At 41.3% G+C, this 60948-nt stretch overlaps 5 protein-coding genes and 1 long non-coding RNA gene across 9 annotated transcripts; 3 read left to right on the top strand and 3 right to left on the bottom strand.

Moving 5' to 3' along the window:
- Window positions 1–4334: 4334 nt before the first annotated feature.
- Window positions 4335–7525, top strand: LOC121678103. Its single transcript, XR_006021155.1, has 3 exons — window positions 4335–4551; window positions 5878–6016; window positions 6838–7525. It is a non-coding gene; the product is annotated as an uncharacterized LOC121678103 (long non-coding RNA).
- Window positions 7526–14689: 7164 nt separating this feature from the next.
- LOC121677923 lies at window positions 14690–16086 on the bottom strand. Its single transcript, XM_042057081.1, has 5 exons — window positions 16070–16086; window positions 15620–15834; window positions 15326–15450; window positions 14764–15208; window positions 14690–14705 (listed from the first exon to the last, which is right to left on the bottom strand). The coding sequence occupies exons 2-5, from the start codon at window positions 15649–15651 to the stop codon at window positions 14690–14692; spliced, it is 618 nt and encodes a 205-aa protein (XP_041913015.1). The 5' UTR covers window positions 15652–15834; window positions 16070–16086.
- Window positions 16016–17383, bottom strand: LOC121677922. The gene is made up of 4 exons (XM_042057080.1): window positions 17166–17383; window positions 16579–17063; window positions 16356–16432; window positions 16016–16247 (listed from the first exon to the last, which is right to left on the bottom strand). The coding sequence occupies exons 2-4, from the start codon at window positions 17059–17061 to the stop codon at window positions 16016–16018; spliced, it is 792 nt and encodes a 263-aa protein (XP_041913014.1). The 5' UTR covers window positions 17062–17063; window positions 17166–17383.
- A 5438-nt stretch (window positions 17384–22821) lies between these two features.
- Window positions 22822–24885, top strand: LOC121678101 (cytochrome P450 2J2-like). Its single transcript, XM_042057319.1, has 5 exons — window positions 22822–23076; window positions 23331–23472; window positions 23690–23877; window positions 24000–24141; window positions 24401–24885. The coding sequence occupies exons 2-5, from the start codon at window positions 23385–23387 to the stop codon at window positions 24574–24576; spliced, it is 594 nt and encodes a 197-aa protein (XP_041913253.1). The 5' UTR covers window positions 22822–23076; window positions 23331–23384; the 3' UTR covers window positions 24577–24885.
- Window positions 24886–34483: 9598 nt separating this feature from the next.
- On the top strand, window positions 34484–40276 carry LOC121678100 (cytochrome P450 2J2-like). Its single transcript, XM_042057318.1, has 9 exons — window positions 34484–34795; window positions 36465–36627; window positions 37121–37273; window positions 37557–37717; window positions 38215–38391; window positions 38633–38774; window positions 38980–39167; window positions 39329–39470; window positions 39887–40276. Exons 1-9 carry the CDS (start codon window positions 34604–34606, stop codon window positions 40060–40062), a joined length of 1494 nt encoding a protein of 497 aa, XP_041913252.1. The 5' UTR covers window positions 34484–34603; the 3' UTR covers window positions 40063–40276.
- An 11219-nt stretch (window positions 40277–51495) lies between these two features.
- On the bottom strand, window positions 51496–55164 carry LOC121677857. Of its 4 annotated transcripts, XM_042056924.1 has the most exons (12): window positions 54358–55163; window positions 54158–54262; window positions 53906–53992; window positions 53691–53786; window positions 53512–53598; window positions 53317–53400; window positions 53134–53217; window positions 52944–53039; window positions 52764–52841; window positions 52578–52694; window positions 52383–52466; window positions 51496–52279 (listed from the first exon to the last, which is right to left on the bottom strand). In XM_042056924.1, the coding sequence occupies exons 1-12, from the start codon at window positions 54902–54904 to the stop codon at window positions 51657–51659; spliced, it is 2088 nt and encodes a 695-aa protein (XP_041912858.1). In that variant the 5' UTR covers window positions 54905–55163; the 3' UTR covers window positions 51496–51656. The 4 variants fall into 4 exon arrangements, with proteins under 4 accessions (XP_041912858.1, XP_041912856.1, XP_041912857.1 ...); XM_042056922.1 differs by having other exon boundaries at window positions 52383–52694; window positions 54358–55164; XM_042056923.1 differs by having other exon boundaries at window positions 52383–52694; window positions 52764–52838; window positions 54358–55164.
- Window positions 55165–60948: the final 5784 nt, after the last annotated feature.

Below are 60948 nucleotides of genomic sequence, written 5' to 3'. Positions count from 1 at the left end.
AAAATGTCATCCACATTTTTTTCCTCAGAAACATAGCCATACTCCAACACCGTGAGAACATGGGCCATCATTGGAACTTGATGTAACCAACACGCATTTCAAAATACAGCCTCGTCGTCAGTCTTACAGTGCCAGTTTGTTTTTCAGAGATCGTACACGCTGTGTGCATTTTGGACCAATCTCCATGAAGACATTTTGCAAAGTATCGAAGGTATACTTCAGAGCCTTTGGGTAGGAGATATTCAGGGCATAAAGGAAGCCAAAAAGGTATGGAAGAGCAGTTGGGAGTATCTGGGATATCTTCCAAAACAACTCTCTCTTCGAGGATGACGGCAATGTTTTGCACTCGCGTAGATGTCCCTGGACCACAGTCTTAGAGAACATAAAGAATGCCCACAGCCACGCCCTGGAGAGCCACATCATCTGCATCGGTCTCCTGCAGAAAACAAAAGCACAAAAAAAGGATTTTTACACTCACATTGACTTTGCAAATCTGCTCTGCCCCCTCCTGTACCATCTACTCATGACAAAACTCATGGGGCTGGGTCCCATTACATGACACTACACAACACTAGTATTATACACTGCTCCAAAAAATAAAGGGAACACCAAACCCAAAGCAATGCAACTTCCCGTCAATCATACCAGAAAGGAAGCACTCATTGTGAATTCATTTTGCCTGCAGTTTTGTAAATTTAACAACCAATGAGCAGCAATTGTAGGTAATAACCAAACTACGCCCAAGAAATAGTTTTTTTTTTCTGCAGGTGGCATCCACAGACCATTCCAACCCCCACCCCAAATACTTTCTGTCTGATTTTTGGTCACGTGTATTCACACCCCTGTAGCCTACCTACAATGTAGGTTAAATGAGGCAGAGTATCATCCACTGAGGTTGCTCAGCTATTGGTTCTCAAAGATGACACATCAATGTGTGGCAAGAAGATTTGTCGTGTCCACCAGCAGTGTCCAGAGCATGGAGGGGATGCCAGGAGAAATGCCAGTACCACCACCACATACACACACACTCACTTATTCAGTCTGTGCAACTTTACCCTCCCTAATACCACTGCATGTCTTACGTTGAATTCTATTTACCCCCCCCCCCCAGCTGATCAATGACACTGAGATGTTTGAACTGTTGCCCTCAGGGAGGTGCCACAGGTGAATCAACAGACACCCACCCCCTGTTCTATTCATTACCTCATCTTACACTAATACTCTATTTTTATTCTCTGTTGTATTCTATTACTCTGTCCTACATGTATGTCAGCATACTTGTATGTGTACGAGTATAGTGTACACAGTATGAAACATAAAAAAGGCACTGTAAGTCATTATATGATTTGTTGGAAAAAGCGTAGTTCCTGTTTGATGCTAATGACTACTTACAAGGCATTCTTTGAAAAGTTCCTTAGGGTCCTCATGGAGAAATACCGGAAGTCCTCGAAGAGCAGCATCTTTGCGGTGCCTGAGGATGTCAGAGGTCTATGCCAAAAAAGCAGGAAAAAACAGTTTAGTCATAATAGTTGAGAGTTCAAACACTTTCTAATATCGAAAATATTTTTACTCATTCATTTTTTTTTTCTACTCCCATATTAATTAAAGATTTTCCCCAGCAACTACACTGTTCCAGAAACATAAATGGGACACCAAAAACAAAGCAATAAAACTCAAGTCAATCATGATCAAGTCAATCTATGATATCAGCCTGTCTAGTTGGGAAGTAACACAATGTGAATTTATTTTGCTTTCTGTTGTGCAAATATAACAGGCAATGGATAGAATTTAGAGGTAATAACCAAATAATGCCCCAAAAATAGTTATTCCTCTGTGCCATCCACAGATCATCTTTTTTGGTCATGTGCATCCTGACAGTTTCATATCCCTGATGGTATCATGAGGCAGTGGGTCATCCACTGAATTTGCTCAGCTAATGGTACTCATCCAAGATGGCTCATTAATGTGTGCGGTACCCATCAGTAGTGTGCAGAGTATGGAGGAGATGCCAGGGGACGTGACAGCACACCAGGGGACGTTGAGGACATAGTCGGTTTACAACCCAGCAGCAAGATTGCGATCTTCTTCCTTGCAACATATGGCACAGGAAGAACACTGCCAGAGGCCTGCAAAACGAGCTTTGCAGGCCACTACCGTGAATGTTTCTGCTCTAAATGGTCAGAAACAGACTTCATGAAGAGGGCATGAGGTCCGGGGAGTAATTTGCTTATATCACAGGTAATGCTGCCTACAACATTTGTGAAGAGCATAGGGCGCCAATGGTGGATGTGACAATTTCGATGTTCAACAGCACACGATGTACCATCTTGGATGAGCAGCACTACCTGAGCAAATTCAGTGAGTGATCGACACCGCCTCTCGGTAAAATCATCTGCCAGAAAGAAAGAGAAATGGTCTGTGGCCACCACAACAGGATAACTGCGGGCTGTTTTTTTTGTTAGTACCTCTAATTTCTACCCATTGCCTGTTAAATTTGCACAAAGACCCTTTCACAACAATGGTTTCTTTCTAGCTGGACAGGCCGACATAGGAGTATGGCTGACCTGGGAGTTGCATTGCTTTGCTGTTCCTTTTATGTTTTTGAAGCAGTGCAACATATGTTCTTTGTTTTTTTAATATGATCAGTTTAACAAAAGCCTAGCCTGGTTTGAGCAGTCTTCCAAAAAGCTAAGAATTTCAACCACAACATACCTCATCATCAAGCTTCGCCATGACATCATCCATAACCTTTCCAAAGGCTGTTTTTCGGGCACGGTACAGACGAAGTAGTTTGGGAGTGTAATTGTCCACTGCAGCTCTAAAGGTCCTCAATAGCATCTTGTTTGTGATCAGCTCAGCATCAATCTGTCAAATACACAAAGCAACATACACAAAAAGGAACAGGTCAAACAATGGAAGGGTTCTCAGCATACAGAAATGTAACCAGATGTCTACAGCAGTATCAAATTTGTAAATTCTTACCTGCTCCTTGAAAAACTAGATGTACCGCAGAGCGGTACAAAATATGACCGCCGCCCAGTCCAGCACATTTTTTCCACAAAAATAAATAAATTGCATTATCCACACTCAATTCTCAATGGTATCTGCTACACAACAAGTACCAAAACATGATTAGTTCATAGATTTCACATGTAAAATTCATTTTATACAACCCTACCCCCATCTTGCCTGTTCATAATTCTGAGAAATTCTTGAATATGTGTCATACGATTACTGAGTGTGAATGTATGTGTGTGTGTGTATATCTGCTTATGCACATGTGTGCACATGGAATGGGTTAACATGACCCCTGGAGGCAAACATACAGAAAAAATTGGTCATCCTAGGCCCTACGGTTCTCAAGATATTCACAGAAAACTGTGTCTGCCCTACCCTCCTTTCGGGGGGTCCAGTCCAGCGGGGGGGCTACAGATCAAAATGAAAAATGATGGTTCCATGCTATCCATGTGGGGTTACATGCCCACCAATTTTCGTGTACCCAGGTCTTTCAGTGTCCCGGGAATCCTTGTTGGTGTACGGTCACTAAATGTCCACATAAATCATTTTATTGTAAGGCCCCCCATGAACGAAAGTTCACAAAACTTGGCATGCATTCGGAAGGTGTCATAATGATCCTACACTTTAAATTTCGTGCAGTTTTGACCATGTCAGCCAGAGATATTGTGATGAAAACACCTAATTTTTTGCTTTTTAATTTTTAACTAGGTGGAGCTATACATGAAATAAGTGGTAATGGGATGGGTTGACATGCCCCCTTAAGACCAAATATACAAAAAAAAGGTGGACCTCCTAGCCCTACGGTTCTCGAGATATTCACAGAAAACTGTGTCTGCCCTACCCTCCTTTCGGGGGGTGCAGTTCAGCGGGGGGGCTACAGATCAAAACGAAAAATGATGGTTCCATGCTATCCATGTGGGGTTACATGCCCACCAAGTTTCGTCTACCCCGGTCTTTCAGTGTCCCGGGAATCCTTGACGGAAATTTGGACATGCGAAAAAAAAAAAAAAAATCTGACTAAACCTATATGACCGCCGCTTCGCTGCGCGGCGGTCATAATAAAGCAGGCCATCTGTCTTGCACTTCTATCACCATCGGCTGGTCATCAACAATCTCCCTTCTCCTCAGGGAAAAGGTCATCTCCATCGTTTCTCTTACGAATTTCTCATCTATTTTGGCTGTCTTTGATGCTTCTGTCACGGGGATGATTGTCTGTGTTTGTTTGTTATGTCTGCTTCCTGGTGGTGGCTTGTGGTATGACATGCTCTGCTCACCTGTCTTGGGTTATCATATGAGATAAGCACAGGTGTTAATTGTCACAGGTGTGGTGATTTGGCTAATTATTGACAGCGTTTTTTAAGTGACCGGATCCCCTTGCATGAGAGACGAGGAAGTGGGTTTCTAACCTTCCGTTTGATCTCTGTGGGAGAGATGAGCAAAGATGAGACCATCGTGCGGAGAACCTGGGGAAAAGAAAACTGTTCCTGCAGCTCCAGCCAGAGGGAAAGTACACCGTTACCGATCGTAACCAGCGTAGGCATATTGCTGTTTGTTGACTGAACCAGCGCTGCTGCTACAGGCCTCTGTGTTGCCTATTGACCTACACCGGAGGTGCGACTTCTCGTCGCTCCTCTGCCAAGTTAAGTAGGGTAGACTGAGTAGGCCTACAGTTGAGACACTTTTTGCCCACACAAAATCAAACAAAAATAGATACTGAAAAGAAGTGATTTTCCACACAACATTCCACATGCCATTTCCTTAGCTTGTAGACTAAAATATTATAAATCAATAATACCCATAAGTAGTTTATATTTTCCACAATTAGCTCATAAACATAAGGTGCATTTTTTGTCTTGACTGTACCCTATAGAGTACAGTTGACACCCACCTGGTACAGTTGAGACACCCATCTTTAATGATGTATAGTTAACTAACCGTTAGTTGGAAAGTTTAATAAATAAAAACATAGCAATTGCTAATTGTTTGTATTTCGAATTCATTCATTTCATTTAAATTAGCGTTGGTTAAAAGGAATACATCATGAACAAAATGTGACACAGGAACAGATAGCGAACAGTAGCCTACAAATGGAATGTTCAAGTAGCCTAACACAATCCAATGTGTGTCTCAATTGTACCCCGCTGACCACCTCACACATTTCTCTAGATTTTGCAACGACCTTACATGACACAATGCCATAAAATATGCCAGTTTTTAGGACACAGAATAATGTTTGTAATGATACCAGTTACATTTAACAGTAACATAAGTGTAATGAGCTATTCATTGTCGAAGGTGCATGGTGAAGTGAAATTCTTACTTTGGAAAAAAAACATGTGCCGATATCCTTGGATGGGAGATACTTTTGTCGTTCAAATTTGCCATGATCAAAGAGGGCACTAATACGCATGTGCATAGCAAAAATCACAACTTGGGGTTGCTGTGCAAGCAAGATATTTAAGGTGTCTCAACTGTACACATGTCTCAACTGTACTCAGTCTACCCTACATGCTCCTTAAATCTACACTAGATGGGCTGTGGTACGAGAGGGGACTGTTAACCTACTGCTGTATGGATTGGGCTACTCCAAGATCACGTTAAGAGTTGGGCATTTGGAAAGAATATTCCCAGTATTTTTATGGACTCAATTGCATCGTAATTGTGTGTGTTGCGGTGTGAAGCTTTATTGTTTTTTTGGACACTGACGTGAAGATTTGCTGTGCTGACCTCTCCTTCTCTCTCTCATTGAATTGTTGTTGGGGAACATTGAATATTGGGAGTCTTCCCTGTAAATGTCCTGTCTCCTATGCCCTCCGACTCGCTTTAGAGTCTCTCTCTCTCTCTCTCTCTCCCCGCCAGTGTGCGTGTGTCTGCTGTCTGCCGGACCCTGGTACCTGACGTCAGTCACGGTGTGACCCCGCCCCCTCACGAATCTGCCTGCGTTTGCTGCTGCGTCCTAGCTGGCTCCTTCTCCCTCCTCTGTGTGGATCTATGGAATGTTGGTTTCCTTCTCAATTAACGGAGTCATTTCTTTTAGAAGAAACTCAAGTGACTGTATTTAAAACTAGAAAATGTAATTTCGAGGAAATGATCAGTGCATGAAAATAAACGTACTGTTTATTAACATAAAATGCCAAACAAACTTTTATTTGGAAACAGTTGGCAGGAGTCATAGTTGATAACAACTAACAGTTGAAATGGCTGAACAGTTAAATAGTTGAGTAGTTTAAATGGTTAAATTATTTAATAGTGAATTATTGTAGTGGGGACATTTATTTTGAAACTGTTGTGGGCAGAGGAAATGGTAGTCTTAAGAGAGCCAGATTGTATGCTTAAAGCCTGAGACAGAGTAGGCCTATATAGTTTAAAAGTTGAATGTAGATAGTGTAATGGATGTTGATAGACAGAAAGTTGAATGGATGTTGATGGGCAGATTGTTTAATGGATGTTGATGGATAGTTTAATGGGTGGATAAATGAATGGTTTGAAGAGGATGAATGGATAGAAAGTTGGATGGTTGAAACAGGTGCAATCAGTTTAATTGGCCCTTTGATGGGTCCTTATAGTGAGCAGCTGGAAGTTGATACAGGTGCAAATCAAATTAATTAGTCCAATAAGCTTGTTTTTTTTTTTTATTAATATCTCAAAGTATAAAGTTTACAAAAGTGAAAAATACATTCCCCACGTGTCCTTTTCAAGACCTACGTTACAAAGTTTGAACGAAGTTTCTACGGATTACAGAACAGTGCATGCACTGTAATAAATCCTATATTTTTATATCGCAATTTCCTCTGACTCTGGTGTGTTGTGTGGTTACAGTAACTCCCCAGAAGAAAGTTATTTACACATTGGTTACACTTCCACCAAGAGCTTTCTTTGATGTGAAGAATCATCCTGCTGATTTGGATGTTCAGGAAAATGGTTGATCTCCCCACGCTTGGCCTTCTTCAGTGTGTATGGTCCAGTCTCCATCGGCCTTCCTTTTGCTGTTGAGGGAAACGTCACTGCAACCTGCCAGTCGCAGTTTTGCTCTGAAGTTGTTGAACTTGTTCCGGATACTGCCAAGCCAGCCATCATAACCGTTGCCATCAACATCTGTGAGGCATGGGTATTTGGAGATCAAAGCAACTGCAATGGATTCTACTTTGTGAGGCTGAGGGTACGCTTTTATATCAAAGGCAGCATGGGCAATTTTGTCAAGAATGTCTTGAATGTTTGAACTGCACTTTGTGAGACATGCAAGACAGTTTGCATAGACAGTAAAAGACTTGCAAGTTTGTTCTCAACTGTTGTACCATCAAAATGTTCTACTGCATATTCCTCCAACACATGACTCGATTATTGTTGAATTAAAGTTGAAGCAGCACCATCATCAATACTCCTGCAGTTACAGCAAACGGCTGAATCACAGTTCTAAAGTCATTTGTACTATACTGCTTATGTTTTCTGCTTTTATGTAAACTGAATGTTTTGTAAGCATTTGTTTTAAAGTCACAACCTAAAAAGGGACACTGAACGGTTTCCTGAATTTTAAGATGATTTGCCAGGTGTTTAAAAAAGTCCCTTTCAGAACATATTTCTTGAAAATCCCAACATTCACATTTGAAGGTGAAATTAGACTGATCATGAACAAGTGTACCTTTGTGATGTCTTGAAATGTGTGACTTTAAGGCTCCTCGAGTTTTAAACACACAAGGACAGTTGGAATGAACACAAGGCCAGTGGTGGGGTCTCCTGTGGTGAAGCTCATGGTGTCTGACAAGATTGTCCTGGTCTGAGGAAAAAACGCAGTACTTGCAGAACATGGGAGATTTGGTGTTCCTATCTGAAACATGTAATCAGAAAGAAAGAAAGCAGTGAGCTCCAATAAGTGAATTTGCAAATTACAGCAGGGCCTGTGGCTTGACCATCACATTTGCCAATCCCACAATGGCAGGTGAACACACCAAAGCAAACCAGGTGACATAGTACTTATAAAAGAGACACAGTGTAATTTATCCAATTCTCTGAACACGACTATTACACTGGTACTGAAATCCAGGATTGTGACACCCAAAGGCTAGCCTGGCCTTAATTGCCTTCCTACGTACTTCCGCTCGATTTTCATCTCCCTCCACTACTCCGTCTGGGATTTCAGCCATTGGCCTCGTTCGCAGCGGTAGATTCGATTCTGCACCAATCAGCGAGCAGGAGGCGGGAGTTGTAGATTCTGCGCTGTGTTTGAATTGTAGTCCTAGAGGAGTTGGCAATGGCGGAAGTTACTGAAGCAATTCAGTCCGTGCTGGCTACGCTTCCAAATATTCAAGAATTGAAGTCCGAACAAAAGGAGTGTTTAACACATTTTATTTTGGGCAAAGATGTCGTGGCCCTACTCCCTACTGGGTTTGGGAAAAGTTTGATTTTCAAGTTGGCTCCGCTAATAGCAAAGGAGGTGGCTAGGCTAAAGCTAAAGAAGCTACCCCCATTGTTGTTGTGGTGTCCTCTCTTCTAGCCTTGATGGAGGATCAAGTTAAGCAAGCGGAAAAGTTAGGAGTCAGTGCTGGGCAGCTTGGCGTTCACGACGATCGTGATATTTTGGACGGACGCTTCAGCTTGGTGTTCGGGAGCCCCGAGTCTAGGCTGCTCAACTCGAAATGGCGACGGATGCTAACCTCGTCTGTTTACCTGGACAGCCTCATCGGTATAGTCGTGGACATGGCCGGATCTAGAATAGGGCTGGGAGGGGCAATGCCCCCCCAAATATTTCTTCTGCCCCACCTAATTGGTCAATTTTAATTGACAGCTATTGAATCTGCCAATCACACTTTCCTAATTCATCCCGTCTAAATTTCGAGGGTGCTGATTTGCTGGTTGCAGCAGCATTCCCCTACCATTCCACACTGTGTGCATCACTTGCTGTTTCATACTTCAGTAGAGAGGGCTTAGCTATATTTCCATAAAGGTTATAGGCTACTAGATGTAATATAGATTATTGTTGCTGGTTTAAATAAAGCCCTTTAACTGTAGTGTTAGCTAATGTGCATATGTTAGCTAAGTTAGTTTGGTCATTCCTTAACTGTGTTATAAGCAGGGTGAATTTTACGGCGGCCACGTCGTTGCCCCTTGCGTTGGCTGTGATGTCCCTTTGAAAATCGGAGGTTCACAGGCCACTGTGCTTGGTGCCCCTTTCTTTCTATATTCTGCTTTGCATCCGACTAGCGATTTTTATTTAGCCTATGGCCTGTCAAGTTAAGCTTAGCATTCACAATTCTGTGTGGCAAGGGTCAATAACAATATGTCCTTTGAGTGATTACCTGGACACACTGCATTGTTATAAGTGATGTTCATTATGTTGTCTTTATTGTGGCATATTACACAAAATAACCCTTTTTGCCAGGAGCACTTGTTTACTTTATATTTTTTGTAAATTCACAGGAACACTGGCCCTGACAGCTTCTGCAGACATCAAGTCTAGAAACAGAGTCAGAAGAATTCTCCATATGGACAACTGCATTCAGATCATTGCCAGCCCTAACAAGGGTAACATCCGTCTGGGATTGTGCATGGTGCCCAGCAATGAACTTAACTGTTTTGACTGGCTTGTGCAACGTGTTAAGGACAAGGGCTGTTCAATGCAACCTGTGCTGGTGTACTGCCAGACACTGAAAATGGTGGGGAGCAGTGGCGGAACAAGTCAGAGCCGGGCCGGGGGCGGGGCACATGACCGGGCCCTTTATTAAACTTATTAAACTCATCATAACATAATTTTACAACATAGGCTACACATGCCCGCAACAGCGGGTCTTACAAGCGTCAGCGGCACGGAGAGCAACTATGTCATTTTGAAGTCCAACGAACGTACATGAAGTGTAACCAAGAGAACAACAACAAAAACATTAGGCTACATGACCCCTAATAATAAAACAACAATAATACGCAGCACTATTTGAAGGGCATACGACGAGCCTTGCGCTCCGCGAACTCGTCCACGATGCTCTGTGTATGTCCATTTTCTTTGCTCTCTCATTCTCTATGGTGGTTTTTAATGATCTTTAACTTGGAGAATGAGCGCTCAGAGATTGTGACGGGAAGAGTCAAAAATAAAATTAGGGCGGTGCAAATCACTGAATGCAGAAGTTACTGCTGGGTGGTTGCATCCCCTCGGTTTCTCTGTAAATGTTACAAAATGTAGCCTACTATTACTGAGCAAATATCCCTTACTTTCAAAGCCCAATAGGCCTATTGACAGATAATCTGATTTCTCACACGATGAGTTTAGGCAATGCCAGATCCGAGATGAGGTTTACGTCATAAACCTGGCAGGAAAGTTCAGAGCGGCGCATTCAGTTTAAACAGCAAGCCGGTAAGAAAAACTATTGTCAAGACATTATGCAATTAGGCTACTGTACCCCGGAATACAAAAATAAACTTCAGAAAGACAGAAAGTTTGTTGTACTGTATTCTGTAGTCTGTATTCTGTAGTCTCAATGACCGAATCAGTAGATATACCTGTTGTCAGTTGAGTTCGTTCAATTTATTGTAGGCTAGTAGCCTAGGCAAATATGAAACGGAGATGTAACGTGGCTACCGGCGGGATTTTGAACTTGCATGTTTCATGCATTTTAGGGCAAAAAATACCATGGGATTGATGTGTTCTCCATTTGAGGAACGTAATCAATTGCGGACGTGCACAGACAGCTCAGACACAGAGCGCATATAGGCCTAGGTTAGGCTACTTTCACTTTCTAGAGCGCATTCATTAGGCTACGTAAAAGATGCTTCATACCAAAACAACGATCAAACATTATCAAATGTATCATGATGACGTGTTGTCACAAAGACTTACTCCAATTAGAAAATCGAAACCAAAATCATGTAGGCCTAAGTGTAAGTGTTCTCTCATTGACGCCTGTAGGAGACAATATCGTTGATCCAATTTTGTAAATTTGCACGTCGTAAAGTTCAATATGAGAGTTAAAATAAAGCCAGTCATACAGCAGAACATTTTATTCAATATTTTACACCTACTAAATCATCAAAGTAAATTTCAAAACTTTTCAGCAACCGTAGTCATAACTCATCCTGACTGGGGCAACCTATAAGCCTAATACGTCCCACTCTGATGAAAATGATTGAAAAGAAACCGTTTGCATGATCTTAGCTCCTCCGGCCTTGTGCCGTGGGAGAGGCCCGTCCCACCTTACCTGGAGGTGGGGGAGGGGCGCCCTCGCACCGGGCCCCCGGGGGCGTGCCGCACCCCCCCCACCCCCTCAAGCTCCGCCCCTGGTGGGGAGAGTGTTTTCATACTTGAAGGCTGAGCTTCAAGAGCACGCCTGGGTTGACTGTGATCCTGATCACCAGGCTCAGAACCTGCTGATTGGCATGTTCCACAGCAAGACCCTCCCTCAAAACAAAGACAGATTGTTGTCTTCACTTGGGGGGGAAGGGAATTGCCGTGTAGTGGTTGCTACCTCAGCCCTGGGAATGGGGCTGAATTTCCCTAATGTGTCTCATGTTGTTATGTATGGAGTTCCAGGTGACTTGGAGTCAATAATACAACAGGTGGGCAGGGCTGGTAGAAATGGTGAACCATCTCATGCTGTTATTTACAACAATAGTCAAAGTTTTAAGGTGGAGGATGAAGTCAAGGAAGTGCTTGCAGATTGCCAAAAAACATGTTTCCGGAAACTTCTCTACTCTCATTTTGAAGATCAACCCAGCCACATAGAACCAGGTCATCTCTGTTGCACATACTGCCACACTGTCTGCTCTTGTTCATCCAGCTCGTGCTCAGAACCCACCCCAGTTTACGAAGTGATTCAGGACAAAAGAGCTAACCAGAGATGTAGGCATGTGGCTGCAGAGGACAGGTCATTGATTGCAGACTTGCTAAATGGCTACAGGGCCAGTCTATCAGTCCATCTACTAGACTCTTCACCTCACAAGAAGCATGCACTGGTTTCACTCAACAACTAGTGGATTCTGTGTTGGACCATTGTCAGTATATCTTTGATCTGTCATACATCATTGCCAACCTTCCTGTTTTCAGCTTAAACCATGCCAAGGAGATATTACTTATCATTTGTGATGTGTTTGGAGATGTGGATTTTACTCTGCAGTCTGAGTCGGGTGGGGATTTCACTGAGCCAGATCTATATTACTGTAATTACTTTGACTAGGTGGATGATGATGATGCAGCAATTAGGAGCCATGTCAGTAGCTCTGAGTCTGAGCAGTGAATTGATTATTCCCATGCAGGGAGGGACACACTTTTGTATTTGAACATATGGTTTTAAATGTGTTTTTTTTTTTTTTTTGCCAATTATCAAAACTCGCCTGTAAATAATAAACTTGCTATTTAATATTTGTAGAAAACATGTTTGTAGTGACTTTCTCAGAATGAACCAAAGTAAAGTAAAAGGTCTTTATTAGGAGTTGACTATTGACTGTTGTGTGACGACAGCCATATTAAATATGAACAGAGAAGTACTTACATTTCTGTTTGTAAGAGCAATGAAAAACAATGAACAATGAAATATTTACACTATATACATTCTCTTTTCCACAAATAACGAAATATTTACAGTATATACATTGTCTTTCCACAAATAACATTTGCCCAAGCAGGCCCATGCAAGAGGTTTAGAAAGGTACCTATGAAAGTGGCAAGTGAATTATTATAGTGCTACAGCCCTCCATTCTTTCAACTTTGCACGCATCCACTGACATAAGCCCTCGTAATTTAACCTGGAGAGAATGTTACGATTGAAGTCAGGGAATGCAGAAAAGTGCCTTCCTGGTTGGAATTTGAAGACTTCAGTCTTCCTGAAAACTTCCAGCAAAGTATTCACATCTTTCTCAACATCGGCTGCACGGTGGGTGCCACTAGGCTGCGATATCTGCAACTCTCTGTCAACTGTGTCCATGAGGGACTTTAAAACACCCAACGATCTGCTGACCCTGTCTGCTGTGCTTTCTGTTAGATTTGTGCCCTTGTTCCTCAGAAAGAAAGTTATTGAGATGCTCAAGGTGCCTTTGCCACCCTTGCCATTAAAAAAATCTGTTCCAAGTTCAGTGTTTCCCCTAGAAATTTTTCCAGCAGCGGTGCTATTACTTGGGGGGGGGGGGTTAATTTTTTTTTTTTATATCATACCTTCGTGTTTCTTTTGTGGACATTTTCAGCTTTCTTTTACATTATTGGTTAAAAATGATAGAAGAAAAATGAAATGGCACAACCCAGAAAAAGATTATTTACAATTTATTTAAATTTGTCTTAATGGCAAAGGCCACACCCAATCTGCGAGCACTTAATTTTTCTGGGCTTTTCAAAGAACATCTCTAAGGCTCTTTGGTAATTGAATTGAATTGTTGGGGGGCCATTAATGCTGACACGCATGCACGTAGCCAGATGCTCTCCTTGTAGTCTATTTCTCAGTCCCAAAACAACAAACCCACGTATAAAAAAGTAAATACTCACTTTTCTTCTACATCACTCCCACAGTTACCATACAACTCACTCACAATTAACTCGAAAAGGACCTAGGCTACTTGATTGAAGTGCGACCGTTCGTCTCACCGTCAAGAGAACGCTGAAGTTATGAGAACACGTCTTTCTGATAAGAGAATGTAGGCTCCTATGTCTAATGCCGCAAACGTAGAAAAGGTCTATTTGTGATAGCCTATTATAGCTAAGTGGACAGAATTTAGGCTATACGTATATGCCAACATATGCTCATATTTCCTTTAACTATCAGAAAGTTTAAACAGGCCTAGACTGTGTTCGCCTAGCTTTCCCATGCAAACATTACATGTAGCCCTACGCTAACGTTACAAGTCTAGGCTACAATTAACGTTAAGACCATACACCTTGTAGCACATTGGTTTACTCTATTGCATGACTTACGTTTTAATAATTTGTCGTTGAATGTTGATGGAGGCTCATCTTTGGGAAATCAGCTCTCTGGATAAAATTGTCAGCCGGAGCAAGAGTTCTCAGAGTTGACGACACCGGACATAAATCCAATCAGCAGAAAGAACCGCATCACAACAGTAGGCTAAATCACAACAAACTTTTTTCCCCCCATGTTAAATTCATTTCGGTAATCATGAATTGGTTTCTTTTATTTGATGTAGGCTAGGAGAGGAGGATGCATGTTTCACATTAGTGTCAATGTGTCAAAGCAGGCTTTGGATCAGAGGAATTGCTCAAGCTTAACATATGGCATAGGCTACAAGCGAATTCACGGCATACAAACAGCTTCGTGATGAAATATAACTAATATCATTTTTTATTGTCACCAGGCCTATAAGTAGGCTATTTATTGTGTAACCTACAAGTGAACGATGACACCATAGGCTACACTGTGGCGGAGCAAGACCCCATCAGTCGGATAGCTAAACAATGTAACCATGTTCAGAACGTAGGCTAGCCATATGGGCTGCAGACTTGTCTTTGGGCTTGTAATCACCTGATACATCATGCCGCATATATGTCCTGAATAATGAGAGGCTAAGTGCGGATTTGATGCACTTAACTTACTCAAGACTTTCAGAAAACAATTTCGAGATGACGTTGGCCGTTGTGCTTTTACAGTGTGTTAAGTGAATCTCGTGATATTATGTTGCAGCGACGCTGAAAATCCAGCGGCGGCGCTGCGCCGCTGTTAAATACACTGTAGGGGAAACACTGAAGTTACATCATGTGCAACCTGAGGGGACATGGTGGCATTGACTTGCACTGTTAGCAGAAATGTGCTGTAGGCATACTTAGTGTGCCCATATGCTTTGAACATTAGAAGTGGCATCTTATATAGCCTCAGCAAACGCTCCCCATCTCCCTCTTTCACAGCGTCCAGCATGTCCCAGGGCAAAAAGCCAAAGCACAGTCTGGCCTCTGTATGCTGCTTTTTGTAGTCAAGCATACTTGAGGAAGCAGCAGGTGGCACAGATGCAGCGACAAGATGGTGGACTTTCTGCTCATGGTTCTCTCGGCTTTTCTTGTTCACGTAGACTCTGGTACAACCAGGCTGACGACAAGGCAGCTTCTCCTTTCCTGTGTGTTCTGCTCTTGCTGCACCAGTCACTGCAGCTGACAGCTGTAGGGTGTCCGTTGAGGTCATAAACCTGTCTACCACGTCCGCCACTGTGTCATGGAGCCAGGTTCTTTTCTCCACTTCAGTCCCCTGCAGAACATGGTCCGGAATCACCCCCTCTGTAGTGGCAGGAAGAGATGGTTGAGAATAGAAATTATAAATTTGAAGACATTCTTTTAAATCAGTATCTCAAAGACAATCATTTTATTCTATAAGGTCATTGTAACAGATATAACCTGTAACATCATCCATATGGAAATGTTCCATAGCTGCTGCCAGGAAAAGAGCTGTTGTATCTGTCTGCACAAACTGTTTGTAGGCGTTGTATGCTGTGTGCGGACCTTTTTTTGCATTGCTGCACCTGTTAATCAGAAAGTTGTTATTCTACCTACATAGAAAACATCCTTTCATTTGTCAAGAATTCATATAGATAAATATTTATTGTTGTTTGAGTCATATTTTCTTCAGTCACAATTGGGTGACTTATGTGATTCGTGCAAAGTCATGTTTGGACCTTTAAATTCTCTCACCTGTTGGCAGCTATGCAACTGCAGAAATTCATTGTGGTGTTAAGATAGTTAGTTGTACCAGTAGTTACTGATACTAACCCTTTCCCCTTACGGCCCCGGGCGGAAAGCAGCCCAATTCATGGTGGCTATGCTTTCTTTGACACACACACACACACACAGTTCATACATCCACGCCACCTTTATGGTTGGCGAAGATCATCGTAAAGGATAGACTCCTTGAGAAACATGTAAAGAGAGAGACAGTTAAGCATAACAAATATAAAGAGGAGTGTGCTGTGGTCTTTTGCAGATGCCTCCTTAAAGAATATTTGATGATATATATCTAATGCATGTAAAACAATCTTTGAACAAAAGGATAAATGAACACTGTTTCCTCTCTAAAAAGTAAAGTGTGTTTTATGTACACAAATGTGTGGAATCTAAGGAGCTTGTAGTTAGAAGCTTACAAACCTCAAACAGATTACGGATGGCGTGCCAGTCTTCGTATTTGAACACGAGGCCCTCCAAACGTTCCTCCTCAGTCTCCCCTTCTGAAAAGGCCAACTGGGCATTCCGGCAATTGCCCTCTGTTAGTCTGTCACCACCAACCAAAACCTTGAGAATTCCATCAGGGCATCTTGGCACATACCTAAAGAGGCATCACAGTAACATTATCAATTCAAACACTGTATGCTTCTCTTCCTTGGAGATGCTTGGAGAAATGAGAAAAACATTATAGATCTCGCTTGATATTTACTCCTGTTGAAGATGCTGGAGCACATCCACCAGGTCAGCTGTGTGAGTCTCATCCTTAAACAGAAGTCCAAGTGGGTACTATGGATAGAGTAAAATTAAGAAAACATGTGTTGGTCTGTAAAACAAGAACTTGATGCAATCTAGCCTGCAAATCATTTTCAATTTAAAATTAGAAGTTAGAAAATTATATATTCCTTTTCATAGTGAAAGAACCAGGGACATACACATGTCGAGCGGTGAGCCATTTCTTCAGAGAACTGGTGGGGGATGTGGTGAACAACCACGCTTGAGAGGGTCTTGAATGGATCCAGATACGTCGTCAGGATACGGCTTCCCAACACAACAAATTCCCGCCGCATACAAGCTTGCGTGTCTGGTCCAGGAAGTGATTGGCCGAGATCATTGTTGATCAAAGCATTTGTTGGTTTCACATTGTCCATGTGGAGTGAGTTGATTCTGTTAATGACACACATGTGGTGGACCCAGTGTATCGACTTGTTTGTTTGAGTGATGGACTGCTGATGTGTCTGAATGTAAAAGTCCAGGTTGTCAAATATTATGGAATATGTTTGTGGTGTATGACTGGTTGGAAGTACTGGGACAGACAATGGAGCAACACCCAAATCAGCCATCTCTTCGTCAGTCAAAGTGCTAAACGTGAAAACGTCCAGGGCATCGCCCTCCTTGGTAGATTTGCTAGTGGACATGTCTTTATGGAAAATAAAAGAACACAAGTTAAAATTGCTATTCCATAAAAATAACAGATGTATACCTATAAGGTTTATATAAAGACTGGGTTAAATAGTCTCACCTGATAGGGAAAGGTCTTCCAGGCTCCTTTGAAGACTCCCTTCTCGTTCATCTGTCCTGGCTTTTGAAGTATGACTCCAGGTCCTGTTTCAAAGTAAACACCGGGCGCATGCAATACTGGGCCAGCTCTTTCTGTTTTCCGACAGCATGGATGTGTGTTGTGCATATGCCCATTTTGGCAAGACGCTGAAAAGCTGCCTTTTTTGCTCCACCATACAGTAGCACACAGTTGACGTAGTACGCAAGGGCAGATAACCGTGGTTCTCTACCCCGCAAGGCTATTGAGGCTGCTGCACAAATGTGAGGAATGGAGTCTTTTGCGATTTTAGATAAAATGCAGAAAAGGCAAGGGCAGCCGCTTCAGGTCATCAAGCAACTCTTCAAATGAAACGTTTTGCAGGTCAGGACCACTTGCCCTCCACAGCATGAAGTGATTTTGGGGTTTGCAGAGAGCCACACAGTCCGTCTCCACTATGTCCATCACACTGTGTTGTAAATGCTCCATTACCTCTTTATTGTGTGAAATGAGATTGGCAGCTGTAGCAAACTTCTGCTTTGCAACATTTTCCACAATTCCAGCTATGTCGGCTTGGCATGCAATTGTTCTCTTTGAATGGTTGCCATAGGTGATCGTAATCTGAAATATGAATATAAAATTACTCTTTCATAGAATTAACATTACAATAAAGGTACATTAGGTATAGCATTAACATGGTGCAACTGCCAAGACAGAGGTTATTCTATGGTGGGATAATGAATGTGGGGGAGGGTCTTCCAAAACAAGCTAGCTTGTAGCTCTCCTTCTATCTTCTTGGCTCTGAAACTGAAGTTCTAAGCCCAAGACACATTACGCACACGTTCACAGCGCTGCTATTACTTGCCTACTACTTCGTGTTGTGACCGACTGAACAGTCACACAACATTAATTTTGTCGTGAGGGGGAGGGGAAAGGTCGAAGACCTCTTGTGTTATTTAAATAGGCTTACTGTTCCTAACAATTGGCCTATGAGGGTGCTTTGCAGCTATATTTTACTTTATGTAGATATATGTTGTAACAAATCACGAAAAGGCATAACATACACTGTCAGACAAACAATTTATTGAATAGCCTAATTTCCCTAACTTACCTCGGTCACATTGTTCCTCTTTGGCGCTGGCCAGTCGGTCGATGTTCTCGACTTCTTCAATGCTCGTGGAGTTTTTGAGGGTGTGGGCTCCCGGCCTCTTTTGTCGGTGGGGGCAGAGGCAGTGTCATCGCCATCATTCTCCGGACAGGACTCCACTACCTTTGCTGTCTCATTTTCTTTCCATCGCTGTAAAACTTCTGTATCGCGCAGTAGCCTCGATATTACATTACAGCATACACGGCAGACCCGGTACGAACGAAGCGGCGTGTTTTCAATGTTGAGATCTAGCTTTGACAACTGTGATGATATATTATCTTCAACCTTACTGTCGAATATTAACCTGCTATTTCCTATTTTTCCACTAACTCTTAAATTTGTCTCGCAAAGCCGGCATCGGTCATTTACATCCATCTTGCTCGCTCTGTCTTCGTGGTGGGGAATGGTTGTTGCTGTTTTCTCTATCACTCTGGGTTGTTGTATCAGGCACGCAATTTCAGGTGAGCGTCGTAGCGTAGCTTACTTCACGATCGAGCTGGCGCATAACGTACGTCACGGCTAAACGTTAGCGATTGGGTGAAATCAGATCCAATCATTTCAAACTTCTACAGAGTCCACGCCTCCAGCTTGCAAGCGTTTGTCAATAGCCGAGATCCCAGACCCTTGTGGAAGCGAAGCGTACCAAGGGGATGGCAAATGGCCAGGCTACCCAAAGGCATTTGTGAGACAAAGTCGGCAAACAGTCATACATTGTCAATTTGGGTGTGCTGAATTCAAATCTGCCATATGCCGAGCTCTATCTGGTCTGGTAAATTATATGGCTAGTGCCAGATAGACAGGCACCGTGGCACAGGACTAATGCACTCAACTTGTGAACATTGCATGATGCATGATCATTGTGCACACTGAAATCAGAAATACCGCACTGGTTAAAGAAGAGGGCCATAGCCTACTGTACCGCAGATGCGCTGACAGTTTGTAAATGGGATAAACAAACAGTCAATATGGTCTGACCGTCGCTCGAAAGTTAGCTAACGCGAATGCCATATGAGCTAGCCCAATAGCAAACACTGCGTCAAAACTAGCACCTGGTCAATCGAAATCTTAAATTCATAAAAACGCACACAGACATGTTAAATCATTTCTTGAGTAGGACACAATGAGGAATACATGCTTAAAGCCTGTTAAACACGTACCTTTTCAAAGTTTGGCCATCCTGCAAGTCAAGTGGAGAAAACTCCAACCGGAGAGAAGCACGTTGCCCAGCCCTTCCGATGCTGAGAGGAAAAGAAACCCTGTGTGTTGGCCAGCAAGCGCATGCGCTGAATAAACACCTGTGGCAATTATGTATTTTCAATTCGGAATATTCACTTTTGTATATATTCACACATCACTGAGATGCAATCTATCAGTTTGATGTGGATTTTTCTGTTCGTTAATAATAATTCCTATTTCCTGTCCATTCAATTGTGAACATTTAATTACTTGAACAAAGTGTAATTCAATTTTTTACAGTGTGCCATATATGTGTTATTTATGATTTCTGATTTATGTATCTCTATATGAACTGAGTAGTAAGTCATTGATTTTGTTCAAGAAACTCACTGCAGGACAATGTAGTTACTTAAAAAAAGCTTTTGATATCAATATTATTGTTGATTGATCATACCATATGTTAATGTCTATATGTTAATATCTAAATCCATATGACCACTTTTCTTTAAATAAGCTTTGATTTCAGACAATCAAGAGAGTAGGGGCGGACAGTGACTACATTTACTTGATTACTGTACTTAAGTATTATTTTTGAGTATCTGTACTTTACTTGAGTATTAATGTTTTTGGAAACTTGTGACTTTTACTCCATTATGTTTGAAAGACAAATACTGTACTTTTGACTCCACTTTGAAATATGAGCATGAAGTACTCGTTATTTTAACCACATTTGATTCTTTAAATGCAGTAATGTGATAGACCATTTTGATGTTCATTTTTTCAGTAGTTAAATTTGAACTTGGATGAATTGGCTGTGGTAATGACCCCACATCTTGATGTTCATTTTTTCAATAGTTCAATTTGAACTTGGATGAATTGACTGTGGTAATGATGGTGACAACAGAGTCTTCATCAGAGTATCCTCCATGTAGCCTAGGAGAACCCAGACAAACCTATTAGCAAGTGACATTTGAGAAGTGGTCTGGTGTTAACCAGGCTATCCTCCATGATCATTGTGTAATTGGAATGAAATTAGACAATCACCTGACATTCATCACATAGCTACATAATTAAACAATAAATAATCTACTCAGTTATCTGGTTTTCTATTCAGAGGTGGAATGTTTCAAATTTGTGAACAGAGAATGAATAATTATTTAAATTATATTATTGTATCCGTTTGTGGCGATGGTAGTGTAGTGGTTAAGGAGCTGGGCTAGCGTGCAGTAGCCTGAAAGTTTTTGGTTCAACTCCTAGCTTCCACCATTGTGCCCTTGAGCAAGACATTTAACCCCAAATTGTACACTGTATTTTGTCTTTCTTGCGCAAACAAAATGTGTGCTTTCCTAATAGCCTGCGTAATTCTGCTTTATAAAGTTGAGCAAACGCATGCGGTAATTTTACAGATAAATAGAAATAGCCTACTGTCATGCAGTTTATGGGGTAGGCCAAAACTTGGAGTGAATTTACACACAGTAGATTCTTTCTCTCTACTCGTAGCTGAGCAGAGTTTGGTGTAACACGTCAGTACACATTGCAGTTCCTACAGTGTGCGAGCAAAGATATTCAGAATTCTGTGAGGGCGACAAGAATATTGGCAAAAAAACAAAACTCAACGGAGTAGGCTATTATTATCTGAGCGGGAAACAGTGCACAACTAACTAGCTAATGACTGTCAATCACACCACGAATTGATTCCAAAAAAATATCAGGGTGTTACAATTGGGACTGCACTGTTTTCAGTGTGAAGAGGAGCATCTAGTAGGCAATTAATGACCAAAGGAACGCAACTCGCAAGCGCACTTCACTCAAAGCAGTTCAATGTTTTGCAAGTTGTGTGCGTGTCACCATTCAACTTTGTGAAGGAGTGTGCGCGAGCTGGGCAGCAACGCTTCCATAAAGCAATTCGAATTGGCACAATTTTTAAAAGCACTAGCTAGTGCCGTGTTCATTAACTTTTGAAGGCAGATTAGCTATAAGAAATGCCTGGTAGGCCTACAGCGCAACCTGGTTTGGACTAGATTATGCTACCTAATGTTTCACAACTGTCATTAATTAAATAATAAATAAAAGGGGACGATATCTATAACAATGTCCATAGAAACATTTCAACGCAGTAATGCAAAAGTAGCCTAATGTAAGGTGTTAATCCCCATAGAGAGTAAATAAGTTATGCAATAGATTAAAAAATGTTTACAGTAGCGAGTAATGTGTAGGCCTAATACATTACTTTTTTGAGTAACGACCCCAACACTGAGTACCTGCAGGCGCCATTGACTACAGACGCTAATAATTTCAGATAGGACCACACACGCATTTACCAGGGGTTCAGCACCGCATGTAATTTCAAAAGTAGACAGACAAAGCCTATGCTATTTGAAGTTAAACAAAACATACCGTATTTGAGGGCGGTTTATGACGCTGCTTATCAAAGTACGCAGCAGGTCTCTTTCAAAATGTCCTGTTACAATTGCAGCTGCTTCCGATGTTGAATATTTAGAAAGTAGCCTACATAACGACATTTTTGAGCTAGAGTCAGATTTTTGGCTTCTGGTAATAATTTGCTAATTAACTAAAGCAAGACTTGAGTGATATCACACAAGGCGCACAGAAGTGAATTAAATGAAATAGCAACCACTGCCCCTCAGCTGGAGTTGCAAAGGAGTCTCAAAAGTACAGGGAGACAGAACGCGAATGACTTGAGTATGAATATCACACTTTTTGAAAAGGGGAAAAAGACAACGACTAAAGGGCGAGGCTAGAGTTGGAGGAATTGTGTCTTGTTGCTGTAAAGGAGAACGCGAGAATGACCGCCGCTGTAGGCTCACAATTAAGAAGCATAAATCAGCCTTAAACTGCATTAAGATGTCCACACGTAATGCAGCCTCATTTTTGTCAGCAGAAGTTCGTATCAGCAAATGTGGTTTGGTAAACGGGGACACAGAAGTGAAATAGGTTAACCTGGTCTATTTGAACATTGCTGGTAATCTTAAGTGATAGGCTATTATACAAACCTTGCGAAGGCTTGGTAGCCTACATGTTTCGGATATATCACGTTGCGCATGATATTAATTGAATCTCATGTCGCGCAATAAGCTAAATGTGGTTATCCAACAGATTCATAACTTCAGTAATTGTCATTAGCTTTTATTAATGGTGAACAAACCATACCAAACCAGAATAAAATGTTATTAGATTCGGCTACATTTCAAATCCATCTCTCCGTGTTGCATTGATTGAGAATGAACATCCCAGAGTGGAGCGCTGTCTGCTCCCTGGGGGTGTAGCCTGGGTGCTGCTGGTGTTTTGCTAATCGGTTTTGACCCATGGGCAGAAAGCTTAAGGTTTTGCAACAGTGACGCTGCACAAATAGCTCTAGGCTATATTAGATGCGGGCTACTACCGCTATAATGGTTAACACCTCTCCGTTTTTTGCGCGGACGTTTTTTTTGTTTTTTCGTGGATGATTTTGTTTATTAAAATATATTTTGAGCCCAAAGTGGAGGGGCCATTGCCCCCCCTGGCCACTGTGCTTCCGGCGCCTATCAGCTCAACGGTTCCACAAACCGCACAGTAGGCCTACTATGCTCATTGCTCATTGTTTTGATTGTATTCCATCAATGAATTTAGGGCCCAACATGTTAATGTTTCAATTTTAGAAGTTAAGATGCATATAAGGCTTACTGTTGCCATTTTATACACACAATTTACATGTGGGATGGATTATTTCAATGTTCTGATCTTGAAGATAATTAGTAAGATAATCATCTGGCACCAGTGTGACTGCAATATGAGGCTACTCTGGGTTTATTATTTCTATTCTTTAGGGTTCATGTGACCTCACTGATGGCTTTGATGAGACCGGTCTGATTCTAAACTCAATGGATCTGTTCCTTGCTGGGACAGAAACCACCTCCACCACCCTGCAGTGGGGCCTGCTGCTCCTGATCAAATACCCAGATGTACAGGGTGAGAGTCAGGCTGTCTCCTAAAAACAACTCAGTGTGTTGATTACAAATGACTCAGAGGAGTTCATCCTGCAGAAAATGAATACATGGGCACATGCAGTAATGGTTATTCACGCTAGTTTGAATGACTGAAGGAATAAGTTAGAGTAGGATTTACTGTTGAAAGGTTTCAAACTTTTTACTGAATGTCGAATGTTTACCATCCTGTTGAATTACAGAGAAGATGCAAGCAGAAATTGACCATGTAGTTGGGCAGTCACGCCAACCCAGCATGGCTGACCGAGCCAATATGCCGTACACTGACGCTGTGATCCACGAGATTCAGAGAGTAGGAAATGTTATACCGCTGAATGGTCCACGAAAGGCTGCAAGGAACACAATACTGGGAGGATACTTTATACCCAAGGTTGGATTTTCTTTCTCAGTCAAGCAGACAACGATTCTCATCCCTGTTGGTTTTAATGTATTTGTATTTGTATGTCATTGATAACCAGTCTCACATCTGTGATTGTGTTTTTATTTCTGCAGGGTACAGCATTGATGACCAATCTGACATCAGTGCTGTTTGATAAGTCTGAATGGGAGACACCAGGGGAATTCAACCCAGGTCACTTCCTGGACTCCGAGGGCAAGTTCAGGAGACGAGACGCATTCATGCCCTTCTCTGCTGGTAGGATTAAATGTCCAAGGCAAGAGTGATTCACTCGCATAAGATGAGTAATTGCTCTAGTTGACCGGTGACTTCATACAATTATGATATATAGTGCTCTTATCTAGACCTATAGTGCACTCACAGTCATTAACTTTGTGCAAACCCCAGGATTCATGACGTTTATAAGTGCTTCTCAACCTTGCTCCTCAAAGGTGAAGGGATTGTTGTTCTTTTTCCATTGCCTGATGCCTGAAACTGTGTCTGTTTTTTCTCACAGGAAAGCAGGTGTGCCTTGGAGAACAGCTGGCTAGGATGGAGCTGTTTTTGTTTTTCGTGAGCCTGTTTCAGAAATTTAGGTTTTCCATGCAAGAAGGAGTCAAGCTAAGCCTGGAAGGAGATGTGGGAATTACACGCAGCCCATTCCCTTTCAAAATTTTAGCACATACACGCTGACAGAGCATTGACCTTTTCAATACATTAAACTTATGCAACATTTATAAAATTATACATCGCAGATGTATTATATGCTTATTTTTTAGAAAAAAAGTCAAGCATCTTCACAAGAATAAGGAAAATGCAAAAATGGTTAAAAGTAATGGTTTATGTTCACTTGTTTTAATAACAAAAGATTAATTGTAACGCAGTTTTTTATGTTTGCCACACTATCTGGAAGTTATCTCTTAGGCAATCAAAGGCCAGAAAAATGCTACGTTTAAATCTATATCTGTAGAAATGTATCAACGTATCAAATTCATCAAATGTATCAGCTTGTTGAAATCATGTATAAATAAATTGATAAAAAATCCCAATTAAACTTGTTTTCTTATGCGATCATTTTCCTAACAATTATGTCATTTTATAACATCCTGGCAGTAGAACAACAAATTAATGGGTTTGCATTTATGAACCCTTCATTACCGCTTAGTGTGTGTGACTCAGCATAAAGGGTTTGCCTATTTGGGGAAAACAATTCTTAAACTGACAGGATATTGTGTAACAGAACATAAGCAGTCGCAATCAAGTTAACCTTTTGCCTATTCAAAAGGATGTTTTCTCTACACGCAGAAATGAATCATATCAGGTATGAGTGATGAAACACAGGAACACATACACAGGAGAGTGGAATACGGTAAAATGTCACATGCTTAAGTGGCAACAGAGGTTACAGTGCTGAAAGTCATCCAGTCCAAGTCCAAACAGTCTTTGGGAGAATGTTAAATGGTTTGCCTATTTACCCAGGGGGCAAAGGTTTCTTTACAGACATAGAACGTTTTAAAAAAATGTGACCCAGAAATAATATCTAGGCCCTTCAAGGATCACAACTTGGAAGCACAACCTGGTCAACTAACTACTGGACAGGACACCTACAGAGAAGGTCCAATCCGTAATAAATCTATCAGTCTTTAATCAACTCTCCATTTCCTCTTTCTGTCTTCTTAGAACAGGGTTCAAGCAACGGCCTGCTGGCCCAGGGCAAATGAAAGAGCATGTCGGGCAAGTTGGTTGTCCAGTCACTGGACAGTTTGGGCTAGTGTCAGTTTTTCCTTAGTAAGGCAAAGAGAGTAAGATTATGTCTTTGATGATAAAGCAAACAAAGAAAGCGGAAATAATTAATGATAGGAAATCATAGGAATAACCAAAATAAAGACAACTTATACTGCCTTATACATAGCCTTTAAGTCTTAAATCAATCAAGCAGTTAGTCAACATGCAATATATTACATATCATCATCTCATTCATCCCAATATTATCAGGTGAAGCCGTTTTAATACAGGCCTAGCTACCGTACTTAACGTAATGACTAATGGATTAACTAACTGACTGTCTCTCTATCTTCCTTATTGTCCTTAATTTGTTTTTTACATTTGTCGGTCATTCTGTAAGTGAACTTACTTGCACTTAATGGTATATTGCTGTAGTTTATAAAACGAATTGTCCCATGTCCCATAACTGCGCCCTGGGTAATTGAGGGAAAATATTTGTAGTACTTAGGCTGACAGGATATTGTGTAACAGAACATAAGCAGTTGCAATGAAGTTCACCTTTTGCCTATTCAAAAGGATGTCTTCTCTACACGCAGAAGTTAATCATATCAGGTATGAGTGATAAAACACATGCACAGGAGAGTGCAATGAGAACAAGGGTGAAATGCACTAATGTCACATGTTTCAGTAGCAACAAGGGTTACAGTGCTGAAAGCCAACCAGTCCAAGTTTGGGGTGTATGTACAGATCCTGCTTGACTCCTGCCGGTACTGTTGACTTCTGCAGGATATCTGATAAACAAACATCCTGGAATGGATAACATCATGAAAATGTTTATAATAACTACTAGATTATGTAAAGACACCGTGTTAACTTTGACTTGCACATCAGTTGTGTTTTTGCATGGACAGTTAATGAAGGTCCATAATTATGAAAAACCTAGTAATTGTAGCTCCAATTAAATGCGTATGGCTGCTTAGAAATGCACTTTGTTTTAATTTGTTGAAAATTGTATGCTTATTAATGTTTTTTTGTGTGAGTGAATATAACTCCACCTGTCCCAACCTAAACACTTCCTGATTTCCCAGAACCCGACAAAGACAGCTCAGAACAATGAGTCAGTTTTTAACTCAAATTCCACTTATACAAAGTAAATATGTAGGATGTAGTGCACTGACAGATACAAAGAAAGTACAGAATGGTTTAATGGCTGTACTTACAGAACAACAAACTCTAATGTGGTTTAGTCTTGATTAGAAATATGGGTTTACTCAGAAGAGTGTGATACTAAACAATCATCTCTGGGTGAGTATAGAGCAGTGACATAAAAATGTTTGATCAGATTGTGTGTATACTGTACACAATGACAGATTTCCCTTTACAATTTAATATTTATTTATGACAAATTGCTGCCTCTTTTTTAATTGTTTTCAAATGTGTACAGGACTGGAATGTGTGCACTTGTGTGACCTAGCTTACATAACAAGTCCTGGTGGCCCACCCCCTTCCTACACACACACACACACACACACACACACACACACACACATTACTCAACAGAGCAACAGCTCTCTTCCTGCTCTGTCTCATGGGAAGAGACCTTTGGTTGGATGTGTTACGTAATGCTCACACACAGAACATCAGTCTGCAGGGCTTTTGTCTTGGACATGACATTGCAGTACCATCATATTTTTATATACCCTCAGGCAGATGTCTGGGGGCTGTCTGGGGACAGTCTATTAGAGAAGCTTGCGTTAGTGCTTCGGTGATGGTGGGTTTACCTTTGTTTGGGGTTTCTTGCTGCCATATGGCATAAGCATTGACATTATTATTGTTATTGTTATAAAAGCACACCAAAATGTTTCATGGTCAATAGTGGAAAATTATATTTATATCTACGATTTAAAAAAATGGTTAAAATGGTTTACCACAACCTGTAGTGGGTGAATTATGCAAATAATCTGTAACGGTACTCATGTATGGTGCCCCCAAAGGGTCATTGCTATGATATTTTTCTGAGCCGCTTCTGCATTAGTTTGCATATACCCTTGTAATGTTATTGTGCTTGTGAGGGAAAACAAAGCTATTGCATGAGTTGGGAATGTGAAAGGAGGATAAAATGTTTGTGGCCTACTGTACACTGCCCTCCTCAGGTTCAACATAGTATCTCTTCCTGCAGCCTGTGAGACTCCATTGAGTCAGAAAATCTCATCAATGTGCTGTAACTACGTCCAGTCTTTCTCGGCCTGAAGCAGTTCTATCTTTTCTGAAGTGGCTGGTGGAAGAGTTAGTGGAAAAAAACAACGCAGCTACAATGGTGGCTTATGTCTACCATCAAGGAGGGCTATGCTCAGCTCATGTGTCATCTGCTGTGTCATCTGGCTATTGCTGGCCTTAGACTTATTTGATTTTGCAATGATAGATAGATAGATAGATAGATAGATAGATAGATAGATAGATAGATAGATAGATAGATACTTTATTGATCCCCAGGGGAAATTCAAGGTCTCAGCAGCAGCATACATACAACACAAACACATTCTTTAACAGCAGAAAGAGTAATTAAAGTATATAATATAAAAACACAACTAAGCAGTAAGGACAGTAGAAGATAAAGAATATGCTAAATATACTAAAAAACGAATTATACTAACACTTAATACAATATATAAAAATATACTAAAATACAAATTACAAAAATACAAATTATACTAACACTTAATCTAAATCAATTCTAAAAACAGTATCCACATAGTAGTGATTAATAAATCAGAGGCACTTGCAATGACTGAGGCAGGGACTGAGCCTGTGATTCTCTGTGCATAGTAAGGTATGGTAAGGTGCTCTAAGGTGCTCTGTGTGAATGAGTGTCATGGTGGTAGTGCAATGGTGATAGTGGCCATGGTGATAGTGCAAATGAGTAAGTCAACAGTGCAACAATGCAGAAATAAAGTAAAGTAAAGTCTATATATCTATATATTTAACTATTTAAGAAAATGTATAAGTGTGGCCACAGTTCGGCTGTGGCATGGAGGGGGGGGGGGGGGGTATGCATATGTGCTAATGTGCTAATATAGGGGGGGGGTTAGGCATATGTGCTGATGTGCTAATATAGCATGCAAACAGTGAGGCATAAAGACAGTGGTACAAGTGGCTAGTGGACAGACAGTACCAAACATGGAGGGGATGAAGAGGCAGACAGACTATGCAGAGAAGTCTATCTCTCCTCTTCCCTTAAGTGAGGCATTGAACAGTTCAATGGCCCTGGGGACAAATGACTTTCTCAGTCTGTCAGTTGTGCAAGGCAGTGAGCGAAGTCTCCAGCTGATCAGGCTCTTCTGCTTAACAATAGTGCTGTGGAGTGGGTGACACTCATTGTCCAAGATGTTGATCAGTTTGTTCAGGGTCCTTTTGTCAGATAGTGAAGTGATGCACTCCAGTTCAGCTCCCACTACAGAGCCAGCTTTCCTTACCAGCCTGTCAATTCGCCCCACATCCTTCTTCCTTGTGCTTCCTCCCCAGCATACTACTGCATAGAAGAGGACGCTGGCAACAACAGACTGGTAGAACATCATGAGGAGCTTACTGCACACATTGAAGGACCGTAGCCTCCTCAGGAAGTACAGCCTGCTCTGCCCTTTCTTGTAGAGTGCGTCAGTGTTGGCTGACCAGTCCAGTTTATTGTCCAGGTGGAGACCCAGATACTTGTAGGTGCTAACCACCTCCACATTGACCCCATCAATGTGGACTGGTAGCAGAGTGGGCTTAGACCTGCGGAAATCCACCACCATCTCCTTCGTCTTTGAAGTGTTAAGTTGAAGATGATTGAGTTTGCACCATTGCACAAAGTCCTCCACCAGGCTCCTGTACTCCTCCTCCTGCCCGTTCCTGATACACCCCACAATGTGCAGTTTATCTGACTGGGCCTGGCATACAGATTATGATGATGATGATGATGATGATGGTGATGATAGTGTGACATTTTTTGAAGTGTGGGAGTCCTGGGTGGAATAGGTACCAGGAACAAGCACAATAGACCACCTTACTGCTCCCCCCTGATTGTCAATTACTGTAACAAGATGTGGAAGTTAATTTCACCAAACTAATTCTTGGGTACGCACATCTCTGTTCAGAAGTAGCCTACAGTAATTTGCCTATATTATTATGCACTGCCAAGCCCAAGCCAGCATGTTGTTGGGTTAAGTCTTCATTCTTTTTTGGAAACAGACAGTTCATATTTAGTAATTCTCCTTTTGCATCACTGAGTAGGACTATGTCTGGACTCTTTTGGTCATATAAATGCCTTTTTTATTTTGCCTGGTTCTCTTTGTTATCATTCCTGTTTCTGGAGTGGTATGCCCAGATGATGTTGTTTCTGTGTCAGTATGTCAATGTCAATGTCACTGTCAATTTATTTATATAGCACATTTATTTGCTACTTTGATCAGAGTCTTGGCTGCGCTTTGGTGGAGTATATGGAGGTTGCACACATTGCTGATATGAAGGATGGCTGGAAAAGAGGTAGTGCATAACCATTACCATCAGATTTTGTTGTTCTGCTCCTCAACTCTTCCTTCTGAAGCTCTTCGTCAATGTCTGAGGTGCTTGTCTTTGGCGGTGATGCATCTCCATCTGAAAAAAGTACTTTCTCCCACATCTCTCAATTGCCCATGGAAATGCATTGTGTTTATACAAGACCTGCCCATATGACACAGCTTTTTTGTCAAAAAAAATCCAATAAATCTATTTAGCTGCCTCACCTTTCGACCTATCCATGTCAAAACAGATCTGATGAACACAGCTTAACACATACAGTAGCTTATTTTTGCAAAAAAAAAAGTGTCAGGCTGCAAAACAGATTTATTTGACATTTTAACATTTTTAATTCCATATAAAATCCCCCCCTTTTTTAAGAAGCTTTGTGTACAGTAATATGGGCAGGTCTTATATAAGCACATCTAAATTGGTTCAATACAGATTCGTCCCTCTTGCCACTGATAAATGTTTTTTTCTAATGTGTTGAATATCCAACGTCCAAAATAAAACTAACGTTACCGCGGTCTAATATTGCATGTCAGGCGTTCTATTCTTTAGGGATTGTATGACCCCACTGATGGCTTTGATGAGACCGGTCTGGTTCTAAACTCAATGGACTTGTTCCTTGCTGGGACAGAAACCACCTCCACCACCCCGCAGTGGGTCCTGCTACTCCTGATCAAATACCCAGATGTACAGAGTGAGACTTGGTGGTCTTTAAGAGCATGTCAGTGTGTTGAATTAAATATAAATGGACCTGTTTACATTTGTTTTTAGGATGTCTCCGTCTTTGGTGATCCGAGTGGTCCGCTGAGACACATCACTGTTTACAAATGTATCCAAGGTGTACAGCCAGAGATGTTTCAGATTACTTCTGTTTAGATTCCACTATTTCAACACATTCATTAGAACTCCAATTGTCGGGGACACATTAAATGCATTACCGTTTACATTAGAAAAGATATGTGGTCGTATATGCATCTATGTATAGACCACCCCGGCAAGTGGTTTACAAGGTGGTTTAAATCTATTCATGTTGCATCACTCTGGTTGGATTGTCTAAGGAAATGGATTGAGATAATTGAGTGAAGAGTATAGGTGTTACAGTCATGAGAGGTTACAGTGCATTACAGAAATTGACCATGTAGTTGGCAGTCACGCCAACCCAGCATGACTGACCGAGCCAATATGCACTGACGCTGTGATCCACGAGATTCAGAGAGTAGGAAATATTGTACCACTGAATGCTCTGTGGATGGCAACCCCTATGACTAATAGATACACACTATTCATAGTACAGTTATGAGTGGTAATGGTGCTGCATGCAGGGTACAGCATTGATGACCAATCTGACCTCAGTGCTGTTTGATAAGTCTGAATGGGAGACACCAGGGGAATTCAACCCAGGTCACTTCCTGGACTCCGAGGGCAAGTTCAGGAGACGAGACGCATTCATGCCCTTCTCTGCTGGTAGGATTAAATGTCCAAGTCATACACATGCCCAACATAATAAATTACTTTAGCTCATCAGTAGTAATGTTCCCATCAACTTATTTTTGTTTGCATTTTGAAGAATGAAAAAGCAGGGTTTTATCACGCACATCCAAATAATACAGGTGCAGGATCGAAGATACGGTTCAAAGAAAAAGTAAAGATCCACACACTGGAGAGCTCTCATTATGCCAGCAGCCAGACCAATGGATACCTTGTCTTAGCTGTACTACTGAAGCTAAGCAGGTGTGGGCCTGGTTAGTACTTGGATGGGAGACCTCCTTGAAAAATAGGTTGCTGCTGGAAGTGGTGTTGGTGGGTGGCCAGTAGGTGGCACTCTTCCCTCTGGCCAAAAAAGATCAATCCCAATGCCCCAGTGCCGTGATGGAGACACTGCACTGTAGGAGATGCCGTCCTTGACGGATGAGACGTTAAACCGAGATCCTGACTCACTGTGGTCATTAAAGATCCCATGGCACTTATAGCAAAGAGTAGGGGGTTCCCCGGTGTCCTGGCTCATTCACTCCCTCACCTCAAGCTGGTGTGTGGTGAGTGTTCTGGCACATAATGGCTGCTGTGCATCATCTTTTTTAAGATGAAGATCTTTTTTTCATCTTTTTTAACATTTTTATGAAAAATGGCATGTCCAAAATTATTCATACCCTTTTGAAATAATCAGTGGAAACATCTTTATTTGCCATCACAGCTCAAAATGGTTCTTATAATACCTACCAAGCTTCTCCATGTCTCCACATTGATTGTAGGCCACACCTTTTTAGCAGCAATTCTGGTTTTGAGGCAGGAACGATTCTTTGCCATCACTCTGCCCTTGTGCTCACTATTTTTGTGAATTGAGGTCTGAAGCCTGGCTGGGCCACTGTAAAATGTTGATATTGTTCTCTATTAACCATTTCTTGCCTTGTTTGGCTGTATGTTTTGGATCATTGTGTGGTTTAATGGTCCAACGTTGCCTATTGGGGTAGGTCTCTTAGCACACTGCCTGATCTTTTCCACCAGAATCTGAATTTAACCCTTTGTTTTAGTGTTACCATTTACTTTGATCAAAATCACACACTTGACAAAGATCACATTCAGCACCACAGAGTATGTTAATGTCTGTCCCTGACACCTTCCCTGTTTTGCTTGAATATTATAGGGACTGAGAAAATATGGCTTTATAACTGAGAATGAGATAGCTGTATTTACTGATAATGTGTCCCAGAGTTTGCATCTAGTGGTGTAAGTACAGTACAGTGTGTAGCCTACGTAAAGTAAACCTCCCTCTTGACGCCTTAAGAGACTAATGCTACGTGATTCTAGCAGTCTGGGCTTTTAGCTCACTTATTAGCACGGTCAACTCCCAATCTGAGGTGCTGAAAGTTGCGGGTTCAAGTCCGGGCGAGTGTGTTGTAGTCAACACAAAGCAGGTTACACTGGCAGTTGTTAGGAAGACATGGGCCAGGTTTTGCCATGATACTTAAATTATATACCCATATCATACAATGTGCGTACCTATATCTGAAAAAGGACATTGTGTCAGGCAAAATGAGTTTCCTTTTTAAATGTATCTTGTTGTATCAATGTACCATTTCAAAAGCTTTATTCCAAAGTGGAAGTATGGTGTCTGAGTAGTTTTTTATTGTTTTTTCCCTCAGTGGATAATTTAATCTGACAATTCCATTTCAGACACAAGAGAATCCACAGCATAGAAAAATAAATCATTCGTAAATAATAAACAGACATAAAAGCATATAAAAACCAATAAATCAACCAATCAGTCAGTCAACAGTGCAAATCATATCAGTTAGGAATAAATATTTGTACAGGCAAGTGCATTGAGAGCAAGGGTGAAACAGAGGTTACAGAGCTGAATACCAGGTCCAGCCTGTCTTTGGAAAACACAAGGATTATAAAGGATGACAGGACACATATATCATCATCATTCCTACTGATCGCAAAATCAAGCTACTGAAAAGAACGAGCACAAAGTAATTTACAGACAATATGCCCCTTGTATAGGCTTGGATTTTATATGCCACCTCTTTATATACCTATATGCAGACTAGGCCTATATGATGGTATATTATGTGAGCCTTGTCAGACAAGTTGGAAAAGCATATTGCAATGTCATGTCTAGCACAAAAGTACTGGAGACAGCAGACTGTTTTTCAAAAAAATAGTTTTTCAATAGAAATTGCAGTTTTACACTACAAATGTTATAATAAGGCTTTTTGGTTTTGTCAAGCAGGAACCCCTGGTAAAGTTGATTAAAAACACAGGTATTAAAAAAAATCATCTTTTGGAGATATATCAAAATCTCACAATGAAAACAGTGAAGGAAAAAATGTTCAACCTTGAAGGGAAGCAAATTTGCATCTTGCAGTACTTTTGATGCTGTTTTGGTGTACCTCAGGGAGTGCTTTTGAAATACTCCCATAGCGCAATTGCCAACAGAAAATATTGTGCTGTATAAAGTTTGCAAAAACTATTAAAAGTCACTGTTTCATTGACTCAGAGACAGTAGAATGGGACTTGGGAATATTATCAATAAGCTACTGTAAAATACTGTAAGCCCTAAAGAATGCCCATGGAACATGCATGTTTTGTTGTTGTTGTTGATGATGATGTTGTTTTGTAAGTTTGTTGCACAGCTCCTCTTTTACAATACAATAATGTTTACATGATATTGTTTAACAGCCTCTAGTAATGTTTTCATTTTGTTGTTATTGCACATGGGCTACTGTAGGCTATTGCAGTTCTAATTAAGAAAACAATTTTTACAGCATGTTTTGTCTTGTGTCCTTTTCTCATCCCCCAGTCCAGGTAGCAGGTGTTGTTTTGTCGGGTTCTCGGTATAAACGTGCCCTAGTTCGTTCACGCCTTTTTTATGGAGCTTGACAGCAGGACCTAGACAGCCAGTGCTAAAGCCAACTCGGTTCGTTCGCATTACGACAACTGTGTTCCGAAAATGCAGATTAGTCTGCTACTGCAATCGCTCGACTTGAAGAGCATTTTGCTTTTTCTCCTCATATTCCTTGTAATTGCCGACTTCCTCAAGAATCGAAAACCTGCCAACTATCCCCCAGGGCCATTGGCATTACCCTTCGTGGGAAACATCTTCAACATCGATTCCAAACAGCCACATATTTACTTCACCAAGGTGAGAAAGCGGCATGTGATTTAATACATTGCTATTCAGTAGCTTTGACAGTCGCATCCATTCATTTATTTATGTCATTCTTTCGCAACTGTCCTTAACCCTTAAAGGTGTAGGTTTTTGAACATTCTAAGTTGCGCAACAATTGAAGGTTCTAAAATTCTATGTTGAATTCAATGAACCCAGATATTCTTTAGAATGTTAATTTCCCAACATTCCCGTCACAGGGTTAACGGTGTAGGTTTTTGAACGTTCTAAGTTCCGCAACAATTGAAGGTTCTAAAATTCTATGTTGAATTCAATGAACCCAGATATTCTTTAGAACGTTAATTTCTCAACATTCCGGTACTCCTTTAAGGGTTAATCATTAATTGGGCGAGGAGAAAGGAGAAAGTTCTGTAGCAAAATAGGCTCTATCCACATCAGTTTGTGTTGCTATGTTTACGAAGACTAACTTAACAGTAGGCTAGGCCTAGTCTAATTCTGTAAATAGCCTTGTAGGCCACAATGTTTTGTGAGCAATCTAAACACTTGGGCCTATTGCTGCAGCGCCAGGAAAATACAAATGTAGGCTATGCAATAACATGATATAGCATGAAACTATTACGTGATCTTTCATTATCATAAGAAATAATGTTAGGCCTATGTCATGATTAGTCATTAACGTGATATTTTCACGTTAAAATGAGAAAAGCCTCTTTAAGCAAAGAAGTTTTCATATTATCAAGTGATATTGATTCAATTTTATCTGGCCTATCAATATTCATCGCTAGTGGGGCATGTAGTAATTTTATTCATTAAAAATATTGCCCAGTCAACATTAAAGTAGCCTAGGGCTGCACAATGAATCGATTTTTAATCAAAATCGCAGTTTCGCTTGGTCTTTTGGGCCCCCACTGTCGACGTCAAGGCAGCGCTGCCTTGAAGTCGACGGTGGGGGCCCAAAAGACCATAATCCACTGTTTGAACTAATTAATGCTAAATGGCTGCACTTGATCATACAGCGTCCAACTCTGCCCCAATAATCTTGGCAGATCTAAGATTCTTTCTTAGGTGGCCCAAGTTGGCAACATTTGGAATATTGAACTGAGGCTTGACTTTCAAGAATTATATCGCAAACCAAATCACAATTGCCATATTTGTCAGAAAAATCGCAATTGGATATTTTCCCCCAAATCTGGCAGAGCTCTAATGGGCTGGGCTGGGCTGTCTGTGTATATGAAGGTGTGTGCATGTAACTTTTGACCCGTATGTCCGATTTTCATAAACGAGGTACCATTGGAATCCTTGGATGAGGCCGAGTTCCATGCCCCTGATCAAACCCACTCTTGCAGTTCCTCGGAACCGCAATTCTAGTTTCAAAGTGTTTTTTTCTGCAAACCATTTATAAGAAGCATAATTCCATTGGAAAGCTCAAGTTGTGCCGGTTCATGCCATATACTTGTGATATTTGTGTGATGAGTACTTTGTGAGCAATTCAACTGAGAAAAATGAAATTCTAATTTTAGAGGTAATTTGCATCTACAGTATAGCACAAAAAAACAGGGCTTTTGAAAAAAGACTTGGGGCTTGAACCCCGAAGCCACTCCCTCACTCTACCCATGGGGTAGCCAATCTCTTTCAGAACAAATGAAAAGGAATAGTAACTCATCATTTTTTTGTTTGTTTTTAGTTGGCTGAGGTTTATGGCAAGATTTTTGCTATACGTCTGGGCCGAGATGAAATGGTGTTTGTCACTGGCTATGAATTGGTGAAAGAGGCCCTTGTGGGCCAGGCTGAGAACTTTGTGGACCGGCCCTTTAGCCCATTCGCTGACAGAGTTTACCCAGGAAATGGTGAGAAAATTGATGGGTTTCTTTATTATTATTAATCAGTGTCATGCTGTGTGTTTATGTTTGTGAAATGTTCCACTGATTTACCTGTGCTGCATCTCTATCTCTACCTTAACTGATGGATATGTTAATACCAAGGTCATAAGTCTGATCCCCTGGGAAACTCACTGATGGCGACAATGTGCCTTCTCACATACACTCATTGTCATACACCCTGGGCCCTAAGATGGGCAAAGCACAAAGTCTTAAGTCTAACTAATGCTAATTTAATAGCTATGTAAACTCAATTGGTAATTTAACACCATGGGCAAGACCTTAAGCACAAACACTGATGAGTCAGTTCAATGCTCCCACATGACAGCATTAGTTCAGGTGCGAGAACTTTGCTTTTGTTTATAGACTTTGCACTTGCACTTTGCCCGCAATTTAAATTAGGCCCCCCTGAAGCAGTGAATATTCATTACGCTCAAACCACCTGTTCATCTCCATACAACAGCCGGTCTGTTCTTCAGTAATGGACATAGATGGAGGAGGCATCGTCGTTACACGCTGACCACACTCAGAAACTTGGGCTTGGGGAAGAAGACGATGGAGAATGCCATCTGTGAGGAGTGCCGCTACCTTCAGGAGGAGATGGAGAGGCAAAAAGGTACAGGCCAGGAAGAGGATCAGCAAGTTGTCTAGTAACTGACTGATTACTGATTTTAGTGGCAATGTGTAACATTCTCTGATAGCCTCATAGAAATCAACCATGGGATATGGAAATAACTGTAAAAAAGCTAATTATTGTTTGTGTGTGTGTCTTACCTTAATGGCTGCACAAGAGGGATTATTATAGATAAAACTCATCCCACTAGGATTAAGTGTGTTTGTTTTGTTATTGCATTCACAAACTCATGTACAGTATTTTGTTCTCTACACCATCCTTCTAGGTGATCCATTTGATCCAAAAGCGCTACTCAACAATGCTGTTTCCAATATAATTTGTCAGATGGTATTTGGACAGCGTTATGATTATACTGATCATACTTTCCAGAAGATTCTCCGCGCATTGAATGACTTAATATATCTCGAGGGAACAATATGGCTACAGGTATTAAAACACCTAATTCTGAGGGGAAGAGCATAATATAAACAATCAATCCATACATGTTTTCAGATAATAGGTCTACATGTAGGATTCGTTTTTAGGGGTTAGTCAATTACTGGAGTGCATCTTTAATCATTATTTCTTACACTGCTGATCAGTGAAACTCTCCTTGAAGTACTGGCCTCATGCAACCCAACCCTCCATTCCCAAAGCTCCTTACTCCTTTCTTTTTCATCAATTATTAATTCATTAACTAATAATGAAGCATTAATTTAATGTTTCGAGTTAATATTAATAATTACCGTAACAAACTTGTCCTACAAAAGGAACATTTATCAGGATGGACAGCATGGGGAAGGTGCTCGAGCATTACCTGTGGTCTACCTGTACACATGCCTGCATTGTAATATAATTAGGATCAGTTGTTTTTCAGATGCATTCAGTTACTGATGTTCAGTTTGTGAGTACAAATTACTGACTGCCCTGTCCTCTCTCACCAGCTGTATGAGGCCTTTCCTGCCATAATGAAGTACCTGCCTGGGCGACACAATGACCTGTTTAGCCACTATGAACACATTGGTGCATTTATAAGGAAAGAGGTGGAGAGGCACAAGGACAACTTTGACCCAAACGACCCCAGAGACTACATTGATGCCTACATCACTGAGATGAATAGTGTAAATATCTTCTTATATAAATAGTAAATTACTACTTTTTCAGTTTTGTGTGTAATGCATGCTTTATCATGACACATTTTTCAATTATTAGGTATTATTTATTAGTTACATTATCAAGTTGTGTATGTGTTCTTATTTACATGTATTACTATTTACGCTGTGCAGCTACAATCAGTGCATATGTAATGTGAATGCCTCTACCTACCAGTTCTTGGGTATGATCATGTTTTCTGTTCTTTAGGGATCGTGTGACCCCACTGATGGGTTTACTGAGACCAATCTGGTTCTAAACTCACTGGACCTGTTTGTTGCTGGGACAGAAACCACTTACACAACCCTGCTGTGGGGCCTGATACTGCTGATCAAAAACCCAGATGTGCAGGGTGAGAGCCTTGGTGATCCTTAAGAATAAGTAAAAGGGTACAGTACATATTAAAACAAGGGTACATGGTTGGATTGAGTGAAAATACAGACTGAGATAAGGTTGTGAGGAATAGGTTTAACAGTCATGAGGGGTTACAGTGCATTACTGATTGTAAGCTGTGCAAGTTAGATGTTTCAGATGTTTGACATTCTGTTGAATTACAGAGAAGGTGCAAGCAGAAATTGACCATGTAGTCGGGCAGTCACGCCAACCCAGCATGGCTGACCGAGCCAATATGCCGTACACTGACGCTGTGATCCACGAGATTCAGAGAGTAGGAAATATTATACCACTGAATGCCCTGCGGGTAGCTGAAAAGGACACAACACTGGGAGGATACTTAATACCCAAGGTTGGGTTTTCTCAGTCAAACTGACAAAGATTCTCATTCCCGTTGGATTTAATTTGTTTTATTTCAACTGCAGAAAAATACTTTATATTTAATACAGTAGACTATAGACTAATTCTATTAATAGACTATTCATTGGTGATGGGTGTTGGTGGTCTTCTTAGGGTACAGCATTGATGACCAATCTGACCTCAGTGCTGTTTGATAAGTCTGAATGGGAGACACCAGGGGAATTCAACCCAGGTCACTTTCTGGACTCCGAGGGCAAGTTCAGGAGACGAGACGCATTCATGCCCTTCTCTGCTGGTAGGATTAAATGTCCAACGCAAGTGCACTGTGTAATCTGTGGAATTATTCTGGCATGCCAGTGACTGCCAACTGGTTGTTATTTGTTTTCTTAAATAGTTATGATGAACTATTGTTTTGCCATGTAGTGTACTCATAATCATTACATTTGTGCAATTCATAGGCATCTTTTAAAAAAAGGTCTCCTCAACCTCCGCATTGTTGTGCTGTAGAGACTCTTCCATCTTAGGATCAAAACATTTTGTTTATTAGATTCCAGAATCCACACTTCACACAGAGTAAATTAAATTAATATCTGAAGTCTTTCCCTGATACCTTCCATGTTTTGTTTGAATGGGCTACCTTGCAAATGAGAAAGTACAGCTTTAGATCAGTGAAGAAAACTCACACTGGTGGTTCTTTGTGTTTTCTCACAGGAAAGCGGGTGTGCCTTGGGGAACAGCTGGCTAGGATGGAACTGTTTTTGTTTTTCGTGAGCCTGTTTCAGAAATTTAGGGTTTCTACTCAAGAAGGAGTCGAGTTAAGCCTGGAAGGAGATGTGGGAGTCACACGCACCCCATTCCCTTTCAAAATATTTGCTCACTCACGATGACGGAGTATTGATCTTTTCAATATATTAAACTTATGCAACATTTATAGGATAAATGCAACATACATTTCAACACTCATTTTAGGGCTTTCCCTGTGACAAAGTACATATAATAGTGACTATATCTGACCAAGGATTGTATGTAAGGCAGAATAACTTAGAATAGAAAATTCAAACTCTGGAACTAATACAATTTGTATTATTTTATATTATTATTTCATTGACAATAAATGTTATCTTAAATTTTCAGTGTCATTTTATATTATTTGGATATTAATTGAACAGCTGCTATATTTGATTCAAAAATAGTATATTACACACATTATTGCAGTGAAAGGTTAGGACAGCGATATATACGAAAGGGGTGAAGGGTTTCTATGTGGTATTTTCCCTAGCTTCTGAGCTTCTATGCTAGCAGTAAAACAACAAAACTAAACTAAACTATACTGCATTTCCAAGAAAATGCAAAATGTGTCGTGACTAATGTACGTAAGTGAATAAGTACATTGGGGGAATAACCCTTTGCCTATCAGGCACTTTGTCATTTAGCTTTTACCAACTAGCTCTGTAGGCGAAAGTGCAAAGCTGTATTAGAAATATGAGGCAAAAGCTTAATTAAGTTTAGGTTATGCGTGGATACCCAATCATATAACTGTCCAATCAGTGTTTGTTGTCTTATAAATTGCTAAATTTTTACACTGCTCTTACTCTTAATTCACACCAATACGAAAATAGAAAAACTTTGACAAGCATCCCAAGTAGCCTATATACCACACACTGACATAAATAGTAATTATTTAAGATTAGACTGTTGCCCCGTTTATGTCACTTAAGAAGACGTTTGAAGATAAGAGAGAGGTCGAGTAAGAAAGTGAGGAAATGTGTAGGCTTAAAGGTACTCTAGCGATGCTGGGTAATGTCACTTCTGTGACTTTCAAACAAAACAGAGAGCTAGCTCGCTACTTCCTCTCCTTCCCTCCGGTGCTGCTCCCGTGCAATTGAAACTCTCCTAAACGTGCATCTCGTCTGTGATTTGCTGGAATAGTTTGTTATGTTTTTATGGGCTATGTTTGCCCAGGTTGTTTTTGTTGCCATTTTTGGAGCCTGGGCTGTCCACAGAGATCGCTTTTTGTTTTACAGTGTATTGAAGACACAGCTAGCGGTTGGTTAGGTGATGTTTGCAGTAAGTGACATAAAATGTTTTAGCCTAAAAAACATGTGGCATCACTTAGAGCACCTTTAAATAACATATAGATATAGATATAGATATAGATATAGATTTTGACGCAGCACAGACTAAACCACATGCTCCTTTCTCTACTTTTACCTCGTAGCCCTAATAAAATATAGCCTTGACTTAGCAAAGATAATGTCAAACTATGGCAATGTCTCGTTTCATAACTTCATTGCATTTTTGTCCGCTTTTAATCAAGAGAGACTTTGCGATGCTCTTAGGCTGACGATGCTTTCGGGGAACGGGGCCCATGCCTTTGTAAGAAAAAAAAAATATTTAAAAACAAAGTTATTAACAAAGTCAACAAATAAGTCTTTAAATGTTTTTTTTTTTTTTTTTTTTTAAAGAACCATGGTTGTTGTGTTAGATAAGATCTGATCTTTCAAATATTGTATAGGATAAACTGACATGATTTTGTGATTGAGGCTACACGTTCAGGGAAATTTAGTTAGTCATCAATTGTGACACGCAAGGTCCGTGCCTTTTCAGCAGGGATCAGTGATCAAGATGAGTCAAGCTGGATGTTGATCTGTTTGGGAATAGAAGTATTTGATACGTGACCATGGCAAGGCACACTGAATGAACGTCCTTTGAGGTAAGATGTAACCCAATTAAGAGTCTACCCAGAAATTCCTAGCCCAGGAAAATGTAGAGGAGAATACAACAGGAAAGCCCTGCAGCGCATAGTGAACACAGCTGGAAGGATCATTGGTGCTTCACTCCCCTCCCTGAAGGACATTTACACCACCCACCTCACCCGCAAGGCGACCAAAATTGTGAGTGATGCAAGTCACCCCGCTCACAATCTGTTTGATCTACTGCCCTCTGGGAAGAGGTACAGAAGCCTGCGCTCCCGCACTACCAGACTCACCAACAGCTTCATACACCAAGCTGTAAGGATGCTGAACTCTCTCCCTCCTCTCCCCCCTCCACCCTCAGCTACATAACATCCTGGACATTGGACCCACAATGGCCGCCTGCACTACTCCACTTGCACACTTGCACACTTGTACACTTTACAACTTGGTGTTGTTGTCCTGAAAACACAACACTTCTGCTGCTCTTACATAACTTGCACCACTATGCCACTTTCTTTATTACTTAGGTCAAACAGAACTACCCAAGCCTTTATTGGCCTGACTTTGCACTAGTATTTTATTGACTGTCCATGCACAATTTCAACCAAATTTTGCTGCTCTTATTTTTTTTCATTATTATATGTGCCCTCTTATTTACTTATTTACTTACTTTTTTGTTTACTTGAATGTTATGTTTGTCTGTGGACTTAAATTGGTAAAATATGTCTTGTCTTCACCGTGGGATAGTGAGAAACGTAATTTCGATCTCTTTGTATGTCTGGAACATGTGAAGAAATTGACAATAAAGCTGACTTTGACTTTGACTTTTGACTTTTGAATAGCATGGTTCACTGTGTTGAACGCTGTAGATCAGTAAAATGAAAACTTACTGTACTGAGCAGAGCAGAGGCTTCAGCTACTTTTAATGCTTCAGTCACAGATAAAAGAGCAGTTTTGTTAGAATGAACACTCTTGAAACCAGACTGCTAGATCAGAAATCAGAAATTTGCTTTAACACCACTTTCTCAAGAATCTTTGAGAAGAAGGGAAGAGAGTTCTATAGTTCTGTGACAAACAGACGAAAACCAAGACTGGAAGTGAAACATGATTGCCAAAGTTTACAATTTTGAGCTAGGCCTAGCCCTATATATTGTGACTGACACAACTTGTGAATTGGGATACTTAAGAAATTTGGACAGTTTCACTAAATGAACTAGCAAAGGGAGAGAGCAGTCATACCACCTGGCCTCGAACCTGGGTCTCCGGGGCAGCTTGTCCACAATGCCAAAGAGTCAGGCTCATTGGTATGGCAGTCAGAACGCATATACGTAGTGACAGCACTCAATCACAATGCCCTCCCCTTCAGGAAGTGTGCATGCACTTCACGCACCCATCAGCCGTACTCCCATCCCAGAGTGTCCGCCACACGCTAGTGTTTCACCCATCTCTGGGTTCATAGAGTAACTTCCTAGAGTAACTTGGAGATAAGTTATTCATTTTGCAGATATGTAGGGTCTATACAAAGGCCACTGCACAGAACCATGGTGGAGTCATGGTGTTAGCATTGGTGATTAATACCTTTGCACTGTGTTAACCCCATGTTACAGTCTGCTATGACTCAGCATAAAGTGCATAAAGGGGAAATATTTGTGGTTACACGGGTAGTTGACACAGGACATAGGTTAGGTGCTATCGGATTAACCTTTAACCTATTCAAAAGGTTGTCTAATCTGCACAAAGATCATGTCAGTCATGTGAGTGATGAGATATGCACAGGCACGTCCACTAAGACTAACGGTAAAACTACTCAGGAGAATATACTATCTTGAGGTTATAGTGTTGAAAGCAAAGTCCAGCTAGTAAGAAGATAATCATATCATCTTGAGGAATGAAACAGTTCTAGAGCATGATGAAGTATGTGTGTGTGTGTGTCCTCCCTCCAGTTCATGTTCAGTTCAGTTCATGTAACATGTTTTGTAGCCGCAGGGGCCTTCACCTTCTCTTCTATGGGGAAACCTCTTCAACACTGATGACCAAACTCTTTCAGCTAGGCCTTACTTGAACCCATAACACACACACTCTCCTCCCGCTAGTGTTTCTGACCTGTGAGCTGAAAAATACAAAGAGTAGGATCCACATGTTGTATTACGCAAGACCCCCCCCCACACACACACACACACTCTCTCTCTCTCCACGGACAGAGTACACGTGAGCCAAGCCTTAAACAACTGAAAATATCCTGGAAAACTCAAGAGCCCACTATGAATATACAAGATTCAAATAAATTTATCTTTAGAATCTAGAGTTTCTTTTTTGACCATAGACCTACTTAACGTTACATAACACAACATTTATTCCCATAGTAACACATTGTTTTGGAATTAGTCACATGGGCTGCCACCAGTGCCTGATACAATAAACACAAGCTGTCTGAACTCAATTGACCCACCCAACCTCAATTGACCCACCCACCATCATACCTGTGCCGAAGAAAACTGCTCCATCCTGCTTCAATGACTACCGCTCTGTGGCACTGACACCCATCATCATGAAGTGCTTTGAGCGGCTTGTCATGTCACATATCAAAGCCATTCTCCCCCCCACCCTGGACCCCTTCCAGTTTGCATACCGAGCCAAGCGGTCTACAGAGGATGCAATCTGCTCTGCCCTCCACCCAGCCCTCACCCACCTGGAAAAAAGAGACTCATATGTGAGATTGCTGTTTATAGACTTCAGTTCTGCATTCAACAACATAATACCACAACAACTCATCTGCAAACTTGACAAACTGGAACTCAGTACCTACCTCTGCAACTGGCTACTGGACTTCCTCTGTCAGAGGCCCCAAGTAGTACGTGTTGGCAACAATACCTCAAGCAGCATCACACTGAGCACAGGGGCCCCCCAAGGCTGCGTGCTCAGTCCGCTGCTCTTCACCCTGCTGACGCATGACTGCACTGCAACCTACAGCAACAATCACATAGTGAAATTTGCTGACGACACAACTCTGGTGGGTCTCATCACCAAGGGCGACGAGACTCAATACAGGTTGGAGGTCGACCATCTGACCACGTGGTGCAGGGACAACAACCTCCTGCTGAACGTCAGCAAGACCAAAGAGATTGTTGTTGACTTCCGGAGAGGTCACACCCAACACCTGCCACTGACCATCGACGGTGCTGTGGTGGAGAGAGCGAGCAGCACCAAATTCCTGGGGGTGCACATCAGTGAAGACCTCTCCTGGACCACCAACACTGCATCACTGGCGAAGAGAGCTCAGCGCCGCCTGTACTTCCTGCGGAAACTCAGGCGAGCAAGTGCTCCACCAGCCATCATGACCACATTCTACCGAGGCACCATCGAGAGCATCCTCTCCAGCTGTATCGCTGTGTGGGGCGGAAGCTGCACTGAATACAACAGGAAAGCCCTGCAGCGCATAGTGAACACAGCTGGAAGGATTATTGGTGCTTCACTCCCCTCCCTGAAGGACATTTACACCACCCACCTCACCCGCAAGGCGACCAAAATTGTGAGTGATGCAAGTCACCCCGCTCACAATCTGTTTGATCTACTGCCCTCTGGGAAGAGGTACAGAAGCCTGCGCTCCCGCACTACCAGACTCACCAACAGCTTCATACACCAAGCCGTAAGGATGCTGAACTCTCTCCCTCCTCTCCTCCCTCCACCCTCAGCTACATAACATCCTGGACATTGGACCCAAAATGGCCGCCTGCACTACTCCACTTGCACACTTGCACACTTGTACACTTTACAACTGGTGTTGTTGTCCTGAAAACACAACACTTCTGCTGCTCTTACATAACTTGCACCACTATGCCACTTTCTTCTTACTTAGGTCAAACAGAACTACCCAAGCCTTTTATTGGCCTGAATTTGCACTAGTATTTTTATTGACTGTCTATGCACAATTTCAACCACATTTTGCTGCTCTTATTTTTTCATTATTATATGTGCCCTCTTATTTACTTATTTACTTACTTTTTTATTTACTTATTTACTTACTTTTTTGTTTACTTGAATGTTATGTTTGTCTGTGGACCTAAATTGGTAAAATATGTCTTGTTTTCACCGTGGGATAGTGAGAAACGTAATTTCGATCTCTTTCTATGTCTGGAACATGTGAAGAAATTGACAATAAAGCTGACTTTGACAACATTCAAAAGAGACTGGGCTCGGCCTACGCTTGAACTACTAGCACATGAACTACCCTGTAAAGTCTTACTGTACTTTCAAAGCATCTTTTTATGTTTGAGAACAGCCACTAGATCACTACAAAAAAATCACTGAACTTCAATCTGATGATGAAGAATAAATAAACTGGACTATAAAGAAATATATGTCAGAAATAAACTGGAGCCTAACGTATTATGTTGCTAAAAAAAAGCTCAAGGAACAGGCTGTAGAAACTGGATTGAGAACATCCTTTGTTTTGGTTGCCAACTGATTCATAGCCTACTTGATACTAGATACTGTACGGTTAGAATGTCATCAGCATTGTGGAGGTGGTGACAGCAGATTGCAGTCAGTGTTGATGTGTTTTTCTTTGTTTTTTTATTTTTCAGCAGTTGTTTTCCATATTTATTGCAGCAGCTTTTAGGAGGAATTGCATTTGGTCTTCTTCACTGAATGTAACTTAATCAAGTCTTTACGGTCCTTAAATTGAATGGACTAAAAAAAATGTGGATTGTGCTACCACCTAGTGGTCAATTTCCAATGCAGTGCTCCTGGACAAAATGAAATACTGGAATGTATTGTAAAAAGTATTTCTTTTTTAATGAAGACAAAAAGGCTTTGTGTTCTTCACAACACTACGGATTCACATAATTCCATTAGTAATTAGCAAAGGCCCACCCAAACATAAACAACCAATCACAAATTGTCCTATAAAGATTTCTATCACAACAAGTCATGAGAATAAAACATAACAAACAAACAACCAAAACAAAACAGCATCAACTTTAGCCCCAGCATTTGAACACAGCTATAAAACACAACTTTGATCTGACACAGAGCAACCAAACCACAAACAATTCCTACAGCCCTCCTGTGAGAGTGTTCAACACACACTACAAAAGTCCCAGAACTCTCTCCCCAGGTACAATTCTGGGTTGAGGCGTCAGGGGAAGTCAAGCGAGGGACAAAACCAGACACCTGACCAGCATGAGGCCAGAGGTGAGTAGTACACATTCAAAACGTACCCAGAGGAGTTTGACCTTGTGGCTGGATACACAGCTGGTGTTTGAGGGAAAGAAAAAAACATCGAATGCTGGTCTGGAAGGTTAGTAGGCCTCGGAGTCTCCCCCTTTTTTATTTTAAAATGTTCTAATACACATCTACATTTACTGGCTGTTGTCAAAAATACATTGTTTTAATCTTGTAATTCCTGATTCTTTGACAGGAAAAAAGAAAAAGGTATCAAATTTTAATTGTAGATATTCTTATAATTTAGGACCTACCTTGCTCCAGAAATCCTGATTAGAAAAGTCCATCATCTTCATCTTCAGCGCTTCATCCAGTCCACCACTTCTTTCTTGATATCCTTTTTAAAAAATAGGAGACGTTCACACATTTAAAAAAGAAACCTTCGTGCAAACCTACAAGTATCTGGGTCTCCACCTGGACAATAAACTGGACTGGTCAGCCAACACTGATGCACTCTACAAGAAAGGGCAGAGCAGGCTGTACTTCCTGAGGAGGCTGCGGTCCTTCAATGTGTGCAGTAAGCTCCTCAGGATGTTCTACCAGTCTGTTGTTGCCAGCGTCCTCTTCTATGCAGTAGTATGCTGGGGAGGAAGCACAAGGAAGAAGGATGTGGGGCGAATTGACAGGCTGGTAAGGAAAGCTGGCTCTGTAGTGGGAGCTGAACTGGAGTGCATCACTTCACTATCTGACAAAAGGACCCTGAACAAACTGATCAACATCTTGGACAATGAGTGTCACCCACTCCACAGCACTATTGTTAAGCAGAAGAGCCTGATCAGCTGGAGACTTCGCTCACTGCCTTGCACAACTGACAGACTGAGAAAGTCATTTGTCCCCAGGGCCATTGAACTGTTCAATGCCTCACTTAAGGGAAGAGGAGAGATAGACTTCTCTGCATAGTCTGTCTGCCTCTTCACCCCCTCCATGTTTGGTACTGTTTGCGTGCTATATTAGCACATTAGCACATATGCATAACCCCCCCCCCCCTCCATGCCACAGCCGAACTGTGGCCACACTTACATTTTCTTAAATAGTTAAATATATAGATATATAGACTTTACTTTACTTTATTTCTGCATTGTTGCACTGTTGACTTACTCATTTGCACTATCACCATGGCCACTATCACCATTGCACTACCACCATGACACTCATTCACAAAGAGCACCTTAGAGCACCTTACCATACCTTACTATGCACAGAGAATCACAGGCTCAGTCCCTGCCTCAGTCATTGCAAGCGCCTCTGATTTATTAATCACCACTATGTGGATACTGTTTTTAGAATTGATTTAGATTAAGTGTTAGTTAGTATAATTTGAATTTTTGTAATTTGTATTTTAGTATATTGTTATATATTGTATTAAGTGTTAGTATAATTTGTATTTTAGTATATTTAGCATATTATTTATCTTCTACTGTCCTTACTGCTTAGTTGTGTTTTTATATTATATACTTTAATTACTCTTTCTGCTGTTAAAGAATGTGTTTGTGTTGTATGTATGCGGCTGAGACCTTGAATTTCCCCTGGGGATCAATAAAGTATCTATCTATCTATCTATCTATCTATCTAAACGGCAAGTGAAAACTTGACCAGCGGTTATATCAGGCTCGGACTGTAAATGCCCGGTGGGCCGGTCCACATGTGGGCCGGTGACCTCCGAGATTTTTTTTTTAAAGTTAGGCCTATTTCGCCTATTTGCGGCCCGTCATGTAGGCCTAGCCTATAAATGCAGTTTCATCCATTTGGCTTGGGGGGGTGACAGGTCAATCATTTTGGCCTCTTCATGACAGGTTCAGTGTGTTTTACGATCGCGCCCCCCTGCCCCACCCCTCAAGTGGATTTGTCCAAGCAGCCGCTAGTTCGAGTGCATGGTAGCCTAGGCTGTATAAGTGCCCTCCGCTGGCTGGTGTGGCACATTATTGCCGTTTAACCGTAAACATCAATCAGTCTAGTTTTATTCCATAAATATATTGTTTTTATAGACGTTAGTTGCACGCGCTACCAAGAGCTCATTTACTGCACCATGTAGCCTAGGCTACTGTAGTGCGGTTCTGTCAACATAAAATAAACGGGTAGCCTGCAATTTTCGCACAACTTGGTGGAAAAGTGTACAGGTACAAAGAAAACCCATTCATTTTTGGAGCTGATCCTACTCAAAACTACTTCAAACCTACTTCAAAGTATTTCCCATATAGTAGGCCTAGGCCTATCCTTTTAGCTCACAACGACAGTGACAGTGAAACTGGGAAAGTGGTCTCTCCACCGAGTGTTACATTAGATGCACAATCAATCGCGAGTCGATGCAGGTAAAAAGTAGGCTATCAACTGGTAGGTTAGTAACGAAGGTATTGCAAAATGTGATGACGGCACACAAACAACGTGGGCAAAAACGTTTAGTATACACTTGTGGTGATAGACTAGTTAATGTGAATCGCGGACTATAACCAAAGTAAAGGAGAAGATTTGCACCAAATAAAGGCTGTTTGTGTTTCTACAACATGTTGGCACAAAACGTAATTTCTGACGATGTGCCTAGATGAGCCTGTCTTTAGTAGGCTAGCCTATCCCTGAATCCTGTCCCTTTCGATTTCAAATCACTTTAAAACGGTGTGGTTAGCAAGAGACACCCCCGGGTTATTGTGATTATAGGCTATAGGTCCAAATCGAAATGTTTGGGTTCAGTTTATGAAGTGTTGTAACAGCATAATAGGCCTACTGTGTGTTTGTTATTTATGGGTTTTTTTTTTCAACACAACACAACACAAACTTCAAATTAACTTAGTGATGGTAGGGGTGAATGCTAACTTTTAACTGAAAATTTCGTTGGCTTTGATTTATGTTGCGAGTTGTGTTTTGTTACTGTTGAACTGTTATCGATATGATAGTGTAAACGGTCATTTAAAATAGTCTACATTCATTCTGTAAATACTGTGATTATCATCTGCATCTTCATCCACTTACATTTTTAAAAGTAAATTATCAACTTTTTTCTTATAGTTTTAAAACGTGGTCTGGTCTGTTTATTTAACTAGTTAAGTAGGATATCGAACCCTGTGACACCCCATTAGGCCGATCTCTGTCCCCCTCATTCCCTAAACGCCTGAGGGCTGGGGTACTACATATGAATTGTTGATCATGGTAAGGTGGACTGTGCCATGTGGTATCAAATTTATAAAAAAGGCATTCAGAACATGTTTGATGATGGTGGAGATTATTGTCCAATGTTTGTAAGAGTACCAGTGGTATTAAATGGTTCCTATGAGTGTACTGTGAATGTGGATAATACAGTGTGATTTTTGAATGTTAAAAGTTGCAATAGGTGAATAAACTCTTTTAAGAGGTGGATAAACTCTATTTCTAAAATTTCAGAGGTAGATAAACTGCATTCACTTGCTTTTAGCTTCCACTACAGCCCCGCTTCTTTTAAAGGTGCCATGTGTAATGTCTGCCAAAAAATCAATTCATACTCCACATTCCATAAAAGATGGGGCTGTATACCCCCAGAAAGTGAGTTTGTCTACCCTAGAGTAACAACCGAGACACGTGTATTGCAGTTTGGCTGGCGGTTATGTTACCCGCATACTGCCTCCCATGGCCGAAATTGGTATTATGACACTTGTCGGGCTGTGGCTAGTAATTTAGCATGCTAATTCAGGTTGATATCTCTTCAGCACTATACCTTGTCATTTTTTTAATGACATCATCGCCCTTATTTCCTCTCATTCTTTTGATGCGTGTAGCTCATTGTTTGGATATTTTTACCTCAATTCTTACACATGGCACCTTTAAAGAAACTATTCCCTGCACAAAAACATGGACATCTGGGGCCTATTGCACAAAACTAGGATAAGGGATTAAGCCGGGATATCTTGGTTATCCTGGCTCAATTTATCCGTGATCCAGTTGCACAAACGCGGGATAGGGGGCAGCAGGATATGTTAAGGTATAAGTTACCATGGCGATTTATTCTGTGGAGCTAGCCTGCTCCAGACCAGGCTAAGTTCCAGGATCTTTTTAATCTCATCCCTTAACTCAGTCAGCAGTCACCACTTAATTTAGTCAGCCACTTAAAAGTTTAAATGTTAAAATGCTTAAATGTTAATAGCTTAAATTTTATTCTATTGCTGTAGTGTATCTCAAATCTAAAAATGCTTAAATGATAATAGCCTAAAAGTCGCTTTGGAAAAATGCATCCGCCAAATGAATACATGTAAATGTCAACTGAGCTTACAGTATATGGAGATGTCCACATTGTTGTTATTTTGTTTTATCTGTTATATCCCACATTTCCATTTGCATGTATTAATCTTTTATCCGGACCAATTTAAGCAAATATCCTATAGTGAATACAGAAAATCCAACCAAAATATGATTGTATTATTTTTATTGAAGGTTTTGAATGTGATAATTAATAATAAAGAGTGATAATGATTGTGATTTAGATTTAATGTGATAAAAGGGATATTTTGTAGCACAGTAGAAGTCTACAAGACTCCAGCAGCAGCAGCAGCCTTATCAGGCAGGCTAATCATGACTGTGCTTCCTCTGCTTGCGGTCTTCTATTGCAGGTCTCCTCCTCGGTCTCTCCTGTCCACTGCAGGTCTTCTCCTCGGGCCAGCCCAGTACCAGTACCCATCTCTACCATACCAGCCATGCTCAGCCTGGCTCTCCTGCTCCCAGGCCCTGTTCCACCAAGCTCTGGTTCCTCTCTCCATCCTTCCGTTCCAATCTGTGTTATCTCTCTCTCTCAATCGGTTCCTTCCCATGTCCTGGGGCTGTTTGTTCCCGTGCCTCTGTGCTGGGGTGGTCACCTCCTGTCCGCGCCTCTGTCCTCTCTCAGTTGGTGGTTTTCTTTGCCTCTCCACCCTCTCTCCCTTCTTGTCCTCTCGGACAGGCTGATGGCTGGATTGTTTTCTGTGTCCACTGGGCCCAAACCTCTGTCCCCTCCACTGCCTGTCCACAGCAGCGGGTCTCCATTGGTCTTTCCCCAGCACGTTGTTTCCTGCTCGGTCGCCCTGCCTCTCGGGCTCCTTCCTTTTCTCGTTGTCTACGTCTTGACCGCCTGGGTGGTCACTCTCCCTGGTCTCTTTAGCTTTAGCTCCTCTCTTGGCTCCCCTGCCTCGCTTTCCTCTTCTCGTCTTGTGTTTGTGTTTGTGTTCGGTTGGTAAAACACTCTCCTCATCTATATATTATGTACATTGAAAGGAGTGGAGATTCAGGGTTGAAAACAGTAATGTTTTGCATGTCATGGAAACTGCTTATCTGCTATTAAGACTGCTGTGTACCTTCCTGTGCTTCTTTGTCCACCATCTTGTCTTTGGCGGCAGCTTCTCCTACACTCGGGTGCCCAGCTTGAGCCAGTGGCAGACCTACAAGCAAATGAATACGCGTAAAGAATCTTAGCTGACATGTATCTATCCTCCTTTCAGTTTGCAACCAGATCAGCACACTAGTGGCAGTGACATCAGCTCTTTTTTCACCCTCAAGAAGTTCCATGTCCAGCTTGATGTTATGTGCTGCTTCACCTCCATCCAAGTGCATAGCCTCAGTTTTCTCCTTTTCCTCCTTTCTAACCACATCCAGTTCTTTGATCAGATCTAATGCAGACATGGAGGGGAATTAGCTTATAGGGAATGTTGGGATATCCATTTTGTCCTTATACTTACTCAGTTCAGTGTCCACCATATCCAGAATACCCTTAGGCTCTATGTGGGCCATCTCAGTGGCACCTTTGTCCTGCTCTGCTGACAGAAGTAAGAAGTAAAATGCATGTAAAGTTGATTAAAAGTTAGACAGCATGTGTTTAAATGTTGATCTGTTTGCTACAGTATTCCACTCAGACTTACTCAGAGCAGAGTCTACGTTGTCCAAGAGATCAGTAAGCACAGCCTTCGCCACAGACGTGCCCTCCTTCTCCTCTCCTTTCAGTGTTGTGGTCAAATCTAAAGCATCAGTGAGCAAGATACATCAGTACCAATCCTGGAAGATTTGAACCAAATTCTGGGATGTCTGCTCTTTGTCGTATAGGCTACTCACTCAGTTTAGAGTCCACGTCTTCAAGAATGTTGTTCAGGACAGTCTTTATTTCGGATATCACTTCCTGCTTTTCTTCTTTTAGCTCTGTTGTCAAATACAAAGCAATCATATTAAAGTTACCTAATCATTAGAAGTATTGGAGGATTAATCATCCAGGGATTTCCGTGTTGATATTTAACTCACTCAAAGCAGAGGCTACGCCATCCAGGAGGTCATTAAGAACAGAAATTGCTCCAGCTGTTCCCTCCTCTCTTGCTCTTTGTTGCTCTGTGTTCAAATATACAAAAATGAAAAAAAACACTCAGAAGTCCATTACTATCAGAACTAGGCAATATACCTCAATCCTGGAAAGTTCATCAGTAGCCCTACTACACTCACTTGAGACACAATCAACTTTGGCTAAAACATCAGAGAGGACGGCCTTCACCTCACGGTCCCTCTCTGCTTTCTGCTCAGCTTCCAGATCTGAAAAAGGAAATTATAAAACATGGGTTATTGCAAGTAATGCTGGAAATCTTGTTCAAGTATTGAGTAGTTCTGTAGTTCCTTGAACTTACTCATAGCATTATCCACCCCATCTGGAATGTAATTTAGCACGGCAGAGACTTCAGTGGCGTCCTCCACATTCCTGTGGTTCTTGGTAGTAGCTTGATCTAGTTCATTAAACCAATTAAAATCAATCAATGCCAAGACCTTCATTAACTGCACAGTAGTTCATTACTAGATAGTAGTGTACATAAATGCTGGAATCTTCATTCTGTACTATACTCACTTGAGATGGAGTCAACCTTGGCTACCATATCAGAATGGACGGCCACTACTTCACTGTCCTTCTCTCCCTGCTGCTCTCCTGTCAGAGCTGAAATAGGGAATAAAAACAAGTCAAATCAGTCCAGCCCAGCAACTGGAGAACTGGAATGGTGGTGTGTATCTATACAGTAGTGAACAAAGGTTCATTAAAATCAATACCAAGCACTTTGATCAAAAGCTGGAGAATATGTTTGGTAAGTTATAGACTACTCACTCATAGTAGAGTCAACCTTGTCCAACAGGTCATCCAGGACAGCCACTACATCCTGGTCAATGTCCTTTTCCTCTGGATTGGTCACCCCAGCTGCTTTAACTAGCCCTACAGCAAGTCATTGGCAGATAAGTTAGCTCAACTTCACCCTCAAGTGTTTAGATTTGCATTTGGAAGGATCTGTGCTGTGTCACTGTACTCACTCAGAACACATCCGGCCTCGCTCAGGATACTATTGACCTCGTCCACCCTGTCAGTCATGTCACCCAGTAGGTCGATAAGCAGGGCAACTTTCTCCTTTTGACCCTTCTCCTTCATTGGACCATTTGCAGCCGAGTCTCCATCCTGCTGCTCAGCGTTGTCCAGATCAGCTGCCCTTCCTCCATCTGCAGGCTCCTCCGCTCCTTTCTCTGCCTCTGGGTCCACCCTCTCCAGGGCCCCATTCAGAGCCTCAGCGGCCTCATCCTTGCCGCCCACCTCGCCTCCGTTCCCGGCTCTCTCCAGCTCCGTTCTCTTCAGTTCCCTCAGGAGAACCTTCCTCAGCTCCCTCTTGAGTTTCTTCTCATTCTTACGGTCCTCATCGGGCTGAATGCCCAAAGCCTCCAGCTCTCTCTTCAAGTCCTCAAGTTTGTACTTCTTGAGTTCCTTCCTAATCTCCTGGGTGCTTCTCACTCCGCTCTCCACCACCCCTCCATGAACTCCATCCACTGGCACTGCAGTGCAGCAGTTAAGGAAGCGGAAAAATCCCATTCACTCACCAAAAAGGTGTCCGGCTATATAAAAATATATATAGATGTGACTATTTTCCAAGCTATATAAACGCTATTTAAATAAATCTGAACTTGAATTTGAGCAAACCAACTATCCTCTGCAGTGTCTCAGCAAAGAGTGAGGTAGAATTTAGATTTACCTTCAGGTATGTTCTATGTTCCATCATGATGTGGTTCGGTTACTTTTATGACATAAACAGAACCTTTGTTATGTAATGGCTAGTTACGGTTACTAGGTTAATTCTGCAGTAAATGGAATGTTGGCAAAGCACTAGGCAATATTTATGTATTTGTCTGGAATAAAATGCTAATATAACTAGACTGCATTTCCGGCAGGAACTGCGAAAGTGTGCTTGCCCTGGTCCGGTCACCAACGTGAGCAGACAGTGGCATACGCTATGCTGAACCTGGCTTGATCCAGGCATTGTAACAGTGCCTTTCAGTGTTGCAGTGGCAATATCTCAAAAGCTCTAGGAGAGGGCTATTCAACTATTGGCTTGCGGGTTGAATGCGGTTCGTTGGATTTTACCTTTGGCCTGCCTTCGAATTTAGCTTCTGACTGAGATCAAATCAATAAAATAAAATGACAGCAGTGATTGGCTGCAAAAATAAATAATGTCACACCTCTTGCGCCTCTCAAACTGGGCTATCAGGAAACCTACAGAGGAATGGAAATTATGAAATATGACCAAGGCATTAAAAAGCTGCTTGTTTGTCAGGATACTTTTTCACTGATTTATTTAAAAAATATGAGCTATGAGTGTGAATGTTATATATTCCATCCGACAAATTATGTTTTACTGGTTCATTTGACAAATAATCTATATGGATTTGCTCTATAAAGACCTTATGTCTGTTGGGATTGTTTTGTGAGCCTGGGGTTGTTTTGAGAGCCTATTGATGTAGCCCATCTCAGATGTATCTCAGAATAAAGGAATACTTCATATTACTCTAAACCACCGTCTGTAAATCAACTGTATACTACTGTCTACATTGCACTATATTTCTTGACCTGTCTCTGTATATTTCATCACCTTTCTATACTTTGCCTCCATAGACTGTATAGAACTGGACAGTGTGCCGTCTGTTAAGAGTGATGCGAGCGTTAGTCCAGAGCCCCCTGGTGGCTGGCTGCAGTACAATGTGTAACTCTGCCCATTCCCATGTATTTCACTAGCCAAGTAGCCAACTTTCCGTGTCACTTTTCTCACCTAAAACTATTTTTGTATCAACAACTTTTTATTTCGAAAAATTTCAAGACTTTTCAAGATGCTTCAATACACACAATTTTTCTTTTCTCGCTGAAATTATTTTTTTTAATGTTATATTAACAAATCTAAAAAGGGCGTGTTTACACCTATGATTGACAGCTGGCTGGCTGCAGACACGACGCTTTGTCCATTATGTTTTAGGGCTTAGCTACACCAGGCGCGTAACTGAAGCGTTCCGTTCCCGTTGCGTCTGCTGCAACAATTAGCTTCCATTATAATCAATGGAAGTAGCTACACCAGACGTGACAGTGGGGCGTACGTTCGAAAAAAATAGACCATTCATCTCAAATGGATTTTACGCGTCGCGAACGGAACGCTTAAGTTACGCGCCTGGTGTAGCTCATACCTTACAGCAGGGGTCTCAAACACCCGGCCCGCGTCCTGCCCAATTCCGGCCCGCGACGTATGACAAAATAATAATGTAATCCGGCCCTTGAGGCTATTAATTGCGACAAACAACGATAGGCCTACTGATTAAAATAGACGATAGATCCAGGTACGGTGACAAATCTCATTTGTAGGCCTACTCTGCTCCACTATGTGCAAGACATCCAGAGCTTGATTCAAACCCAAAATCGCTGCGCAAAGTTTTCAGGAAATACTTGTATTACACGCGAGAAACACAAAGACGTGCATTTGTAATGACGCGGAAGCGATGCAGGCCATAGTGTTGCAGAAATTGAAGCAGAAATTAAGCCTAATAGGCCTACACGAAATGTTGAAAAACGTTCACGTGTGATGAAGTCTTAGGTAAGTTATGTTATTCACCTATTCTAATTCTGAAGGAGAATATCCTTTTGGAGATTATGATCGATCGTCTATGACAGTGATAGTCACGGTGCGTCTGTGAATGGAGGTGCGTGTATACAACGGTGTCCACTAAGCATACCATGCTTGTTTCGACCCTCTGCCCAACATAGCTTGGAGGTTGCAGTGGTAATCGTGATGATAGTGTCCGTAATGGATGTGGTACAGCCAGCAGGGCTAGTAGAAATAGGGCTCTAAAGAACTAGTCACCCGCAATATGATGCGAACTTCTGGGTACTGCAGATTACCCGCGATAGGAACTGTTTGACCAGAATACTTTATTGTAGGCCTATATTGTAGTAATCTATTACTAAACCACAACATCTTAGGTGTTGGTATACATCTTAGGTGTTTTCCTGTTAATTTGTTATGTGGGTAATATGAAAAAAGGAAAGTAAACCTGCTTAAATATGTTCATCCAGTATTTACTGAAAGGTGCATAATTTGAGGTGCTTGCCATCCAGTGACAAATTAGATGGGTAGATTTACCCCCTTCATAAACTTTTGTTTTACTCAAAGATTTTTACATTTACAGTAGGATTTTTACATTTACGGTCTGACCACTTTCAAGCCATGGCCTTTTGAAATTTTGATATAAAAATCCAATGGTGTTGCTTTCTTAACCCTGATGCCTAGTTTGCCAGGTTTAAAAAAGTTATGAGAGGAAATATTTTTATTTGGTGTGAAACACACACACATACCTGTTTTTATGTTTTTCATTTATTTTATAATTTGTATTAATATTTATTTTATCATTATTTTATTTATAAGCTAAGGTTGCTAGCACAGGTGTCTAAAACTAGATAAAAACACTTGCACTTTCTGTTTGCAGTTTTGTGTGGTATTTGAAAAAAAGAACATTGCATTTTCAGAAATAGCCGGCCCTCCAATCAGATGACGTTGGCAGAATTGGCCCCCAGCTCATTTGAGTTTGAGACCCCTGCCTTACAGTCTAGGCTGCAGACACTACCACGTCATCGCTCACTTATTTTAACGACACCTGATTTCGACACATAATCTAACCTAAATAAGTGTTGCTGTTATTATCATTAGGCTATATCTTATCACAGTCTGACACAATACATATTGATAGTCATACATTGTGTAGTTGTTTGTAAGAGACATCGTTGTTAGTTGTGACAGATTCTTTGTGAAAAAAGATATGTGCTGTTCTTTCGTAGATGCTAAGTATATTAGCTCATAGCATGCTAAATCATGCTAGCATTAGCCAGTTGATAGGTAAAGTAAAAGGCTGCTATATTGATCCGAAGTGAAGATAGTCACCATCATTTACAGTCCTACTTGTTTCAAATGGTTTAACGTAACCAGTGATTGCCGCCATCATCGTTGCAACTTCATTTGAATACACTTAAGTCACTGGAGAAGGCGATGTTAAGTTTCATTAACGTTAACTCTTGCTTAGTTTTGCGAATGGCAATAAACGCCACCTACCCTGCTAGGTCGACAACCTCGGTATGCCCATTTATGAATCAGCCCGACAAATAACGTTACTTGTGTTTTAGTGAACACATTATTGGACCATAGCTTAACGTGAGGAGGGATTCAAAGTTACAAATGGCCAATTTGCTTAGTATGCTCAGCGGTTTCAGCAGTATCTGAAAATGCGTTAAAGGAGTATTCCGGTGTGATATTGACCTAAAGTGTATTGAAACATGATACCGAGTGTGAACGTATGTCTCATAGCCCATCTCGGCTTGTCCCCTGCACTCCAAAATCTTGCGCTAGTTAGCCGATGCTACCAACAGCTTTTTCAATAGTGGTGCTTCGGCATCGGGCTAGCCATGCAAATAAATCACTGTTTTACACCCATTTACGAGGCTCAATGTATCTCCACACTTCATTGGTAGACATCCGAGGGCCCTGACATTTAAAACGAGACATTGAGAACTTTGAAAAAGCACTGGTAGTTTACTTACAAGACGATTTATACAGACAGTATCTTCACGAAGTTTAGCGTTTGCAGCCATCTTGAATTTAGTCACGATAAGTCAGATCAGATTCCAAAAATAATTCCGTGGAAATGCATGGATTCCAAGCATTTCCAAGCATTTTGAGAAATGCAAAATATGATGAGTAAGGCTATACATTCATTCATAATAATTCAGCTTTGGTGAGGATGATAATAATAATACATAAATAAATGTTTGACTTTGAAGGCGGAGAAAGTGTGAGAATAATTTCTGTGTATCATATGAGTTACAAGATTCAGTTCGATGGCTAACGTCACAAAGTTAAGTGTGAGTCTGCGCAGTACTGGGGGGACCAACTGAAAAATCGTTCTATTTGACTCAGTGCCCTCCCATTGAAAACCATAGACATAATATACATAGACGCCGCATTGGCTGCTGGAAACAAGAAATGCGGCCGCCATCTTGGACCTGTCATACTCCTCATTGCGTTGCAGCAGAAAACACAAGATGACAGCACTGTGCAGCATGTTCCTGCTCAAATCGGCGGACCATACTCGGGGGGATTTACTTTTCACAAGTAAGATTTAACATTACCGTACTATTGGTTGTATTTTGTATTTTCAAACAATGTGGCCTGTATCATAGCTACATGTATGACCTTTGCAGCAAAAAAAACCGCGTGAAAATCTGTTCGGTATTCAGTGAGATATGATTAATTAAGTGTGCTGACAGCTCATTGCACCGGCCAAACAGATTACACTGAGTGGAGTGGATGACCGGTCCAAGATGGCGGCTCCAAATCTCGTCAGCGCTAGTAGGGAGCAGCGGTCGATGCGGCGTCTATGTATATTATGTCTATGTTGAAAACGACAGAGTCTGTTCGTCCATTTCTTTTACTGTCTATGATCAGAGCCCGTCTACGGAGAGCCTCCCCACTCTCTATTAATCCCATACAAACCGAACTTGGCAGCAGTTCACCAGAGTTCACCTAGATGGCGATCACGGGCGAGTCCAAAATACATGGGGTCCTATGGAGCTACATGGCTACATTTATTGTTTTCACCTATTTAACAACTGAAACCCTCAGATTTTATTTTATTTTTCGCAAAACGGATATGGATTATCAATCAAAAGTGAAATAATCCGGGAGTCATGTCCTTTCGTTTTCTTACAGGTTGGGTCGTTGTTGCCCATAACAAGCTAGCATTGATGCTATGCTATACTATGATCATGCTAATGAATGACGTCATTGACACGTTTGAAAGGCTTTTTAGAACAATTAAGTGACTTTAAAAAATATAATACTCAACCAAGTGTATTGTCTTTGCCTCCCCTTTCGAATACAATATTCAAATTACTTGAAAAAAAATTATATCCCGGGAAAAGTGGATTTTGAGGGTAACAGCTCCATAGACCTCCATTCATTCTGGACTCGCCCGCGAGCGCCCCTAGATGCAGTACCACACCGGAAGCGTTCCGAGAGTGAAGGTTCTCCCCTTATTAGACATTCTCTGCTTCTATACTCTTTGGCTCTGTTCTAGGTCTCTGAAGGCTGCGTTGCTAGGCAACATGAAATAAACGAAATGAGAGTCTTTTCAAGGTATTAAAAGTGTACGTGTGATTACGAATGGATGTGTGTGGTTTGCAATTAGAATAAACAAGAAATAACATTTCCAATAATTTCCCAATTACATACTATTTGCACCTTCCTTACTTGTGAAGCTCACACCGTATTTAGTGAAATGTAATACAACGTTGCCACCTAGCGTTCAGATAGGCTATTTAACATTAACGTGACATTTCCTGCTTATTCTTTCGTCAACTCCATGCTTTTAGGAAAACAATCTTTTTATCATAGTTCCCTCTTCAATGAGCGATTACCAGCTCGTTTTTGTAACAGAGATAGCTGTTTATTGTCCCTAGGTTTACAGAAACACCTATTCATATTAGTATGGAGTGCTGCCGACCACTGTTCATTACATGGCCCAGAATGCCTTGCATGTCTTTACAACAAA

This window comes from Alosa sapidissima, chromosome 12 (assembly GCF_018492685.1).
Source record: "Alosa sapidissima isolate fAloSap1 chromosome 12, fAloSap1.pri, whole genome shotgun sequence".
NCBI lineage: Eukaryota > Metazoa > Chordata > Actinopteri > Clupeiformes > Clupeidae > Alosa > Alosa sapidissima.
Note: the sequence above shows the minus strand (reverse complement) of the source record. Positions and strands in the feature narration are given on the sequence as shown.

What these genes read in the sequence shown, in the direction of transcription:
- LOC121678100 (XM_042057318.1), top strand. Translation starts at nt 34,604, where the DNA reads ATGCAGATTAGTCTGCTACTGCAATCGCTCGACTTGAAGAGCATTTTG. An exon ending in AGGGAACAATATGGCTACAG is followed by an intron (nt 37,718 to 38,214) that starts GTATTAAAACAC and finishes CTCTCTCACCAG; the next exon opens with CTGTATGAGGCCTTTCCTGC. An exon ending in GAGGATACTTAATACCCAAG is followed by an intron (nt 39,168 to 39,328) that starts GTTGGGTTTTCT and finishes TGGTCTTCTTAG; the next exon opens with GGTACAGCATTGATGACCAA.
- LOC121677922 (XM_042057080.1), bottom strand. Translation starts at nt 17,061, where the DNA reads ATGTCCACTAGCAAATCTACCAAGGAGGGCGATGCCCTGGACGTTTTC. An exon ending in TGGCTCACCGCTCGACATGT is followed by an intron (nt 16,433 to 16,578) that starts GTATGTCCCTGG and finishes CTCTATCCATAG; the next exon opens with TACCCACTTGGACTTCTGTT. An exon ending in CTCCAGCATCTTCAACAGGA is followed by an intron (nt 16,248 to 16,355) that starts GTAAATATCAAG and finishes ATGCCTCTTTAG; the next exon opens with GTATGTGCCAAGATGCCCTG.
- LOC121677857 (XM_042056922.1), bottom strand. Translation starts at nt 54,904, where the DNA reads ATGGGATTTTTCCGCTTCCTTAACTGCTGCACTGCAGTGCCAGTGGAT. An exon ending in TGGCGTAGCCTCTGCTTTGA is followed by an intron (nt 53,218 to 53,316) that starts GTGAGTTAAATA and finishes ATTTGACAACAG; the next exon opens with AGCTAAAAGAAGAAAAGCAG. An exon ending in CAACGTAGACTCTGCTCTGA is followed by an intron (nt 52,842 to 52,943) that starts GTAAGTCTGAGT and finishes TACTTCTGTCAG; the next exon opens with CAGAGCAGGACAAAGGTGCC.
- LOC121677923 (XM_042057081.1), bottom strand. Translation starts at nt 15,651, where the DNA reads ATGAATTTCTGCAGTTGCATAGCTGCCAACAG. An exon ending in AGTTGCATAGCTGCCAACAG is followed by an intron (nt 15,451 to 15,619) that starts GTGAGAGAATTT and finishes TCTGATTAACAG; the next exon opens with GTGCAGCAATGCAAAAAAAG. An exon ending in CCATATGGATGATGTTACAG is followed by an intron (nt 15,209 to 15,325) that starts GTTATATCTGTT and finishes CTGCCACTACAG; the next exon opens with AGGGGGTGATTCCGGACCAT.
- LOC121678101 (XM_042057319.1), top strand. Translation starts at nt 23,385, where the DNA reads ATGGATCTGTTCCTTGCTGGGACAGAAACCACCTCCACCACCCTGCAG. An exon ending in GAGGATACTTTATACCCAAG is followed by an intron (nt 23,878 to 23,999) that starts GTTGGATTTTCT and finishes TTATTTCTGCAG; the next exon opens with GGTACAGCATTGATGACCAA. An exon ending in ATTCATGCCCTTCTCTGCTG is followed by an intron (nt 24,142 to 24,400) that starts GTAGGATTAAAT and finishes TTTTTCTCACAG; the next exon opens with GAAAGCAGGTGTGCCTTGGA.